At 40.6% G+C, this 60,948-nt stretch overlaps 1 protein-coding gene across 2 annotated transcripts; it reads left to right on the forward strand.

Moving 5' to 3' along the window:
* The first annotated feature begins 9,050 nt into the window (after nt 1-9,050).
* On the forward strand, nt 9,051-60,046 carry TICRR (TOPBP1 interacting checkpoint and replication regulator). 2 transcript variants are annotated; one of them, XM_033852124.2, is made up of 22 exons: nt 9,051-9,827; nt 14,480-14,759; nt 15,809-16,053; nt 17,370-17,604; nt 18,509-18,638; nt 22,482-22,621; nt 23,457-23,675; nt 26,143-26,294; nt 26,904-27,001; nt 28,042-28,135; nt 28,226-28,305; nt 28,478-28,714; nt 29,235-29,328; nt 30,927-30,984; nt 34,030-34,176; nt 50,581-50,671; nt 51,689-51,750; nt 53,163-53,306; nt 53,923-54,080; nt 55,862-58,034; nt 58,160-58,285; nt 59,162-60,046. In XM_033852124.2, exons 1-22 carry the CDS (start codon nt 9,165-9,167, stop codon nt 59,272-59,274), a joined length of 5,739 nt encoding a protein of 1,912 aa, XP_033708015.1. In that variant the 5' UTR covers nt 9,051-9,164; the 3' UTR covers nt 59,275-60,046. The 2 variants fall into 2 exon arrangements, with proteins under 2 accessions (XP_033708015.1, XP_019801494.2); XM_019945935.3 differs by having other exon boundaries at nt 53,172-53,306.
* The last annotated feature ends 902 nt before the right edge of the window (nt 60,047-60,948 follow it).

Genomic DNA, 60,948 nt, shown 5'->3' on the forward strand with positions numbered 1-60,948 from the left:
AGAGATAAAAACACACAGGGGGAAATAAAAACAATCTCAGAAAGGTTAAAAGAAATAAATATTTAAAGTGAAAGGGAGAATTTAGTGCAAAATAGGTGCCCCAAAGAGGGAAGCTATTATTATTTCATTATTTCTATTATTGCTCTAGACAGGGCTGGCTTCAGGGACAGGTGACTTGCACAGCCACACAGGCCCTCAGGCTTGGTTTAACGCTCTGCTTTTGCTGTTTTGAAATTTTTAATTTTTTTTAACAAGGGGGTCCCACATTTTTCACTTTGCACTGGCCCTGGCCCAATATCGTACAGCTCTTGAAAGCAGAATGGATCATCACCCCTCTAAAGAAAGATGAGGAACACACTCAGAGCTCAGAGGCTTGCTGGGTGTGGGGCTGACCTGGGTTCATTGCCCAAGGAGGTTCCTTCTCCTGTTCATTCCATCACAGGGAGAAGGCTGCCCTTGCATCTCTTGGAAGAAGCAGTGTAAGAGCTTCAGAGCTCCCTCTTACTATCTGTGAGAGGCCCTCTGAGCCTCAGTTTCTTCATCTGTAAAATGGAGGAAATAATGCCTGTGAATTATTGTGAGGAGTGTCCAGAAGCATGACTGTCCCTCTAGATGCTGGAAATATGTGACTTCCCATCCCTTTATTGGGAAGAGGGGGACTCATGTGCTCCCAGTACAGCCTTGTCAAGTCCTTTTTTTCCCCCCTGGGAGGCCCATCATTAAGTTCCCAGACTTCAGCTTTTCTCATACAAACTAAGAGGAAGTAGTTCTGGGGAAAGGTTTCGTTCTGGAGCAGGGTGTGTATGCTTCAGAGCCCTTAGTGAAGTGTTGCTGCTACTGCCCTCTGGTGGTAATATATCTGTATCTGCCCAAATTCCTAACATCCTTCCGGGAAATATAAAAATGCTTGATAACACACTACAATTCAATTAAAAAAATAATTTATTGCTACTCTGCTAGACACTAGGGATGCAAAGATGAATAAAACACAGTTCTTGCCCTCATAGTTTAGAATGTGAAACAAACTCCTAAAGAGATAGCTTGAATTATAGTGCAGTGTGATATTTTAATAAAAACAATGACTCCCGACTTCTGGTTCCAAACAAAATGGAGTAGACATATTTATTCCTAGCCTTCCCACTAGTAAAAGCTAAATATCCCCTGGACATTCCACATAAACAAACAGAAGAAGACTCTGAGAGGTTGAGAGAAGAGGCAGACTGGCTAGGGCTCTCTTGAGACCCAAGAAATGATATGGCAGTGAGTACCCTGGGTTTCCTTTTTGCCTTTTATATCTAACTGGATACTGGAGAAGCTGGCAACCTAATATGTCAATGGAGGCAGGCAAAAACCAACAAAACAATAACAAAGCTTGCTCTCTCTAGTCAAAAGACGAGGAAAGAGGGCTTCCCTGGTGGCGCAGTGGTTAAGAATCCGCCTGCCGATGCAGGAGATACGGGTTCGAGCCCTGGTCTGGGAAGATCCCATGTGCCGTGGAGCAGCTAAGCACCACAACTACTGAGCCTGCGCTCTAGAGCCCGCGAGCCACAACTACTGAGCCCTTGAGCCACAACTACTGAAGCCCGCGTGACTAGAGCCCGTGCTCCGCAACAAGAGAAGCCACCGCAATGAGAAGCCCGCGCACAGCAACAAAGAGTAGCCCCCACTCGCCGCAACTAGAGAAAGCCTGCGTGCAGCAGTGAAGACCCAATGCAGCCAAAAATAAATAAATAACTAAATACATTAAAAAATAATAATAAAAAAATAAAATGAACTGCTTAAAAAAAAGAATGAAACAGAGGCTATCACTACAAACACTGCAGACATCATAAAGATAATAAGAGGATACCGCAAGCAACTCTACCCACATAAATTTGATAAGTTAGACAAAATGGACCAATTTCTTGGAAAACACAAACTACTATAAATCACCCAACATAAAATATATCATTTGAATAGCCCAGTAACTAATAGAGAAGTAGAATTTGTAATTAATAAACTTCCCAAACTCATTTTGTAATATTTAGTTGTGATAAAAATACAAAATATAAAATTTATCCTCCTAATCCTTTTTAAATGTACAGTTCAGTAGTGTTAACTGTATTCACATTGTTGTATAACAACTGCCCAACTCATTTTATGAAGCCAGTGTTCCATGATACCAAAACCAGACAAAGTTAATGTAAGAAAATAAAGCTATAGACCAGAATTCTTTGTGAATATAGATGCAAAAACCTTCACAAAATATTAACAAGGAGAATTCATCCACACATAAAGATAATTATATACTATGACCAAGTGGGATTTATTCCTGATATCCAAGGCTGGTTCGATATTAAAAAATCAGTCAAGGGACTTCCCTGGTGATCCAGTGGTTAAGGCTCTGCGCTCCCAACGCAGGGGACAGGGATTTGATCCCTGGTCAGGGAACTAGGATCTTGCATGCCGCATGGCATGGCCAAATAAAATTTAAAAAAAGAAAAATCATTCAATGTAATCTACCATGTATACATACAAAAGTCTCATGATCATATCAATAGAAGCAGCAGAAGAATTTGACAAAATTTAACACCCATTTCTGATAAAAACTCCCATAAAACTAAAAATAAAGGGGAAATTTCTCAACTTGGCAGAGAACATCTACAAAACAGCTAACAACATACTTAATGGTAAAAGGTTTAATGCTTTCCTCCTAAGATCAAAAACAAAGCCAGGGGCTTCCCTGGTGGCGCAGTGGTTGAGAGTCCACCTGCCGATGCAGGGGACACGGGTTCGAGCCGCGGTCCGGGAAGATCCCACATGCTGCGGAGCGGTTAGGCCTGTGAGCCATGGCCGCTGAGACTGCGTATCCAGAGCCTGTGCTCCTCAACGGGAGAGGCCACAACAGTGAGAGGCCTGTGTACCGAAAAAGAAAGCCAGTATGTCTGCTTTCATCACTTTTACTAAGCCAGCTCAATTAGGCTAGAAAAGGAAATAAAAGGCATATAGCTTGGAAAGGAAGTTGTAAAACTGCCCCTATTTGCAGATGGCTTTATGGGTTACCTAGAAAATCCCAAGGAATCTACAAGAAAAACAAAAAACCCCCAAAACTCTCATAGAACTAACACATGAATTTAGTGAGGTTGCAGGATACAAGATCAACATGAAAAAATGGATTGTTTTTCTATATGCTAGCAATGAATACTTGGAAACTGAAGTTAAAAATACAATACCATGTGCAATTGCTCAAAAAAAAAAAGACTTTAGGTATAAACCTAGCAAAACACATATAGGACTTGTATGTTGAAAACTACAAAACAAGTTTTCTTTTTAACCAAAAAAATCAAAGATCTAAATAAATGAAGAGACATTACCATGTTCACATATGTATTGGAAGACTCATAGTAAAGATGTCAATTTTCCCCAAATTGATCTATAAGTTTAAAGCAATTCCAGCAAGATTATTTCTAGATATAGGTAGGCTTTTTCTAAAATTTATATGGAAAGGCAAAAGGAACTAGGAGAGCTAAAACACTAGGAGAGCTGCCACATTATCTTACTATAGACAGAGGTTGTCTCCTCCCACTTTAGGCCGATACTCAATGCCTGCATTAAATTCTTCATGCTTTAGGGACTTCCCTGGTGGTCCAGTGGTTAAGAATCCACCTTCTAATGTAGGGGACGCGGTTCGATCCCTGGTCGGGGAACTAATACCCCCCATGCCGAGAGGCAACTATGCCTGTGCCCTGCAACTACTGAGCCCACACGCTCTAGAGCCCGTGCGCCACAGCTGGAGAGAAGCCCGAGCGCTGCAACGGAAGATTCCCACGTGCTGCAACTAAGATGCGACGCAGCCAAAAATAAATAAATAAATAAATGTTTAAAAAATAAAATAAAGTCTTCCTGCTTTAAATACCTAGAATGGTTTCTGAGTCCTGCACTGAACCCTCAGCCCTTTTTTTCCAGGCAATTCTCATCATCTTGATTTTAACCACTTACAGCTCTGTATATCCCCTAAGCTGACCCCATCTCCCACCCTTCCTTGATCTCCCTACAGTGTCTTCTGGAATGGTAGTGTACCAGGAACAAACTCCCCTATGTCCTCAGCCCTTCACCTTCCTGCTCTACTGGAAACCTGGCTAATGCCTGCAGATATTACTTCCAGTGTAGTTTCCCCAAGTAAGGGCTGTTTTCCCTTTCACATCCCTTATTCCACCTGGCCTGCAGGTGGCAGTAGCTATCCTCTTTTCCCCTTCTCCATAAAACCCCAGCCTCTTTGACATTAGACTATACCCTGCCTCCTTGTCACAGTCATCTGTAGATCTCTTCCTCTTCACTGAACATTTTGGCCACTGGCTCACTGTCTCTCTCCACCACTGCTCCTGTCATCATTCTTTTTTTTGTTTGTTTTTGTTGTTTTCTTTTTTTTTTTTTTGCGGTGCGCAGGCCTCTCACTGTTGTGGCCTCTCCCGCTGCGGAGCACAAGCTCTGGTCGTGCAGGCTTCTGGGCCCAGCTGCTCCGCGGCATGTGGGACCTTCCCAGCGGGGGTACGAACCCGTGTCCCCTGCATCAGCAGGCGGACTCTCAACCACTGCGCCACCAGGGAAGCCCTGTCATCATTCTTGGTAACTTCAGCATCTGTGAAAATGATCCATCCAACACTAGACCTCTCGGTCAATCATAACAATCTCCCTGAATTCCCCAGCCTCCCTTGCAGCTAGAGGTAGTGCTATGTGACCCATTGAGACTTAAGTCTAAATCTGACGGTGGGGTGGTTTCTGTGAAAGCTTTGCTTTCCTGCCGTGAGATCTGCTCTTTTCTTCCTAACTTGAATATGAATGGGGTGTATGCAGCCTTCTTGTGATTATGAGCATGTGGAAAAGGCAGGAGGATGGCACACTTGTTGGTCCTGACATCATTCAACCAAGGAACTCACACCAGAAGCCACTTACCTCCAATCTTCTTGTTATGTAAAGGGAAAAAAAGCTGTTTTTTAAGCCATTGTGGTCAAATTTTCTGCCCTTGCAGCTGAAATAATTTATAATCAGTAAACATCTCCCTGGTGCACATCCTCAAATCCCTCACCTTCCTCTTTCACCTATTGTTCTTGTCCAGCATCACCAAATCCTGGGGTGTCTAAGGCGGCAAGTCATTCCCCAATACCCGTTCTCCCCTTTTCCCTTTAGTAATAGAACCGCAAAGTTGTCACAGAGCCCATGGTCACCCAGAAAAAGGGAGAAGCCCATCCTTCTCACCCACCCAGACATCAGGCTACTGCACTACTGCAATCCTCTCCCTCCCCAACCCTTTTCTGTATCATCAGATTTTCAGTCCTTTTTTTTTTGGCCATGCTGTGCTGCTTGCAGAATATTCCCTGACCAGGGATTGAACCCACGCCCTCAGCAGTGAAAGTGCCAAGTCCTAGCCACTGGACCACCAGGGAATTCCCCTTCACTCACTTTTATTTTTTTTTTTGCGGTACGCGGGCCTCTCACTGTTGTGGCCTCTCCCGTTGCGGAGCACAGGCTCCGGACACGCAGGCTCAGCAGCCATGGCTCATGGGCCTAGCCGCTCCGCGGCATGTGGGATCCTCCCGGACCCGGGCACGAACCCGCGTCCCCTGCATCGGCAGGCGGACTCTCAACCACTGCGCCACCAGGGAAGGGGAGGGGACCCCCCACTCACTTCCTGATCGTTCCCAACCACATACATTGTAATGTCTCCTACCTTAAAAATACACACACACACACACACACACACACACACACACACACAACCTTTCCCTGGCTACCACCTCATTTCTCTGCTCTCCTTTATGAAAAATCTGTTGGCCGGTGAGAGCAGTGAGGTAGGTGTCATGGTCAGTGGGTGTGTGACAGAACTTGCAGAATGGGAGAGAATGGTTTGAAAGTAACTACCAGAGGGAGTAGTGGAGCATTCTTTTGAGAAATACTGCATTGCCAACACTCCTGATGGCAGACAGGATGGATGATAGTTTCTGAAAACAGATGGACCCTGGAGAATGAATTGAAAAGTGATTGACTGGGATTCTGAAGAAGTTTTAGGAATACTTTAACCAATTAGTTTTGCTTATATTCTTGTTTTCTTTCTTTCATATGTACAAGAGTGATAAATGATTTTTTTTAAATTATGTCTACATAAATCTAAAGGAGTTCTTTCATATATAAACCCCCCAAATTTGAAGTGATTAGAAAACATTGGGTTATTATAATTGGCTGAATTTTTCTTTTAGTGTGATATAAAATAATAAAATCTCACTACCTATATTATCCTACAGTTGATAAACAATAAAAACTCAGATAAATGTTTACCTGCTCTATGAAACTTCTGCAAAATACTGTCTAGTACACAGTGAACACTCAATAAACTTGCTCTCACTATGACGATATCTTCCAGTGGGGGTGGGAGTGTAGTTTTCTAGTATCTAACTGGACAGACCAGTGCCTTAACCTTTTCTCTGGTAAGATTTTAAAAAAATTAAGGACATGTATATCTCTATTTTTCGTCATGATTTTGCATTTGGCTCCAATTTTGGAGCACTTTAGTCCAAATATTCCACCACTGTCCCCAGTGATGTGGAACATTTCCTCTGCTGTTTATTTCACAGTATAGATATAAGCATTTAGCAAGTTGCTGTTTTGATTGATATGTGACCTCTTTAAAATAGGAATCATTTTACTTTTGTCACTACAAGAAAGACGCTCAGCTGCTGAGTTTTCACTTAAATTAGTTAAGCAGTATGGCAAGGACGTTTTTTACTTTTATTTTAAATAAAATGTCTTTTAATTAAAGAGACTTTGAATGTGTTTGGGCCACAAGCTCACCCCCCTCTATTTCCCATTTATCACTAATGCCCACCATGTCTCATTTCCTTTACCTGTCTGGTGCCTAAAGGCATCCAAATTTTCCAGCAATGATAAAATGCTTCTCTCACACTCTCATCCTTCCCAGCCTGGTGTGAGGGTGGCATATCTGGAAACCCCAGCTCACTGTGATGGTTTCTTTTTGGATGGTTTCTTCTTTTGGAAATACTAAACATTCAGTTTAGCATTGAACTGTCTCTTAAGCATTCTGTGTATTTTTGTTTTTAATTCCTCCTAGGGAAAAATATTATTCTTCCTTTACATCCATTCCTCACTTCCACTAACAGTAGGCAGATAGGCAATAACTTTTCGTTAACTAAATAAAAGGGTAGAAGACAGGGAGCGAAAGAAAAACAAATATTAAATAAACAAACAATCTTTAAGGGAGATTGTTGAATGGAGAGGGAAGAAGAAATGTGGATTAAATAGCCAGATCCTGTCACTGTTTTCAGTGAAGACCTAACCAATCAACCTTACTCTTAAAAGTATACTAAGTCCCTCCTTATGAAGCTGGTTTTTCAATCTAGGTTGCAAGCATTGCACCCTGGGAACCTGCTTTTGGGAATCTGAATTTGATTCCATTTGTGGTTCTGCTGTGTATAAAATCATGGCAGAGATTCTTCAATTGCTCTGAGGTTCAGTTTCCTCTATTTATAAAAGCATGAGTTTAATAACTCTTTAGAAGTTTACTTTGGCGAATAGGGAGCAAAATCCTGTCCCAGGGCCTTTGCATTTGCTGTTCCCTCTTCCTGAAACCCTCTTCTCCCAAATGTCCACGGTGCCTCTCTCCCTATCCTGCATACTCCTACCTACTTCATATTCTTTTTTCCACTTAATTCTTCTCCAAAGATTTTATCACCACCTAACATATTATATCTTTTACTTATTTGTTTGGCTCCCCTTATTGGAATGTAAGCTTCCCAGAGGAAGTATAGTTAGCTCTTTTGTTCCCTGTAATGACTATTTGTTGAATGATGAACAACACAATGGGTGTGTACAGTTTTAGTAAGCACCTGACACATTAAGACTAAAAAATGTTTGTGACTCTAAAATGACAGTCGGTGGATCAGGAAAAGTCCATGAATAAAATAAATTGACAATCTACGAAGTATCATTGGTGGTCTTTCTTGAAACAACTGGTTCAGAGAATCTCAGGATTGGAAGGATATTTAAAGGTAGGCCAGTCCTAGCTAGAGAGAGTTTAAATTCTCCTCTGCTGTTAGAACCAATAATAGGGATTTCTCCCATCTAGAGTCACAACCTTCTCTACAATTGAGGATTCTTCTATTTGCAACAAAAAGATCCTTTTCATTAAGAATATTCCCCCCCTCCTCAAATGTAAAAGTAAAATAAAAATATAGAACTTTAGAAAATTAAAAGAAAAAGAAACTTTTAAAAATCACCATCTCGTTACCCAGATACAATTAAAAACAACTTTCAGTACACAGTATTATCTTAACAGTTTAAAAATATACACATAGGCAGATAGAAAATTTGGGGATCTCATTGCATGTGCGGTTTTGCAGTTTTTTCCATCTAACATTACATATAAAAACATTACTTTAAAAAGCTGCACGATGTTCCCCTTGGGGGTGCACCATGCCTTATTTAATCATTCCCAAGCTGTTTCCTTTTTTTCTCAAATTAAACTTTTATCCTGATCTTCGATTACCTTCTTCAAGAGAAACGCTTAGAAATTACTAGGGCAAAGGAAGTGAACTTTTAATTTTTAATATTTTTTTCTTAAATTACAGAAAATTTAAGTCTTCCCCATCAGATCCCGCTCCATAGAAAGTCTAGGGTGGCTTTAAACCAGTTCGATTCAAACCATCCCAAATTCTCTTCCCCTACTATTTTCAGATCTTAGTAAACCTCTCCCCGTACCATCGCACGGCCCCAGTCCTCCTTCGTAAAAGAGAAACTTAAAGCCACAGGCCTCCAGCACCGCCTCTTTAAATTTTAAAACGAAGGCCCAGGCCAATGAACGTTAAGTTTCTCTCGGAACACAGCGTCCCGCCCGCCGTCCCGCAGTCCACCAATCAAGCAGGGCTCTTCTCCATCACCCTTCCAATCAGAGCCAAGGATGAAAGTTGCTCACGTCCCTTACGTAAGGCAAGCGACCAATGGGAGCTGACCTTGGGGGTTAGCTCCGCCAATGCCAGCAGCCCTTGGAGAGCGCGGGAGGCTTTCGACCAGGGTTCCTGAGAGAAGCAGAGAATGGCGCTGGTTCTTTGAAGCGAGGGTCTAGGAGAGAGCGGCGCCGGCCCCGGCTCTAACCCTGAGGCGGCTGCGCGGCCGACATGGCCTGCTGTCACAACGTAATGCTGCTGCTGGACACCGCGGGAGGCGCCGCTGTTGAGAGCCCAGTCCGGCGGGTCGCCCTGCGCCTCCTCACCTACCTGAGTTGCAGGTTCGGCCTGGCCAGGGTCCGCTGGGCCTTCAGGTTCTTTGACTCTCAGGGTGCGCGGAGCCGGCCTTCCCGCGTGTCTGACTTCCGCGAGCTGGGGGTCCGCTCCTGGGAGGACTTTGAGGAGGAGCTGGAGGCCAGGCTCGGGGATGGCGCCCACGGCTCCCACTTGCCGGGCCCGGCTCCCAGGGCCACCCACACGCACAGTGCCCTTATGGAGACGCTGCTAGACTATCAGTGGGACCGGCCCGAGATCACATCGCCCACGAAGCCGATTCTGCGTAGCAGCGGGAGGAGACTGCTGGACGTGGAGGGCGAGGCCAAGGAGGCCCAGTCTGCGCTCGGCGGCTTTGTGAACGCCGTCTTCCTCCTAGCCCCCTGTCCGCATTCGCAGAGGGAGCTGCTGCAGTTCGTGTCCGGGTGCGAGGCCCAGGCCCAGCGCCTGCCGCCTACTCCTAAGCAGGTGATGGACAAGTTGCTGCCCAAGAGAGTCCAGGAAGTCATGATAACCCGAAAAATCACCTTGTACTGGGTGGATACCACCGAGTGGCCTAAGGTAAGATTGATTACACAGCGAACTCAGATTTTAGTACGTGGTGCTGGTGCTGATGAACCAGAACTTGACAGCATCTGCAGAGCAGCCCGTGGACCCAGAATGAGACTAACATGACCAGCAGGTGTCCCTTCAGAAGGAAAGTTCTGGGGTCACAAAGAGGGACATTCATCACAACGGGATAGGTAGGTCCTCGGTACCTGAGTAAACGCGTTTGAGGTCCTTCACAATTTGGGCCCTATCTGTCTTCCCAGACTTAATCTTTCCTACACACGACCCTTATTCCATACTGTTGAAACAGTTTAATTGGCCAACAGGCCTTGACGGCTTGTTTTGTCTTAGCAGTGAAACGCCACTGCTCTCTCTTCTGTGCCAGTTTAAATCACACTCATTCTTTAGGGCCTTTGCCCACATGGCAACTACTCAATCTCAACTTCTGAATTTCCAAACACTTTTGTGGCACTTACCCTTTCTCCATTATATGTTCCAGTCGTGCAGTCCCTCACCTTCCATCTAGCCTAGAAATAACCTAAGAGGCAGGCACACACATCTCTGTATCTCCTGCAGATGTGTTGTTGCTTGTTATAGGTGTTCAGAAAATATTTGTTGACCAAATGAACAAATTCTTATGTACTTACAGTCCTAAATGGCTAATTTGGACTTTCGTTGAGGCAGTGGAGCTCCTGCTCCAGTGATAAGTATAAATTTCTACCTCCATCATTTTCTTTCTGTCACTTCACTTTGTCAATAAATAACTTCATTTGAGGAGCCACTACATTGAGTACCGACTACATTGTTTTAGCTGCTGGGGATGCGGTGGTCAGCAAAGTGGAGTTTACCTTCTGGGGGAAGATATATTAGACAGGTATGGTTAACAGATTAAACAGATAAACAAGTGATAGGATTTCAAATAATGCTCTCAAGAAAATAAAGCTGAGTAAGGGGCTGACAGTGGGGCAGAGGAAGTGGAAGCAGGAGACAGTTGTAAATAGGGTCGTAGTCAGGGAAGGCCTTTTTGAACAGAGAACTGAATGGTGAAGGAGGAGGATAGTGAAGGTTGGGCAAGAACTTTCCAGGCAAAGAGAAGAGCCAGTGTAAAGATTTGAGCTGGAAATGAGCCTAGTTTGTTTCAGAAACAAAAAGGCAAGGAATGCTGAAAACTAGTAGGCAAGGACAAGCACAGTAGGAGAGAAAGTTAGAAGGTAGCAGAGGCATATCTGTAGGGCCAAGGTAATAAATTCGGATTTTGTTCTAATAGTTGGGAAAGTGGCTTAACCAGGTGAAAGATGTGATTGCATCTGTTGGAAACATATGTCACTAAAGTAGGGGTGGGTTAAATTGCAAGGTTGCAAATGGGAAATGAGCAGATACTTAACACAAGTAGTGATATAGTGGGTTAAAATTTCCAAATTGCTTTCACATGCAAAGCCCAAGGAAGACTTAGCAAATGCAATGTAAGGCAGCAGTGGCTGGTCAAAAGAAAAGGAAAAGGCAAAAGTGTTTAAGGGAATGGTAAACATTGACGGAGAAAATGGAATCCTAAAACTTAGTTTGTTTAAGGCAGCAAATCAGGTGTTGGACACAACACATAAGGGCTTGATTTGGGATAGTTGATATTAAATCACATCAAAGACTTTATGCTGGAATTGTATTTTATCAAATATTGGCTAGAAATAAGTCTTAGCAGATTGGGCTTGGAGATTCTTTTTTTCTTTTCTGAATGGCATTAAAATAAGTAGGTTGACAGGATCTTTTTAAAGATTCTTCCAGTTCACACATCCCATCATCTGTGGAGATGGGTCTTCTCTGAGGCTTCTTACATCTATTATGTTGTTTCCCATAAGAAAAAGCCCATCAGATAATCTTAAGCTTTTCTGGAATTTTTTTTCTGGTGTAGATCTGTCTTTTCCTGTTCAAAAGCCTCTGCCTAGCTGCACTGTGGAGGCAAAAGGGAGACTTAGGTTCTGTCCTTGGGGAGCTCTCACTATGAGGTAGAGAGAAGAGAAGAGAAATTCCAGGGTCTGCCATGTGGAGCTTACAGTCTGGGAAGTAAAACTGGGAGAAACAGACTCAGGGAGGAGGGAATCCAAGCACACATAACTCTTGCAAAGATATAGGATAGAAGGGAGCATAAGAGACCTCTCTCACATTTTCCACTTTATGCTAACCCTGATTTACTCAACAGATACCTGTTGTTGAACAAACTGCGAGGTATGCTGAGTACTGGGTGCACCATTAGTGAGCCAGATGGATGTGGTCCCTGCTGTCTTGGAGCTTATAGTCTTGTGGACGTTTATAAATCCCTAAATTTGAAACTACCACTAGGACTTGTCTGTTACTTAGCCCATAATGTACATAAAAAAGAAAAATGTAGCCATAATCTATATACTGGTTGTGGGTTTTTTTTTATCATGTTCATATATTTTTAATCAAAGCTTATGTCCTTTTCAACTCCTTTTAAAGTTTTACTTTTCATTTGCCAAGCAGTTTTTTTTTCCTGGCTGGTCCTCTGACTGAAATAATTTCAACAATTTTTTTGTTTCCCTTTGGCAGAAAATCCTAATCAGGATCTATGATAGTTGAACTGGCTTACCATTCTCCCCCTTGGCAGTGAGCACAGGTGTGGATATATGGGTGGTAACATCAAATACTAATTGATTAATCTATCACAGCATTTTCCAAACTGATAGGCATAACCAAAACAAAAGTTTGGCAGTACATTACTAATCTTCACTACATGTGATAGTTTCTGTTGTGCTCTGATATTTTCTTTCCTGGTTTTTTTCTTTAACACTGATCTTAAACCATTCAGTTGATTCATCATAGGGTCCATCCAAGTTCATCAGGATCACCATCCTCATTTTAAAAGCACTACCCAAGAGAGTCGTGGGTTCTTAGACTGGACTATCATTGCCTTGCTGTGAACTTGGGCACCCTTTGAACTTCAATATAATAGAAAGATTGGAGAGGACCTAGAAGACCCTTCTAGTTCTAATTTTTCACATTCACATAGCAATTTGTGGTTCACAGTTGTCAACTCACCTGTGGAGTAGGCAAAGCAGCACGATCAATGTATTCTAGGGTAGGTGCGCCTTTATGTTCCCATAGTACCTGCATATTGTCATGGTACATTGTGATTCTGAGCCAAATATTTCGTGCTATTGCTTTTTTACTCACCCCACCCTTGACTTTAAGATCATAGAAGACAGGGACTATGTCTTGCTAGTTCATGGTATTATCATCCTGAGTCCTTGGACTCTTTAATCAATAGAAATTGATAAGAGGCCAGATGAGAAATTCAGGCAAGGCTTTACTGGGACTCGTGCTGCACAAGGGAGTAAGAACAAGAAACAGGGGCCCTTCCTACTCCCCAGAGAAGGGCAGGGGCCTGATTCCTTAAATGGGGGTGTAGTAGGAGCAGATTGGTGGGCTGGGCAGGAGGCGTAGCTTAGGTGATCTGTGCACCCCCTTGGTGCTGTGTGCAGGGATCATGCTCAGTACCCTGCTTTTGCTCTCAGCACCTCAGAAATGGCAGTTGATTTGTGGCCTTTTTGTATCCTATTGTTCATAATTGCCCTGACTGCATGCAGTTATTTTTAGTCCCTTATAGTTTCTTTGTATTCGTTTGTTCAGGTGCAAGCACTCCAATAAAGGGTCCCATGTCCCAGCCTATCTCAATGGCACATAAAGGTTGCTCAATAAAAGTTTGCTGAAAGAAGGTTGGATGAAGAGTCAGCTATGTGTGAAGGAGTGAGGAATGGCTTTTACAGAGACAGCAGGGTTTGAGCTAGGTAATGAAGTATAATAAGCATCCAGTTGGTGAAGATGGAAGGGGAATACACAGCAAACAGAACTAGCAAAAACATGGAAGCATTGTAAAATGTGGCATGTTCAGGAAACAGCAAATGGTTCGGTGTGCCTGGAAGGTAGGGATGGGTGAGGGAAGGATAATGTGTTTGGAAATATTGTTTAGAGCTGGGTTGTAAAGGGCTTTATGGCTATACTGTAGGGCAGTGGGAAGCCCTTCAGAGTTTTTACAGAAGTAGCATGATTGGATATGTAGTTTCGAAGAATACTTCTTAAAACAAAGGAAAGATTGGAGGCAGAGCACAGACTCTGTAAGCTTCAGTAAGAGTCCAGAGTTTAGTGAAAACACTGAAGATAGAACTGAGAAGACCTGTTTGGTCTCCACACAGACCCGTGGGTGTGGGCAGGGTGGGTGAGTCTCTGGTGATCACCTTCTAAGGGAGGTGCTCCTGCCTCTCTCCTGTGACACTTGGCCGCTGTTGTGTTGTGGAGGACGATTTTTTTTTATTAATGTGTAATGACTTTGCATTCCTTCTAACGTTTTATGATTTATCCCTCGTGAGTTGCATCACTTCTGTTCCTTGACAGAAGATAGAATTGAAGTGCTATTTTCACTAAATAGGTGCTTTCTTGAAGGCATATTATATAGCAGTTATTCAAGGCATATTATATAGCAGTTATGCAAGTAATGGGATGCTGGCCATTATTTGTGTTTGGTTCAACAAATACATTAATTGTGTAATTTGATCCTTTAATGTACATATCAACTTTACTTTCTCCTGATTTCCCTTAGCTTTATGAATGCCTAACTTACAATAACCCAAGATTCTTTGTAATTTTTATTTTAGTTGTGGGAATCTCCGGACCACCTTGGGTACTGGACAGTATGTGAACTGCTCCACCATGTAGGAGGCACTGTCTTGCCATTTGAAACTTTCAGCCAGGATTTTACTAAAGCTGGGGAAACACTGCTTGGTAGTGAAAGAAAGCTGTCAAGGGAACCTCACCTCTCTTCATGGATTTCAACTCTGCCAACTGATTCCACTTTAAACTGTTTGCTCTATAATTCTCCTGAGTATGAAGCCTCATTTCCACGGGTGGAAGGAACATTATTTTTCCCTGTTGAAGGTAAGCAAATAATACTTGGGGCCGGGGGCGGGGGAGGAGTGGTGATGGGGTGGTTGGTCTGGGTTTCATTCATTTCTGCAAGTCAGGCCCATGAATTCTTTAGAATTTAGAATTTCCAGCAGCCTAGGCATTCCATTAACGCTTGTCATTGAAAGATATCTAAGCAAAATCAGAGATACCACAGGAAAGGACTAAAGTTTGGTACAACTGTAAGCCCATGTGAAAAGGACAAGTGAATGCTTTTAAAGAGTTTCCCAACTTTTTGCAAAGAAGGATAATATTGTTCAGGTGCCCAAGCAAATGGGTAGTAAGGTTTCACTGCTTCATAAAAGAGATTGATAAATTGAAGATCATAGAAAATCAGTGATTGACTCAGAGAAGAAATAACAAATTAGTCAATTGAAGCAGAAAATGGTGCCTGGTACCAGGAAGAGCCAGCATGTCGGAATCTTCATAAATTTGCTTTATCATATGATTTGCTATATAGTGAATCTAATTTCTGAATCATTATGTAGTCACATAAATAATACCATATAGAGATATGTACATAAAACTATATTATACACTATGGACAATTTAAGGAAATTTCAAGAGTAGTTTTGAAACTTTCAGCCAGGATTTTACTAAAGCTGGGAAACACTGCTTGGTAGTGAAAGAAAGATGTTAAGGGAACCTCATCTCTCTTCATGGAAAGCAGTTTTGTCTTACATGGGCTTTAGAATTTAAACTCGTAAGATAGGATGCACTGTATTTTATGGATTTAAGAAGCAGTGGGTTTTGTGTGTGTTTGTACTGCTTGAATACTTATTTCTAAGTCATAATTGAGAAGTTCTGATATCAAGTCACACCATTGTAATTCCAGTCAAATACAGCTTTTCCTATAAAACTGAATGAACTTAACTATGATAGCAGTAGAATGAGGGTTGAAGGGTGAACTAAGTGACAATACTAGTACCTCGGCTGGCAATCTAATTTTTTTTCTTACTATTAAATCTCTTATTAGGAGCTACTTCTTATATTAGAATTTCAATATTCTTTATTTCTAACAGGCAAAGAGATTCAAGATCAAGAAACATGGACAGTTACTCTAGAGCCCTTGGCCATACATCAGAGACATTTTCAGAAACCAGTCAGAATTTTTCTAAAAGGCACAGTGACCCAGTGGTCCCTCCCAACAAGCTGCACTTTGGGCACTGATAGCTGGATGCTACAAAGTCCAGAGGATAACAAATCAACTCAAAGGATGTTATTTCAGCAGCTGGTAAACAGGCTGACTGCTGAAGAATTACATCTGGTAGGTATCTTCCACGTGGCAAGTTATTCTGGTCTAATAACACACTGGTAAAGTGAAATAAGTGCATTTATGAAATGCCAAGGAGTGCCCTACATAATACAGTCTCAGTGAAACAGATGATATTTTTGCAAGTCTTATAGCATCGTGACAATGCTCATTAGTGAAGAAACAGCTTATAAAAATTGCATGTACCTTGAATCCAATTAAACCAAATTATATTCACATAGGGAAGAGGCAGTGAGCCAAATGGAATGATTATATTAGGGCAGTGAAGTGATGGGTGGTTTCTCATTTTTTAAATGTTGCATTGTGTATTTATTACTTTTACGTAATAAATATATTTCATTTTTAAAAAAAACTCTACATTGTAAAATTAGATATACTAGTGTCCAGTAGTTATACAAATTTAGTAATGTCTTCTGAAAAGGAATACATACATACCCAGATTTGATATAAATTTAGTAATATCTTCTGAAAAGGAATACATACATACCCAGATTTGATATAAAGGTGATGCTAATTTTTTAACTACCAGTAATTCCTTACCTTACTTTGCCTTTTGCTTTTGTAAGCTCAGAAAGCTTTTATCTTCTGGATTCCACTGTAAAACATTCCAGAGAAAAACTGGGTAGTCATTTGGACAGTTGTTATTCTAAGAGTTGTGTGCTCTGACAGAGCACTGGAGTCAGGGCGTCAGGTGACCTGGATTAGATCACAGCTCTGCTGCCCACCATGTGATCTGAATAAATCCCCTTAAGTGGTAGAATTGATTCTTGGTTAAGAGCATGGGTTTCAAATTCATACACTCTTGGCTTCTGCCTCTTATTAACTGGGTGACAAACAGGTTGCTTATTCCTCAACCTCAATTCCTCCTCTATAAAATGGGGATAATAATCTTTTTTTTTTTGCTGTGCCTCATGGCATGCAGGATCTTAGTTCCTCAACTAGGGATGGAACCCGTGCTCCCTGCAGTGGAAGCACAGAGTCTTAACCACTGAACCGTCAGGGAAGTTCTGATAATAATCATTTTTACTTCAGAGTGGTTATGAGAATCCATTGAGTTATAATAAGTACATAATAAGTGCTTAGTAAATATTCCTAATAACCTTAGGCTTTTCTTATCTGTAAATTGAGGGATTAGGATTAGATGATCAGTAAATTCAATGCTAGCACTAATATCCGTGAAGTCTGTCTTTTCCAGTTTTCTCTTTTATATTAATCATTGGGTGAAACTATCATTCTGTCTTTTACTAAACTACATGCCTTTTTAGACATATGTCAACAATATTCCCAACTAATTAGATCTTTTTATGTAGGTTACCAGTGTGGACCCTGGTGAAGGCTGGCCCCCCATCACTGGAGTTATTTCCCCCTTCTCTGCCAGTGCTACAATTCTCACTGTGTTCCACACCAAGGAGACTGAATTTCAAAGACATTTTCTCCAAACAGTTGTGGCAGAGAGCCCCCAGGATTCAGCTTCCCTTTTTTCTGAGGTTGTGGATGGTGTATTGAATCAGATTCACAATTCACTTGAAGATCCTGCTACCTCAGGTAAGCTTCTGAAGCAATAACTACCATACTCTAGGTTAGTGGTTTACCATCTTTTCTAGCAACATAACTTTTTTTCAATGTGCTCTTAGTAGAGCCCAATATCTGTTATAAAACAGATAAAAGTAGTCTACAATATTTCTGGCACTTTAAATCATTATTTATAGAAATCCTGAAGCAATTCTGAGGAGGCCAAAGGCTCTGTGAAACCATTTTGAAATCGAAGGTATTTTTTAATATGTTTAATAAAGACTACATGTAAAACTGTTATGATTCTGTCTTCCACTTTTTGCACTGTTACTGATATGATACAAACCTTATTTATGCTAGATAGATATAATCAATTTGATAGTTCTTCCATTCACATTTACTCAATAGATTTATTGAGTGCCTGCTGTATGTCAGGCTCTGTTCCAGGGGCTGGGAGTACATTAGAGAAGAAAATAGACAAAGGTCTCTGTTGTTAAGAAACTTATCTAGTCAGGGGAGACAAGACAATAAGTTAAATAAGGAAATTATATAGTATGTTTGAAAGAGTTAAGTGCTATAGTTATAAAGCAGAGAAAAAAGAATAGGAGGGTTGTAATTTTAAACAGGCCTTGTTAAAAAAGTGATATCTGAGCAAAGGCTTTGAAGGAAGTGATAGGGAGAGAACATTGTAGAAGCAACAGTAAGTGCCAAGGTTTGTGTGTCTGGTGTGTTTGAGGAACATTCAGGAAGCCTGTGTTTGCGCATTTTCATAGACAACATAGGCCTGTTGGGATTGGGGGTGCAGCTGAAGGAACATTGTTAATGATGTCCTTTAGAAGAATGCAGTCAGTCCAAGGGAGGAGCAAGTGCTTGGAATTCTCTACTTTGCTTCTAATGCCTCTTTTCCTCTTCCATCTCTGCTTCTTTGTTTCTGTAGCTCCGCCTACTCCAGAATGGGCCCAGCAGGAGCTTGGCCGCACAGCTCCCTGGAATTCCTCTGTTGTGGAGAAGTGGTTTCCTTGCTCTAACTTTAGTGGTGCCAGTTCAAATTTGATGGAGTCATTTTGGTAAAACTTATTTTTTTCTCTGGGTATTGATTATTGAAGTCAGCTCTCAGTTATCTGCATGTGAGTTTGTTGTTGTTTTTAACAGACCACCCTTTCTGAGTACAGTCCAATAATATTAAAAACTAATTACAAATGGAGAATATTGTTTAATGGGTATAGAGTTTCAGGGTTTGTTTTTTTTTTTTATTTTTGCGGTACGCGGACCTCTCACTGTTGGGGCCTCTCCTGTCGCGAGCACAGGCTCCAGATGCGCAGGCTCAGTGGCCATGGCTCACGGGCCTAGCCACTCCGTGGCATGTGGGATCTTCCTGGACCGGGGCACGAACCCGTGTCCCCTGCATTGGCAGGCGGACTCTCAACCACTGTGCCACCAGGGAGGCCCCTAGAGTTTCAGTTTTACAAGATGAATCCTGGAGATGGATGGAGATGATGGTATTATGAATATACTTAATATCACTGAACTATGTACTTAAGAGTGATTAAGATGATAAATTTATGTTGTGTATTTTATCAGAACTAAAAATTTAGAAAAAGTTAATTACGAAAACAAAATACACTCATAGATGTCAGAAAATATTTAGTATTAAATCTCAATAAAAAAGGAAAATAGCAAACTTGAATAATGCAGTTAAATTTATACTTAAAGGAAAATTTAAAGTATCTTTTGAAGAGAAAAATTAAAAACCAATTAGCTGGGCTTCCCTGGTGGCGCAGTGGTTGAGAGTCAGCCTGCCGATGCAGGGGACACGGGTTCGTGCCCCGGTCCGGGAAGATCCCACATGCCACGGAGTGGCTAGGCCCGTGAGCCATGGCCGCTGAGCCTGCGCGTCCAGAGCCTGTGCTCCACAACGGGAGAGGCCAAAACAGTGAGAGGCCCGTGTACCGCAAAAAAAAAAAAAAAAAAAAAAACCAATTAGCTGAGACTGACACACTTAATACAAGAGAGTAAACCCAAAAATTAAAAAAAGAAGGCAATATTAAAAATAATAAATAGAAGTCAAGAGAAACAAAAGATGATTCTTTGAGAAGCCAAATAAAATAATCTATAGCAAGATTGAGCTACTTGTATGAGCAGTCATAAATAATATTGGAAATGTAAAAGATATGGCAGAAATTCAAAATATTAAGAAGTTGAGGTTTATTTTTTCCATAAAGATACCCAGTTGTTCCAACTCCATTTGTTAAGACAATCTTTTTCTCAATCACTGTGGCACCTTTGTCAAAATCAGTTGACCACCAACGTGCAGGTCTATTTCTGGAAAGAGTCTAGTCCAGAAATTATGTTAATAACACATTATCTTGAGTACTGAAATCAGGTAGTCTGTGTCCTCTCAACTTTGTTCTTTTTTTTTCTCAGAATTGCTTTGGCTATTTTGGACCCTTTGCATTTCCATGTAAATTTTAGAATCAGCCTGTTTCCACACACCCAAAAAAAGCCCGCTAGGATTTTTGATTGAGTGTGTATTGAGCTTATAGGTCCATTTGGGAAGAATTGACATCTTATAATAATGAGTCTTCTGATTCATGGACATGGTACAGCTCCAAAAGACTAAGAGCATAACAGGTACACCTTCCCATATGAGATAGCAAAATTTACCATAAAGCTGTAGTAAATAACATAGTGTGGTATCGGTGCAAGGATCAACAGATAGACCAGTGGAGTAGAAGCAGCAGGGAAAGAATAGACTATTCAGTAAATGGTGGTGTTGATGATTGGCTATCCAGAACAAAAAAGATAAAAAATTAGATTTCTACTTCACAGCATACATAATGATAAATTCCAAATAAACTGAAAAACCAAACATGAAAAGTAAACACTTTAAAATTGTAAGAAGGAGAAACACTAGAGAAGAAGATTAGGCTAAGGGTGGATTTCTCAAATAAGACCTAAAAAATTCAAAGCATGAAGGAACATATATGACTATAATGAATTTTAAAATGTTTATATGATGAAGACTAGTCATAGACTCGGGTAGCTGTAATCCATATAACCAGCAAAGCATTAGTATCCAAATTAGTACAGATCTCCTAAATATAAGAAATCCAATAGAAACTTGGGCAAAGAATGTGAACAAGCAGGGTTTCCCTGGAGGCACAGTGGTTAAGAATCCACCTGCCAATGCAGGGGACGCGGGTTCGATCCCTACATGCTGCAGAGCACCTAAGCCCATGTGCCATAACTGCTGAGCCTGCGCTCTAGAGCCCACACGCCACAACTACTGAGCCCACACGCCACAACTACTGAAGCCCGTGCACGTAGAGCCCATGCTCTGCAACAAGAGAAGCCACCGCAATGAGAAGCCTGCGCACCGCAATGAAGAGTAGCCCCCGGTTGCCGCAACTAGAGGAAGCCCATGCTCAGCAACAAAGACTCAATGCAGCCAAAAATAAATAAATAAAATAAATTAAAAAAAAATTGTGAACAAGCAATTCATATGAAGAAATCCAACAGAGCAGTAATTTGGAAAGATACTCAGCATAGGCAAATGGAAATTAAAACCACAACATGGAAAAACCCACCAGATTCTATTTTATAACTATTAGATTGTGAAAAATTAGCATGTGGGGAAATGAGCACATTTTAGATGGTAGAAGTGTAAAATGGTTACAACCATTTTAGAGAACAATGTTCCTAGTAAAACAGAAACTTCACATACTCTGACACTCAGCAATTCTACTTCTAGGTGTCTGCACTGAAGAAATTTTTGCACAAACACAAGGAGAGCTGTGCTAGAATATTCATTTCCAGTGGAAAGGACTAGCAGACTCTCAGCAGGGAAATGGATAAATAAATTACAGTATAGTTATACAATAGAATATTATACGTAGATTAGTAAAACTGAATAAACCAGAGCAACACGTGAAAAATATGTTGAGTGCAAACAAAATTGCCAAAGGATGGTGTTGTATGATACCATTTTCATAAGATTTACAACATATGAAACAGCAGTTTGTTCGTTTTGTTACATATATATGTCTCTGTAAATAAGGTACACACGAATCTAGGAATACCTCTGGGAGGAAGGGATGGGAAGAAATTGGGTGAGGCTTTCTCTGTGTCCATGAATGCTTAATTTTATTTAAAAAAAAATCTGAAGCAGATACAGTAAATTAACGGGGGGGAAAAAGCAACCCTCACTGCTCAAGGAAATACCAGCACACTTAGGAGAATTAGGCTGCTTCAGACCTGCTGCTGGTATGAACTAATTCAACTAATGGCACCATAACTTTCTCCTACTTTTAAGTCAGATGATATCAGATAATGGAAGATAATGAAATAGAAATAATACATTTTGAAAGTTGTGCTATTTTCATTATTTCCTTAGTGACTGATATTTAGCTGTAGGTGGGAAAGCAGTTAATAACTAATCATCTCCCCTGCCCTATTTCTTTCCCTGCTCATCAATCCCAAATTAGTTTACTAGAGTGTGAAATAATTATTCAAAAGTTATTCTGATACTCACTACACTGTATTACATCATCTTGTACTTTAATATATGGAAACTGGGTAAAAATTGTGGAAGCCCAGAAGTGAGTGAAATAGTTAGCATAATTAGACATGTACCCTAGGACATGAAGAATCTTATTAATAAAAGTCAATACTGTATGTAATAATACATTAATGGTTTTGTGAACAGGTAGCTTCTGCCCCTGAATTTGTACAAATCATAAATGAGAAGAGGGACATTTTCCCTCCTGAGAAAAAATACTTGTGAAGGCATCTTGTGGAGACATCTTTTGATTTGCTTTTAAAAGGATAATGAATATTGTTGTTGCTGTTTTTAAAGCATTTTGGAAAATCAGAATTTCAACTTTGTACTAGACATCTTGACTTATTCACAGGTTACTACAGGCTGCGTCATCTAATAAGGAAGAGCCTTCCAAAACTGAAAGTGAATTGACACGTTGCCTCTCTGAGCTCTACCAGAGAAAGTCTCGTGAAGAATATACTGTGTCCAATCAAGAAGACAGCAAAAAGAAGCGTAAGCACATAGAAAGGCTGTTTCTTACAGTCTTTTTTGACAGTGTGTTTTAAAAGATTGATATTCCTTAAAATGAAGTTGAAATGGTAACTGAATAAAGAAGGACACGTTCTTATATTTCATATTTTAAAGTAATTATATTAGTACAGTAGTGACTTTAAAAATCTCCCACAATCCTACCTTCTTTTTTTTCTACCTTCTTAATGAATTAAACCATTTTTGTTTTTAGTTATGATAGAAATTTAAATACAACTTTGTGTGCTGCTTATAATTACTTGTTTATCTACTACTTTGCTTTTTTAGTTACCTCATTGCTTAACAAAATTTGCAAATTTCTTATGTTGTTGAACATGTAGATTGTTTTCAGTTTTTACCATTATAAATAATACTATAGTGTACATCATGCATATGATTTACCTTTGAGTGATTTCCTTAGTATAAGTTTCCATGAACAAGTTATTCATGGAAAAGGGAGCTCTGGATGCAGACTGCTTAATTGCCTTTCAAAAGAGTTTCATCACAACTCTGTGACTACTGGGTAACACCAAAATGAGTCAGTTCGGCATTTGTCTGTTGTCTGTTTGGCATTAGATGTAAAAATCATCTAACCACCTTGAGATATTTAGTTCCTAAACTTCAGTTTAAAAAAGAGCTCTTTTCTACCCTGTGTTGTAGGTAGAAAGAGATGCAAGAACTACCTAATTCAGATCATTCTGAATGGATATACTTCATTTCAATACTCCTTCACAGAATATTTCATCTGAATTAAAGTAGTTCTTGTTTCCACAGAAGTAAAAGTTATTTTACTTTCCTTCCCACGATGTCGTTTTGGTAGGAGGTGTCCCTCGTACTCCAGTGAGGCAGAAGATGAATACCATGTGCCGTTCCTTAAAGATGCTGAATGTTGCAAGACTGAATGTAAAGGCTCAGAAGTTACATCCAGATGGCAGTCCAGACACAGCTGGGGAGAAAGGGATCCAAAAGATAGCCAATGGAAGAACAGCAGATAACTTGGGAAACAAAGGAAGAACACTAAGAAGTTCTAAACCTAAAGGTATTCCTCAGTTCCATTGCATTTTGGTATCTAAATTCATGTTTACTCTTCTGTACTCTCATATTTTTAAGTTTTAATCATATCCCTCGCTTAATGAACATTTATTGGCTATCTACTGTATGTCCACAAGTGTGTTATGGGGAGTACAGTAAATAAGATAGCCTTAGATTTATGATCCAGCTACAAAGAATAATAATGAACATATATATATATATACACATACATATACACAACGAATTGGTAAAATGAATACGTAAGAGAGCCAAGAGACTGTAACAGAAAATACTTGTTCATTTTGGAAGTAAAGACATACTAGGAGTCAAGAAAGGGAAAGTCCAGTCTTGAGCAGAACAGGCTGAGAAGGCTTTTACGGAGCCAGTGGAGCCCAGGTTAGACTTTGAAGAATGAGCAGAGTTTAGAAGGCAGAAAGGTAAAAGAAGTGTGTGCTAGATGGAGGATTAGCATAAGCAAAGTCACAAAGAAGGGCTGTGTCTTGGCCCTTTAAGTGGTTAAAGAAGTTTTATACATTTGTGAATGAAGAGAAGGGAAAAGGTTCGTGAATAATCTAGGGTTAGATTATTGAGGTCTTTCAAAGTCAGGCAGAAGAATTTAGTCCAGTAGCTTTTATTTTCCTATTTGTTCTTTTTTCTTATTTAAAAATGGATTGAATTACAGTATGTTTCTCATTCTCAGGGTACATTCTTAGCTCACACTGACAGTGCCAGTACTGTGGGGTGATTGTGACAATAGCTTATGAACTTTGGGCGATAATTACCTGATGTCACCTTTGAGTCCTTTTGAAAATTCTGGAATGAAAGTTTTCTGCTTCTTTAAACATTTTTTTTTTCTTGTGGAATACTGGATCATAGATGATAATCAGTTTGAGTGAGATAGCACATCTTCGATGAGCTAGTATGGTATACCAGAATGCAGATGGGAGAGCAAAATTAACAGTAATGCAAGACAGTGTGGCATTAGCATAATTTCTGGACTAGATCCTTTCCAGAAATAGACCTGCACAACAGTGGTAAATTGATATTTGACAGTAGTGCCCCCAACAATTCAACAGGACAAGGATAATCTTCAACAGATGGTGCAGGAATAACTGGATATGTTTATGGAAAAATTGAACTTAAACCTTATCTCTTAATAGTATTTTGAATTTGTTTTATTTTCTTGAATCATCTTTGTTTTTGTTGCTCTCTCATTTCTTTTTTTCCTACTTAATTCATTTCTGTTTTTATCTTTATTGTTGCCTTCTTTATTATTTGGATTTACTCTTTTGTGTTATTTCTTGTGTTGGACCCTTAGCTAATTCGGTTTTTGAATTTTTCTTTAAAAAGATAATTTGTCTATAAATTTTCCTTTAGGTATAAATTTAGCTGCATTATATAAGTTCGCTATATTCTGTTTTCATTGATACATCTAAATATTTTCTGACATCTGTAATAGAAAGGAGTGTTTTATTTTTGTAATTAGCTTTTAATTTTTTTGGACTGTGCACAATGTGTTCTGTAAGATATTGAATCTTTAATATTTGTGGAAACTCTATGGCCTAATATGTGATTGTTTTGTTAATATTCCATGTGTACTTGAAAATAATGTGTATTCTCTAATTTTGGGGTACTTGGTTCCATACATATTCATCTTAATATTTGAATATTCAAAATCCTTATTAATTTTTTTCTACTTAAAAGAATCTATAACTGAGATGATTGTATTATAGTCTTCCACCATGTAGATGTCTAAATTTCCTTGCAGTTCTGCCAATTTTTGCATCATATATTTTGAGGCTTTCTTTTTAGGTCCATACAAAATCATTTATGTTTTCCTTGTGATTATACCTCTATTCCTTTATTTCCAATGTTTCTTTGTCATGTGTTTTGGGTATGTCTTTTGTAAATAGCATATTTTTTTTTTAGACCCAACCTGACAGTTTCTATCTTTTATTTAACCAGCAAGTGTATTCGTAAAATAAATATTTATAATTATTATGATTACTGATAAGCTAGGGTGTATTTTAGTGTCTTATTTTGTGCTTTCAATTGTTTTTTTCCTTTCTAGCAGGCTATGGGATTAATCAAGTTTTCTTTATGCATCTTTTTCCTTTCTGCTAGGTTTGTATAGTTTATTTCTTCTCCATTACTGGTTATCCTTAAATTTATAACATGTACACGTGATTTGCAAACCCTTAAAATTAATCACTATCTCTGAACTTTTCAACCTCAGCATTTTTGACATTTTGGACCAGGTAATCCTCTGTGAACTATAAGATGTTTAGCAGCATCCCTGGCCTCCACCCCATTAGATGCCAGTAGTACCCTCCCTCTCCCCACCAGTCACTGCCACCCAGACATAGCCAGATGTCCCCCTGGGCAGCAAAACTTCCCAGTTTATAACCACTGGCTTAAGCAGTACAGTGACTTCAGCTGGGTCTGATGATCAATGTGACTTTTTTTTCCCACAGATTTTAAAACTGAGGAGGAGCTACTATCTTACATACATGAAAATTACCAAAAGACTGTGGCCACAGGAGAAATCGTGTTGTGTTCATGTGCTCGGAACATGATCTCAAACATTAAAGCATTCCTAAAGTCCAAAGGCACCAAGGAATTAGAAGTAAGGGAATCCGGATATTGTTGTTTGTCATAACAATGTTAGTTGCTTGTTGGTGGGTCTGGCTCATATGTCTTGGAAAATATCTGTTATGCAGTGCACATTTCAAAAATGATGAGTGAGGGGGTGAGCACAATTCTATGTCTTGGAAGATGGACGTAGTCCACTGAGAAGGCAGAAATCAAGGAAATGGGCCAAGTGGGAGTAATTACATGTACTTCCCTTCCAGTGAAAGCTCTATCCTCATCTGAGTTGCATGTTAGCTGCATGAATTAAGCCAGTGGTTCTTAACCCTGGCTGCACTTTAGAGTCACCTGGAACATTTCTTTAAAATGTTGATTCATTTTGCTTAGACTTCTCAATCACTACTTTATGGAATCTTCCTTTTATGAAAGTTCAAATCGGCAGGCTTGCTGTATCCATGCCCACTTGCTCTCAAATACTTTTCTACATGTTCTTTTAAAAAATATAAAAGAATATTACACTATTTTTCATTCAAATGAAAGAAAGAGGATGTACTTCCCTTCTTAGGGCATTAGTCAGCTGTGAAGAAATTAGAAATAATGATAAGCATTAATATTAATATTCTCCTATGTAATTTTGTATTTTCAGATGAACTGCCTACACCAAGTAAGAAACAACCTCTTGAAAACTAGCAAAAGTCTTCGACAGAATGTAGGAAAACTGGATAAAGACGATAAAGTCAGAGAGTAATTAACTACCTTTTTAATTTTTCTTAAAGATTTATTTATTATGATTTTTAAAATTTTTGGCTGCATCGGGTCTTAGTTGCAGCATGCGGGCTCTTCCTTGTGGTGCGTGGGCTTCCTTCTAGTTGTGGCACACGGGTTCCAGAGTACGTGGGCTCTCTAGTTGAGGTGCACGAGCTCAGTAGCTGTGGCGTGTGAGCTTAGTTGCCCCGCGGCATGTGGGATCTTAGTTTCCTGACCAGGGATTGAACCCACGTCTCTTGCATTGTAAGGCGGATTCTTTTCCACTGGACCAACAGGGAAGTCCCCCTTTTTTTTTTTTAAACTATTACTCCAAAACAGAACTTCCAAGATTTACTTGTATCAATTTAATTTTTCATTTTTAAAAAATTCTTTTCCATTATGGTTTATTACAGGATCTTGAATATATTCCCTGTGCTGCACACTAGGACCTTATTTATCTTTTTTAAAAAATTTTTGAGTATAGTTGCTTTACAATGTCGTTGTTTATCTATTTTATATATAATATAGTTTGTATCTGCTAGTCCCAAACTGCTAATTTATCCCTCCCCCACGCCCTTTGCCCTTTGCCCTTTGGTAACCATAAGTTTGTTTTCTGTGTCTGAGTCTGTTTCTGTTTCATAGGTAGTTCATTTGTGTCATATTTCAGATTCCACACATATAAGTGATGTATGTTTTTCTTTCTGACGTACTTCACTTAGTATGATAATCTCTAGGTCCATTCCTATTGCTGCAGATTGAATTATTTCATTTTTCTTTTCAATGGCTGAGTATATATCAGTTTAAAATAGATTGCCAGTTGCTTGAAGAGGCTTTTGTAGCTGATTCTCTATAACGTTCTAATGTTCAGTTTGCAACACCTGTTTACCTAATAACCATATTGCTATTTAGAAAGCAATGGCTCTTCTTTTTGGTTGTTGTTTCTTATGTAAACAGATCTCTGCATAAGGAAGGAACTTTCATTTCAGTTAAGTGACACTCAAAGCAGATATAACCAAGCTTTTTTTTTTTCTCTCAAGGTGCCAGCTCCAGGTATTTCTTCATTTGGAGATGTGTCGGCAGTGCCCTTCAGTATATGAACATATAGGTGAAATGGAGCAAGTAGTGGAGGAGGCAAGTATGCTGCTTAGTGCCTCTGGGGATGTGCTGTAGATGCATTCAGCTTCCTGCAGAGGCCATGTGGTAATTTTCTAAAATCTTCAGGTGACAGATTTGCTGCGCATGGTATGTTTAACTGAAGATTCGGCATACCTAGCAAAGTTTCTGGAAGAAATTTTGGAATTGTAAGTTTGATGACTACTAATTTAAATTTAAAATAATTTTACCAAGAACTTATATAGGTATTGTCTCAGAATTGTAGCATTGTAAGGACTATTTCTCATGCTGGGTGAGGAAGGGAGTAGAGAGGGTGGAATGGTGACTGACTGTTCCATATTTAATCAATCTATTCCACAGGTATATTGATTCAATCCCAAAGATACTTGGACATCTTTACCACAGCCTAGGATTTGTGATTCCTCAGAAGCTGGCTGGTGTCCTTCCTACAGATTTTATCAGTGATGACTCCATGACACAGGAGAGCAAATCACCCCTTTCTGTGCCTCTTACGTCAAATGCTCATAGGTCAGTGTCGGGTGGCACTGAATCTGACCAACTGGAGGAGCTTCGTTCCAGATCAGCTAAGAAGAGAAGGTAGGAGCTCAAGGAATTAAAGGAATTACTTTCACTGTTACAGTTCTGGTATAGGGTATGTTTAAGCCATAGTCCAGTTGTCTTTGTCTATAATTTATTGAATTAGTAGTTGCCCTTATGTCTGAATCACAGAAGCCAATTATTAGAGTTCTTAACAAGGAGCATCTGACACTCTTTATGTTATCTGGGGAATATATAGTCTTGTATTGTGTAGTCACAGTCCCCTCTTGACTCTCCACATGGGGTCTCCAAGAACTAGGAGCCTTCCATGAGATAAGCTTAGGGTTTCAGCTTACTTTGTATATTTTCCATGATGCTCTACATTGTTCATAACTAGTTAAATTTATAGTTGTTACTTTTAGAAATTCTGGGATTGACTTGTTTTACTGTAAGTTCAGGGCAACCTCAAGATAACCGACTTTTATTTAAGTGTTTTATTTTAAACTCTAGTTCCATTCTGATATAACTAGCTGTAACCTGTATTCAGTGTATATTGACTGTTTCTTTCTATTTTTAAAAGGAAAAATGCAATAAGACATAAAAGCATTGCAGAGGTTTCACAAAATCTGCGACAAATTGAAATTCCCAAAGTATCCAAGAGAGCTACGAAAAATGTAAGTCATTTCCAGGAGATAGAAAGTGGTATCACTTTGGGCCTGAGTTCATACAATAAATAAGAATGAAACACAGTGTCTTTACTTTTAAGAAATGAGCATTGGAGGATACAGAAATAAAATTAGGTATTTTTATGAATGTGTCTACAACTGTAATCTAAGGAATAAAGAAATATAAATTTAAATATTAATCATTTTTCCCAAAAGTGTGACAGAGGTAATATTAAGGGGAAAAAAATAGTAAAAGTTAGGAATGAATAAGTTAATTCAAAATCTTTAATGTAGTTAAGAAAACTCATGAAATAATAACATAAGCAAAAGAAGCCATTGAAAAATAATGTACAATCATAATAGGACTTTGTGTATCAGAAAGTACTTTTCAGTAAGTATGTTTTACGTCAATAACAAGTTACAAAAGCAAACAAAAAAAGTCCTGAAGCCAGGTGGTAATTATTTTTCTGTGGCAGTAGATGTTAGGACTTGTTAGTTGCAAAAACAGAAATCCAGCTGGAGTCTATTTACTAAGTAGAATTAATGTCTTACTAAGAGAAGGAGAGAGACAAAAAAATGCATTGAAACTTTTAAACTGCATGAATTATGAGAAGAGTTAAAATTCTAGGAGAACTAGCTTTAGAAGCATTAATCATTACAATAGTGGTTTGTTTCTAGAGATTTATAGCTGTGCTTTAGTACTGGAGGTGGGGTTTCTTTGGAAGAGTTAGTGGTGTTCACTTTCTTATATGAGTGAATAAGATGCAAATCTTAGATATCTTGGAGATTTTGTTCAGAGAGTATGAAGTCCAAAAGGTATCAGACCACCTCTCTCACTAGATTTTACACGATTAGCAGTCCTTTCTAGCACTCCTTTTGGAAAACTTTTGTTTCAGATTGGCCTAGAAACTTAACTTCTTTAAGACCAGATTTACTGAGATCAGGATTTGATTTTGGTTAAAAAAGAATATCATTTGTTAAGTTTCTGCTCCTATTTGGCTGTTTATTCTTTAATGATTGCAGTGGCATAATTGAAAAAAACAGCAACAAAATCTTTAAAAACAATTCTCTGTTTAGATGCCATTTGAGTTTAGGCACTTGAATCCTCTGCTATAATAGCAAATAAATAGCAGGTGGGTATTTTTTTTTCTGCCCGCCACACGGCATGTGGGATCTTAGTTCCCCAACCAGGGATCGAACCAGCACTCCCTGCAGTGGAAGCACGGAGTCTTAACCACTGGACCACCAGGGAAGTCCCCAAATAGCAGTTTTATACAGAGACGTTCCTAAGGGTATATAGCCATCCTCTAATATTATGGGGTTTCCCTGATGTTTTAGTTATAAAAGGTATACAGAAACATCGTTTAAAAGTTGAAATTATATAAAGTTAACTGTTAGTGCCTCTTCACCATCCATTCTTCAGAAGTAATCGCTGATGACAGTTTGTTGTGTATATTTCCAGGCCCTGTTTTTGTGCATTTTACAACTATTTCTGTTACAGATTCCTACAAGTGGAATTGCAAGGATCAAAGGGTTTCTTGTGGAATTTTTATTCTTTTAAATGAATTCCTATTTAAATTTTCTTATTGGATTTTCTCATCTTTCAGGAGAATTCTCACCCTACTCTTCAGCAGCCTCCACCCCCAGTGAAAGAAACGGTACAAGGTATACTTTGTTTCCTTGTTGTACTCAGTGACAGTTTTATTTTGATTACATATATTTAAGCAGTTGCATATAGTTAAAAATTATAGTTTTTTGTAATTGTTGGTTTATGAAATATGTCCATATACTGTGTGCTAGAGGAGTAGGATGTTCACATGGTCTCAAAATACTGCATTTTGTAAAATAACTGGTCTCAAATTTTTTAATTAATTTATTTTTTGTTTGTTTATTTTTGGCTGCATTGGGTCTTCATTGCTGTGTGTGGGCTTTCTCTAGTTGTGGCAAGCGGGGGGCTACTCTTCGTTGCAATGCGCGGGCTTCTCGTGGTGGCTTCTCCTGTGGAGCATGGGCTCTAGGCACGTGGGCTTGGTAGTTGTGGCGCACGGGCTTAGTTACTCCGTGGCATGTGAGATCTTCCCGGACCAGGGCTCGAACTCGTGTCCCCTGCATTGGCAGGTGGATTCTTAACCACTGTGCCACCAGGGAAGCCCTAAAATTTTTTTTTAATGCCATTAACATGAAAGCTGAAAAAGAAAAGAGGCAGTGGAGCTGGTTTAGATAAAAGGAATTTAACTGTGACATAAGTGCACTACATGATCCCTGCTTGGGTCTTAAATATAGGGTAAAAAGCTATAACGGATATTACTGAGACGATGAGAGGAAATTCGAAGATGGTTTAGATATACGCCCTTGTTCTTTGGAGATACATGCTGAAATACAGGAAACTGAAGAGTTGTGATGTCTGCAACTCACTCTCCAGCGTTCTGGGGTGGGCAGTTGTACAAACGTAGAGAGAGAGATGGAGGGAGAAAACAAATGTTGACAGTTGGTGAATTTTAGTGACAGTTCTATGTGTGTTTTTTTGGTTTTGGTTTTTTTTAATATTTATTTATTTGGTTGTGCTGGGTCTTAGTTGCAGCTCGCCAGCTCCTTAGTTGCGGCACACAGGCTCCTTAGTTGTGGCATGCAAACTCTTAGTCGCAACATGCATGTGGGATCTAGTTCCCTGACTAGAGATCAAACCCGGGCCCCCTGCATTGGGAGCGTGGAGTCTTATCCACTGAGCCACCACCAAAGTCACCATGATTCTACGTTGAAATTTTCTATAGATATTAAACTTCTCCAAAATTTGGGAAAAATGGAAAACAGATCAAATTTGGCTGTCAGGCCGTAAATCAGTTTCATAGACAGCCTAAGGCAGGTAACAGAGGCTTTTATAATGGAGATAGAGAAACATTTTTTTGAAACTTTGGTGTGCATTATTGGCGTCCTTAATGTTTATGTCATTGATGGGTAAAAAAGGCTCCTCCCAGTTTGTGGATCCTGGTTTATTTGGTTTTTATTTAAGTGACTTGCAATTAGAATTTTTTTACTCTTGGTGAATTTTTGAGTAGCCTCCACCAGGCCATCTTGCTTAAGATTAAGATTAAAATGCTAGCCTGCTGGCTTTGTCAAGTATTTCCTGACTCTTCAGCTATTTTTCCTAACTTTGAGTCTAGATGGTTACAACTCTCATGCTCTGAAGTTAGGAAGAGGATTTAAAATATAGTAGTTCCCCCCTTATCCACAGGGGTTACGTTCCAATACCCTCAGATACCTGAAACTTCAGATAGTACCAAACCCTATACTATGTTTTTTCCTATACATACATACCTATGATAAAGTTTAATTTATAAATTAGGCATGGTAAGAATTAACAATACCATAATAAAATAGAACAATTATAACAATATGCTATAATAAAAGTTACATGAATGTGGTCTTTCTCAAAATATCTTGTACAAATTTAATGCCTTTTCCATCTTAACTAAGCACTTTCGTGCGTTGTAGCCATAATTTTTGCAGTTTGAGTTGTGACAGCAAAACTAGCGTGAATTTTTCCTTCACAGTTTCACAGATAGACAATTCACTCTTACCATAGATCGTAGCAACCTTAACATACAATTTTTTTTTCCCTTAAGTTGAGAAACTTTTTATTTATAGGAAGCACTTTATGACTTCTTTTCAGCATATCCAAGTTGCCAGCATCACTACTTTTGTGCTTTGGGACACAAGAAGTATTTAAGTAAAATAAGGGTTACTTGAATATAGCACTGCTATACTGCTACAGTTGATCTGATAACCCAGCTGGCTACTAAGTGCCTAACGGGTGGGATATGCTGGGCAAAGGAATGATTCATGTTTTGGGTGGGACAGAGCAGGATGGCATGAGATTTTATCACACTACTCAGAAAGACACACAACTTTAAAACTTATGACTTATGTATTTCTGGGATTTTTCATTTGATATTTTCAGACTGCAGTTGACTGCGGGTAACTGAAAATGTGGAAAGTGAAACTGCAGATAGGGAGGGACTACTGTATCCCAGCAAATTAGTAATATACTCAAAAGAAGAAAAATGAAATCTCTGGGATTGAAAAGAACAGTTTCTCTGCTTGACGCTGAAATACAAAGCAGCAAAAAGTTCCAATGTGAGAAAAATATCGTAACACTGGGATATATTAAAAGGACTATGATTTACATTATCCAACCTCTCACTTAAGGATTATGTCCATTTTACAGTGAATAAAACTTCTAATTTAAGTGATGTGGGCCTTCCTTGTATTCCTGAAAGGTTGGGTTTAAATTAAATTTACAAATGTAAGTAGTTTCTAAAAACTTTTTTTTAAGTTTTTTTTTTAATATTTATTTATTTATTTGGTTGCACCAGGTCTTATTTGCAGCACGTGGGCTCCTTTAGTTGTGGCAGGCAGGCTCCTTAGTTGCGGCATGCACGTGGGATCTAGTTCCCTGGCCGGGGATCGAACCCAGGCCCCCCGCGTTGCGAGCGTGAAGTCTTAAGCACTGCGCCATCAGGGAAGTAAATAGTTTTGATATACCATGTGAGTGTACTATTTAAGGAAATCCTATTAGTAAATGTGAATATAGCAGTCAGCCTGTAAAATAGCTTCCTCAAGCAGATTCTCTGTTTTGGATATCTTTCTTTTCCCACATGTGGCTTTTATTAATGATAATATTTGACTTTCTTTTTTTCTTAATGCTTTCAGAAGTGACCAAAGTTCGAAGAAATCTCTTCAACCAGGAAATGATTTCTCCTTCAAAGAGATCTGTAAAGCGGGGGTTGCCTAGAAGCCATTCTGTGTCAGCTGTGGAAGGTCTAGAGTATAAACTTGACAACTTCAAGAGGACCAAAGGTACTACATTTTAGGGTAACCACGAGAAGGGGATTCTTGGACCCAAACCGGTCTCCAGACTCTTGTTGCAGAAGCTCATTAATCTCATGTTTTCCTCTCCTCTTTGGTTACTATCAGTTAATTTTCCACTTGGGGTCTCTCCCTCCAAGTTTAGATGAAGAATTAATCCTGGTCTTTCTCATTCCTCCCTTTCTGGTTACCCCTACAGACAACAGACAAACATCTATTTTATAAAACCAATTAAACCAAAATGAAAGATAGTGACTAGCAATTTTCTAGTCTTTCGGTGTGTTGGGGTTTTTTTTGCTTTTTTATAATTGAGACCATTCATGTATCATAAAATCAACTTTTAGTGGTTTTCAGTATATTCACAAAGTTGTGCAACCATCATGACACATTCCAGAACATTTTCATCATTCCAGAAAGAAGCCCTGTACCTACCCATTAGTATCACTCTCCATTTCTCCCAGTCTTCCCAGCTGTAGGCAACCACCAGTCTACTTTCTGTTTTTATAGATTTCTTATGGATATTTCTTTTAAGAGGAATCATATTATGTGGTCTTTGTAACTGGCTTTTTTTACTTTACCATAATGTTTTCAAGGTTTATACGTGGTGTAGTACGTCTCAGTACTTCATTTCTTTTTATTGACAAAAATATACCATTGTATGGATAAACTACATTTTACTTATCCATTCATCAATTGGTGGACATTTAAGTTGTTCCTACTTTTGGCTATTGTGAGTGATGCTGCTGTAAACATTCATATATAAGATTGTGTGTAGACACATTTTTAATTCTCAGGCATATGCCTAGAAATGAAATTGCTGGATCATATGGTAACTCTATGTTTAACTTTTTAAGCAATTACCAGACTGTTTTCCAAAGTGGCTATACCATTTTATATTCCCACTAACAGTGTATGAGGGTTCTAATTTCTCCACATCCTTGCCTCCACCTTCCATTGTCCCTCTTTGATTCTGCTCATCCTAGTGGGTGTAAAGTGGTGTGTCATTGTGGTTATGAGTTGCATTTCCTTGATAACTAATGTTGTTGAGTTGCTTTTCATGTGCTCGCTGGCCATTTGTATATCTTCTTTGGAGAACTCTTTGCCCATTTTTATATTAGGTTGTTTGTCTTTTCACTGTTGAGCTGTAAGAGTTCTTTATATATTCTAGATACCGGCCCCTTATCAGATATACAATTTGCAAATATTTTTTCCCCAATCTGTTGGGTTTTCTTTTCACTTTCTTGATAGTGTTCTTTGATACATAAAATACTTTTAATTTTGATGATATCCATTTTTTAAAATTTATTTTTGGCTGCATTGGGTCTTCATTGTGGTGCGTGGGATCTTTAGTTGCGGCATGCAAACACTTAGTTGCAGCATCTGGGATCTAGTTCCCTGACCAGGGTTCATACCCGGGCCCCCTGCATTGGGAGCATGGAGTCTTAGCCACTGGACCACCAGCGAAGTCCCAATTTTTTTTTTTTTTTAAATAAATTTATTTATTTATTTATTTATGGCTGCATTGGGTCTTCATTGCTACACACAGGCTTTCTCTAGTTGTGGCGAACGGGGGCCACTCTTCATTGCGGTGCATGGGCTTCTCATTGTGGTGGCTTCTCTTGTTGTGGAACATGGGCTCTAGGCACACAGGTTTCAGTAGTTGTGGCATGTGGGCTCAGTATTTGTGGCTTGCAGGCTCTAGAGCGCAGGCTCAGCAGTTGTGGGACACGGGCTTAGTTGCACCGCAGCATGTGGTATCTTCCCAGACCAGGGCTTGAACCTGTGTCCCCTGCACTGGCAGGCAGATTCTTAACCACTGCAACACCAGGGAAGTCCCCCTAATTCTCTTTATATTTTATTTTTTTTTAACATCTTTATTGGGGTATAATTGCTTTACAATGGTGTGTTAGTTTCTGCTTTATAACAAAGTGAATCAGTTATACATACACATATGTTCCCATATCTCTTCCCTCTTGCGTCTCCCTCCCTCCCACCCTCCCTATCCCACCCCTCCAGGCGGTCACAAAGCACCGGGCCGATATCCCTGTGCCATGCGGCTGCTTCCCACTAGCTATCTACCTTACGTTTGTTAGTGTATATATGTCCATGCCTCTCTCTCGCCCTGTCACAGCTCACCCTTCCCCCTCCCCATATCCTCAAGTCCGTTCTCCAGTAGGTCTGTGTCTTTATTCCTGTCTTACCCCTAGGTTCTTCATGACATTTTTTTTTTCTTAAATTCCATATATATGTGTTAGCATACGGTATTTGACTTTCTCTTTCTGACTTACTTCACTCTGTATGACAGACTCTAGGTCTATCCACCTCATTACAAATAGCTCAATTTCATTTCTTTTTATGGCTGAGTAATATTCCATTGTATATATGTGCCACATCTTCTTTATCCATTCATCCGATGATGGGCACTTCGGTTGTTTCCATCTCCGGGCTATTGTAAATAGAGCTGCAATGAACGTTTTGGTACATGACTCTTTGAATTTTGTTTTTCTCAGGGTATATGCCCAGTAGTGGGATTGCTGGGTCATATGGTAGTTCTATTTGTAGTTTTTTAAGGAACCTCCATACTGTTCTCCATAGTGGCTGAACCAGTTTCACATTCCCACCAGCAGTGCAAGAGTGTTCCCTTTTCTCCACACCCTCTCCAGCATTTATTGTTTCTTGATTTTTTGATGATGGACATTCTGACTGGTGTGAGATGATATCTCATTGTAGTTTTGATTTGCATTTCTCTAATGATTAATGATGTTGAGCATTCTTTCATGTGTTTGTTGGCAGTCTATATATCTTCTTTGGAGAAATGTCTGTTTAGGTCTTCTGCCCATTTTTGGATTGGGTTGTTTGTTTTTTGTTATTGAGCTGCATGAGCTGCTTGTAAATTTCGGAAATTAATCCTTTGTCAGTTGCTTCATTTACAAATATTTTCTCCCATTCTGAGGGTTGTCTTTTGGTTTGTTTATGGTTTCCTTTGCTGTCCAAAAGCTTTAAAGTTTCATTAGGTCCCATTTGTTTATTTTTGTTTTTATTTCCATTTCTCTAGGAGGTGGGTCAAAAAGGATCTTGCTGTGATTTATGTCATAGAGTGTTCTGCCTATGTTTTCCTCTAATAGTTTGATAGTTTCTGGCCTTACATTTAGGTCTTTAATCCATTTTGAGCTTATTTTTGTGTATGGTGTTAGGGAGTGATCTAATCTCATACTTTTACATGTAGCTGTCCAGTTTTCCCAGCAAAACTTATTGAAGAGGCTGTCATTTCTCCACTGTACATTCTTGCCTCCTTTATCAAAGATAAGGTGACCATATGTGCGTGGGTTTATCTCTGGGCTTTCTATCCTGTTCCATTGATCTATCTTTCTGTTTTTGTGCCAGTACCATACTGCCTTGATTACTGTAGCTTTGTAGTATAGTCTGAAGTCAGGGAGCCTGATTCCTCCAGCTCCGTTTTTCTTTCTCAAGATTGCTTTGGCTATTCGGGGTCTTTTGTGTTTCCATACAAATTGTGAAATTTTTTGTTCTAGTTCTCTGAAAAATGCCATCGGTAGTTTGATAGGGATTGCATTGAATCTATAGATTGCTTTGGGTAGTAGAGTCATTTTCACAATGTTGATTCTGCCAGTCCAAGAACATGGTATATTTCTCCATCTATTTGTATCATCTTTAATTTCTTTCATTAGTGTCTTATAATTTTCTGCATACAGGTCTTTTGTCTCCTTAGGTAGGTTTATACCTAGATATTTTATTCTTTTTGTTGCAATGGTAAATGGGAGTGTTTTCTTGATTTCATTTTCAGATTTTTCATCCTTAGTGTATAGGAATGCCAGAGATTTCTGTGCATTAATTTTGTACCCTGCAACCTTACTGAATTCATTGATTAGCTCTAGTCGTTTTCTGGTAGCACCTTTAGGATTCTCTATGTATAGTATCATGTCATCTGCAAACAGTGACAGCTTTACTTCTTTTCTGATTTGGATTCCTTTTATTTCCTTTTCTTCTCTGATTGCTGTGGCTAAAACTTCCAAAGCTATGTTGAGTAAGAGTGGTGAGAGTGGGCAACCTTGTCTTGTTCCTGATCTTAGTGGAAATGCTTTCAGTTTTTCACCATTGAGGATGATGTTGGCTGTGGGTTTGTCATATATGGCCTTTATTATGTTGAGGAAAGTTCCCTCTATGCCTACTTTCTGCAGGGTTTTTATCATAAATGGGTGCTGAATTTTGTCAAAAGCTTTCTCTGCATCTATTGAGATGATCATATGGTTTTTCTCCTTCAAATTGTTAATATGGTTTATCACATTGATTGATTTGCATATATTGAAGAATCCTTCCATTCCTGGAATAAACCCCACTTGATCAACGTGTATGATCCTTTTAATGTGCTGTTGGATTCTGTTTGCTAGTATTTTGTTGAGGATTTTTGAATCTATGTTCATCAGTGATATTGGCCTGTAGTTTTCTTTCTTTGTGACATCCTTGTCTGGTTTTGGTATCCAGGTGATGGTGGCCTCGTAGAATGAATTTGGGAGTGTTCCTCCCTCTGCTATATTTTGGAAGAGTTTGAGAAGGATAGGTGTTAGCTCTTCTCTAAATGTTTGATAGAATTCGCCTGTGAAGACATCTGGTCCTGGACTTTTGTTTGTTGGAAGATTTTTAATCACAGTTTCAATTTCAGTGCTTGTGATTGGTCTGTTTATATTTTCTATTTCTTCCTGATTCAGTCTTGGCAGGTTGTGCATTTCTTCCAGGTTGTCCATTATATTGGCATAGAGTTGCTTGTAGTAATCCCTCATGATCTTTTGTATTTCTGCAGTGTCAGTTGTTACTTCTCCTTTTTCATTTCTAATTCTATTGATTTGAGTCTTCTCCCTTTTTTTCTTGATGAGTCTGGCTAATGGTTTATCTATTTTGTTTATCTTCTCAAAGAACCATCTTTTAGTTTTATTGATCTTTGCTATCGTTTCCTTCATTTCTTTTTCATTTATTTCTGATCTGATTTTTATGATTTCTTTCCTTCTGGTAACTTTGGGGTTTTTTTGTTCTTCTTTCTCTAATTGCTTTAGGTGCAAGGTTAGGTTGTTTATTCAAGATGTTTTCTGTTTCTTAAGGTGGGCTTGTATTGCTATAAACTTCCCTCTTAGAACTGCTTTTGCTGCATCCCATAGGTTTTGGGTCGTCGTGTCTCCATTGTCATGTTTCTAGGTATTTTTTGATTTCATCTTTGATTTCTTCAGTGATCACTTCATTATTAAGTAGTGTATTGTTTAGCCTCTATGTGTTTGTAGTTTTTACAGATCTTTTCCTGTAATTGATATCTAACCTCATAGCATTGTGGTTGGAAAAGATACTTGATACAATTTCAATTTTCTTAAATTTACCAAGGCTTGATTTGTGACCCAAGATATGATCTATCCTGGAGAATGTTCCATGAGCACTTGAGAAAAATGTGTATTCTGTTGTTTTTGGATGGAATGTCCTATAAATATCAATTAAGTCCATCTTGTTTAATGTATCATTTAAAGCTTGTGTTTCCTTATTTACTTTCGTTTTGGATGATCTGTCCATTGGTGAAATTGGGGTGTTAAAGTTCCCTACTATGAATGTGCTACTGTCGATTTCCCCTTTTGTGGCTGTTAGTATTTGCCTTATGTATTGAGGTGCTCCTATGTTGGGTGCATAAATATTTACAATTGTTATATCTTCTTTTTGGATCAATCCCTTGATCATTATGTAGTGCCCTTTGTCTCTTCTAATAGTCTTTATTTTAGAGTCTGTTTTGTCTGATATGAGAATTGCTCTTCCAGTTTTCTTTTGGTTTCCATTTGCATGGAATATCTTTTTCCATCCCCTTACTTTCAGTCTGTATGTGTCTCTAGGTTTGAAGTGGGTCTCTTGTAGATAGCATATATATGGGTCTTGTTTTTGTATCCATTCAGCCAATCTGTGTCTTTTGGTGGGAGCATTTAGTCCATTTACATTTAAGGTAATTATCGATATGTATGTTCCTATTCCCATTTTCTAAATTGTTTTGGGTTCATTATTGTAGGTCTTTTCCTTCTCTTGTGTTTCTTGCCTAGAGAAGTTCCTTTAGCATTTGTTGTAGAGCTGGTTTGGTGGTGCTGAACTCTCTCAGCTTTTGCTTGTCTGTAAAGGTTTTAATTTCTCCGTCAAATCTGAATGAGATCCTTGCTAGGTAGAGTAATCTTGGTTGCAGGTTTTTCTCCTTCATCACTTTAAATATGTCCTGCCACTCTCTTCTGGCTTGTAGAGTTTCTGCTGAAAGATCAGCTGTTAACCTTATGGGGATTCCCTGTGTGTTATTTGTTGTTTTCCCTTGCTGCTTTTAATATGCTTTCCTTGTATTTAATTTTTGACAGTTTGATTAATATGTGTCTTGGCGTATTTCTCCTTGGATTTATCCTGTATGGCACTCTCTGTGCTTCCTGTACTTGATTAACTATTTCCTTTCCCATATTAGGGAAGTTTTTAACTATTATCTCTTCAAATATTTCCTCATTCCCTTTCTTTTTCTCTTCTTCTGGAACCCCTATAATTCGAATGTTGGTGCGTTTAATGTTGTCCCAGAGGTCTCTGAAACTGTCCTCAGTTCTTTTCATTCTTTTTTCTTTATTCTGCTCTGCAGTAGTAATTTCCACTATTTTATCTTTCAGGTCACTTATCCGTTCTTCTGCCTCAGTTATTCTGCTACTGATTCCATCTAGAGTATCTTTAATTTCATTTATTGTGTTGTTCATCGTTGTTTGTTTCATCTTTAGTACTTCTAGGTCCTTGTTAAATGTTTTCTTGCATTTTGTCTATTCTATTTCCAAGATTTTGGATCATCTTTACTATCATTATTCTGAATTCTTTTTCAGGTAGACTGCCTATTTCCTCTTCATTTGTTAGGTCTGGTGGGTTTTTATCTTGCTCCTTCATCTGCGGTGTGTTTTTCTGTCTTCTCATTTTGCTTATCTTACTGTGTTTGGGGTCTCCTTTTTGCAGGCTGCAGGTTCGTAGTTCCCGTTGTTTTTGGTGTCTGTCCCCAGTGGCTAAGGTTGGTTCAGTGGGTTATGTAGGCTTCCTGGTGGAGGGGACTAGTGCCTGTGTTCTGGTGGAAGAGGCTGGATCTTTTCTCTCTGGTGGGCAGGTCCACGTCTGGTGGTGTGTTTTGTGGTGTCTGTGGACTTATTATGATTTTAGGCAGCCTCTCTGCTAATGGGTGGGGTTGTGTTACTGTTTTGCTAGTTGATTGGCATAGGGTGCCCAGCACTGTAGCTTGCTGGTCGTTGAGTGAAGCTGCGTGCTGGCATTGAGATGGAGATCTCTGGGAGATTTTTACCATTTGATATTATGTGGAGCTGGGAGGTCTCTTGTTGACCAGTGTCCTGAAGTTGGCTCTCCCACCTCAGAGGCACAGCACTGACTCCTGCCTGCAGCACCAAGAGCCTTTCATCCACACGGTTCAGAATAAGAGGGAGAAAAAGTAGAGAGAAAGAATTAGTAGAAGTAGGAAGAAAGGAAGGAAGAAGGAAAGAAGGAAAGAAAGAAAGGAGAGAGGGAGGGAGGGACGGACGGACGGACGGTGGGAGGAAGGAGGGAAGGAAGGAAAAAAGAAAGAAAGAAGATAAAATAAAGTAAAATATAATAAAGTTATTAAATTAAAAATAATAATTAAGAAAAAAATTTTAAAAAACCCAGATGGATAGAACCTTAGGACAAATGGTGGAAGCAAAGCTATATAGACAAAATCTCATACAGAAGCATACACATACACACTCACAAAAAGAGGAAAAGGGGAAAAAAATCATAAATCTTGCTCTCAAAGTCCACCTCCTCAATTTGGGATGATTCATTGTCTAAAGGAGGGAAGGAAGGAAAGAAAAAAAGAAGATATAGTAATATAAAATAAAGCTATTAAAATTAAAATTATTAAGAAAAAAATTTAAGAAAAGAAAAAAAAAACGGACGGATAGAATCCTAGGACAAATGGTGGAAGCAAAGCTATACAGACAAAATCGCACACAGAGGCATACACATACACACTCACAAAAAGAGGAAAAGGGGAAAAAAATCATAAATCTTGCTCTAAAAGTCCACCTCCTCAATTTGGGATGATTCGTTGTCTATTCATGTATACCACAGATGCAGGGTACATCAAGTTGATTGTGGAGCTTCAATCCGCTGCTTCTGAGGCTGCTGGGAGAGATTTCCCTTTCTCTTCTTTGTTCTCACAGCTCCCAGGGGCTCAGCTTTGGATTTGGCCCCGCCTCTGTATGTAGGTTGCCGGAGGGCGTCTGTTTTTCCGCTCAGACAGGACGGGGTTAAAGGAGCCGCTGATTCGGGGGCTCTGGCTCACTTAGGCTGGGGGGGAGGGAGGGGCACGGAGTGCGGGGCGGGCCTGCGGCGGCAGAGGCCAACGTGATGTTGCACCAGCCTGAGGCTCGCCGTGCGTTCTTCCGGGGAAGTTGTCCCTGGATCCCAGGAACCTGGCAGTGGCGGGCTGCACAGGCTCCCCGGAAGAGGGGTGTGGATAGTGACCTGTGCTCGCACACAGCCTTCAACAAAAGCCTTAGCGTCTAATGCCCGTCTCTGGGGACCGCGTTGATAGCCGCGGCTCGTGCCTGTCTCTGGAGCTCCTTTAAGCAGCGCTCTTAATCCCCTCTCCTCGCGCACCAGGAAACAAAGAGGGAAGAAAAAGTCTCTTGCCTCTTCGGCAGCTCCAGACCTTTTCCCGGACTCCCTCCCGGCTAGCCGTGGCGCACTAACCCCTTCAGGCTGTGTTCACACCGCTAACCCCAGTCCTCTCCCTGCACTCCGACAGAAGCCCGAGCCTCAGCTCGCAGCCCCGGCGGGTGAGCAGACAATCCTCTGGGGCTGGTGAGTGCCGGTCGGCACCGATCCTCTGTGTGGGAATCGCCCTGCTTTGCCCTCCGCACCCCTGTTGCTGCGCTCTCCTCAGCGGCTCCGAAGCTCCCCCCCTCCGCCACCCGCAGTCTCCGCCCGTGAAGGGGCTTCCTAGTGTGTGGAAACCTTTCCTCCTTCACAGCTCCCTCCCACTGGTGCAGATCCCACCCCTATTCTTTTGTCTCTGTTTTTTCTTTTGCCCTAACCGGGTACGTGGGGAGTTTCTTGCCTTTTGGGATGTCTGAGGTCTTCTGCCAGCGTTCAGTAGGTGTTCTGTAGGAGTTGTTCCACGTGTAGATGTATTTCTGGTGTATCTGGCTCCTAACTGCTGGTGGTTTATGCTATCCTTGAAGTTCCTTGTCTTATAGATGTATCACTTCAATCTTCACTTCTGTCTTCACATGGCTTTCCACTTTGTGTCTGTGTGTTTCAAATATCTCTCTTCTCTTACTAGGATCCCCCCAGTTCTTTTTAAATGTTAGGTAGAATTCAGCAGTGAAGCCATCTAGTCCTGGGTATTTTTTGGAAGTTTTTTGATAACAGTTTCATTTTTTTTTACTTGTTATAGGTTTATTCAGATTTTCTATTGTTTAGTCTGTTTTCAGTTGTTTGTCTTTCTAGGAATTTGTCCATTTCATCTAGGTTTTCTAATTTGCTGCTATGCAATTGTTTGTAGTATTACCTCATAGTCCTTTTTTATTTCTGTAAGTTTGGTAGTTTTATTCTCTCTTTCATAGTTGTTTGAGTGTTCTGTATTTTTTCTTTGTCAATCTAGCTAAAGGTTTGTTAACTTAAAGATCTTTTCAAAGAGCCAACTGTTGGTTTCATTGATGTTTCTATTATTTTTCTACTCTTGATTTCGTTTACTTCCTGTGTAATCTTTATTTTTTCCTTCCCTCTACTTGCTTTGATGTTAGTTTGATCTTTTTCAGTTTTTTTAAGATTAAGGTTTTGTTATTGATTTTTTAAAATACATGCTTTTTTTTTATTTACATCACTCATTGAACAGTTTATCACCACTGTCCTTTTTTTTTTAATTTTTATTTTATATTGGAGTATAGTTGATTTACAATGTTGTGTTAGTTTCAGGTGTACAGCAAAGTGATTTAGTTACACATTATCATATATCCATTCTTTTTCAGACTCTTTTTCCCATATAGGTTATTACAGAATATGGAATAGAGTTCTTTGTGCTCTACAGTAGAAGCTTGTTGATTATCTGTTTTATATATTAGTAGTGTATATATGTTAATTCCCAATTCCTAATTACCCCCACCTTTCCCCTTTGGTAACCAAAAGTTTGTTTTCAAAGTCTGAGTCTGTGTCTGTTTTGTAAATGAGTTCATTTGATCATTTTTTTAGATTCCACATATAAGTTACATCATATTTGTCTTTCTCTGACTTACTTCACTTAGTATGATAATCTCTAGGTCCATCCATGTTGCTGCAAATTGCATTATTTCATTCTTTTTTATGGCTAATATTCCATTGTATATATGTACCATGTCTTCTTTATCCTTTCCTCTGCCGATGAACATTTAGGTTGCTTCCATGTCTTGGCTGTTGTAAATAGTGCTGCAGTGAACATTGGGGTGCATGTATATTTTCGAATTATGGCTTCTTCCAGATATATATGCCCAGGAGTGGGATTGCTGGATCATATGGTAGTTCTATTTTTAGTTTTTAAAAGAACCTCCATACTGTTCCCCATAGTGGCTTAGGTACCAATGTAAAGGTACCAGTTTACTTTCCCAACAACAGTGTAGGAGGGTTCCAGGCTTCTTTTTTGTTTTTGTTTTTGACCACGCTGCATGGCTTGTGGGATCTTAGTTTCCTGACTAGGGATTGAACCCGTGGCCCCTGCAGTGGAAGCGCGGAGTCCTTACCACTGGACTGCCAGGGAATTCCCCAGACTTCTTTTTTAATACAGCTTTTTACAGGTACAAATTCCCCTCTAAGCGCTGCTTTAGCTTCATCCTGTAAGTTTTGGTATGTTGTGTTTTCAATTTCATCATCTCAAAATATTTTCTAATTTCCCTTGTGATTTTTTTTCTTTGGTCCTTTGGCTATTTAGGAGGGTGTAAATTTTCACATATTTGTTAATTCCACAAATTTCTGTTATTAGTTTCTAATTTCATACCATTGTAGTTGAAGAACATACTTTGTATGATTTTGGTCTTTTTAAATTTTTTGAGACTTGTTTTATGGCCTAACATTTGGCCTGTTCTGGTTAATGTTCTATGTGTACTTGAGAAGAATGTGTGTTCTGCTCTTGGGTAGAATGCCTATAGATGTCTGTTATGCCTAGTCGGTTTATGGTGTTCAAGTCTTCTGTTTTCTTTTTGATCTTCTGTATAGACGTTCTATCATTGAAATCAGGGTATTAAAGTCTCCAAGTATTATTGTTGACTTATCTATTTTTTTCTTCCTTCAATTCTGTCAGTTTCATGCTTCATAGAGTTTGGGGCCCTGTTGTTAGTTGCGTGTGTATGTTTATAATTGTATCACTTAATGGATTGAATTTTTTAAATCAACATGATGAACTTTGTCTTTTGAACCTTTTTTGACTTAAAATCTATTTTGACAATAATATAGCCATGCGAGCTCTCTTTTGCATACAATATCTTTTTCTGTCCTTTTACTTTCAACCTCTTTGTATCTAAAGTGAGCTTATAGACAGAATATAGTTGGATCATATTTTTAAAAATCCATTCTGCCAATTTCTGCCTTTTTTTTTTTAACATTTATTTATTTTTTTTATTTGGTTGTGCTGGGTCTTAGTTGCAGCTCAGCAGCTCCTTAATTGTGGCACATGGGCTCCTTAGTTATGGCAGGCATGTGGGATCTAGTTCCCTGACTAAGGATCAAACCTGGGCTCCCTGCATTGGGAGCACAGTCTTAACCACTGTACCACCAGGGAAGTCCCCAGTTTCTGCCTTTTAATTGAAACACTTAATCCATTTACATTTAATGTAGTTACTGATAAGGAAGGACTTCTGCCATTTTCTACTTATTTTTTAATATATCTTATACCTCTTTTGTTCTTTCATTTTTCTGTTACTGCCATTTTTGTAGCTGATTTGTTTTGTTTTTTTGTAGTATACTGTTTCAATTCCCTTCATCTTTTTTTCTGTATATTTTCTAATTATTTTCTTAGTGTTTACCTTGGAGATTACAATTAACACCTTAAATTTAAACCTGTTGAATAATACGACTTAGTTTCAATAGTATACACTCTGTTGCTATATATTTCCATCATATTTAGCAAATTTACAACCATTATTTCTCCCGACTTTTTTCTGCCTTTTTCTCTCTTCTCCTTTTTCTTCTAGGACTCCCAGTGTCTGTATATTGTTATGCTTGATGGTGTCTCACAGGTCCCTTAAGCAGGCTTTGTTCATTTTTCTTTATCCTCTTTTCTTTCTGCTCAGATTGGATAGTTTTGATTGTCTTATCTTCAAGTTTATTGATTTTTCTGCCTGCTCAAATCTGAGGTTGAACCCCTCTAGTGAACTTTTCATTTCAGTTATTGTACTTTTCAGCTCAAAAATTTCTGTTTGGTTCCTTTATATAATTTCTGTCCCTTCATTGGTATTCTCATTTTATTTATCGTTTTCCTTATTTCTTTTAATTCTTTGTTCTTTTTTTTCCTTGAGCTTGTTGAGCATGTTTAGAATATTTGATTTAACATATTTGACCAGTGATTCCAATGTCTGGGATTTCTCAAGGGTGGTTTCTGTCAAATTCCTTTTTCCTGGACACACTTTCCTGTTTCTTTGTATGCTTTGTAATTCTTTTTTGAGAATTAGATATTCTGAATATTACAGTTGGTTAACTCTGGAGATCAAATTCTCCCACTTCTGAGGAATTGCTGATCTTTGCTTATTGAGGGTCTGTCCATTTGTGCGTTTTCCAAACTGTTTTTTACAAAGCGTGTATTCCTTCTTGTGTGGTCACTGAAGTTTCTGTTCTGTTATCTCTGTGGTTAGCCAGTGGCCTGACAAAGATTTCCTTAAGTGTCTGGCTCCAAAAAGGTGTTCCTGTCCCTCTAAATCTTCTGTTAGATGCAGTGGGGGAAAGCTGCTGCAGCCTGAGAGAGCAGAAATCAAGGCAAATGTCTGCACCAGCCCCACAGGACTCCACTCTCCAAAGCACACTGACTGAACCGTATAACCGCAAATTTGGAAGACAGGGTCCCCACTGTCTGCCCTACCACCAGCCAGCTGCTCCTAGAATGTGGGCCACTGTCCCCACAGCTACAGCAGGGCTGAGCAAAGGAGGCTGGTAGCTGGTTCGTGCACGTCATTTACTTACTAAATATCAGCCTCTCCCTTCATCAGGCACTTCCCTGGTTGTCATAAGTGCCAGTCAGGTTCCAGAGTTCCAAAATAGTTTACTCTGATAATTTTTTTCCCTAGTTTACTAGTTGTTTGGGGGGAGGGACCAAACCCTAGAGCTTCCTACTTCCCTGTTTCATGTGATGTCACTTTTTCTGGGGGTTACAATTAAGTATCTTAATTTATCTAGTTGAGGTTAATACCAACTTAATTTCAGGAGTATACAAAAACTTTGCTTCTGTATAACTCTGTTTTCTATCCCCTTCGTTGGGCTATATTGTCATACAGATTACATGTTTATGCATTGTATGCCCATCAGTACATTTGTAATCATTGCTTTATCTTTTAACTCAAAGGAGAAAAGAATTACAAACAAAAATACTTTTTTTTTTTTTTTTTTTTGCGGTACGCGGGCTTCTCACTGTTGTGGCCTCTCCCGTTGTGGAGCACAGTCTCCCGATGCACAGGCTCAGCGGCCATGGCTCACGGGCCCAGCCGCTCCGCGGCATGTGGGATCTTCCCGGACCGGGGCACAAACCCGTGTCCCCTGCATCGGCAGGCGGACTCTCAACCACTGCGTCACCAGGGAAGCCCCAAAAATACTTCTATTCTGTTCTTTGCATTTACTTGTATAGTTGCCTTTACCAGTGCTCTTTAATTCTTCACGTGGATTCATGTTACTCTATAGTGCCCTTTCCTTTCATCCTGTAGAACTGATATTACTTTTAGGGCTGGTCTGCTAGTGTCAGATTCTCTCAGTGTTGTTTTTTGGGTGTTTCTTTGGAGGTGGAGAGGATGTGCTGATTTCTCCTTCATGTTTGAGTAACAGTTTTAGAGGATATAGAATCCTTGAGTCTTTTTCTTTCAGCACTTTGCCTTTCATCTCAGTGCCTTTTTGTTATCCTATGTTTCTGATGAGAAATCAGCTGTTAATCTTATTGAGGGTTCCTGGTACATGATGGATCACTGCTTTCTTGTTTCTTTCAAGATTCTCTCTTCCCCTTTGGCTTCTAACAGTTTGATTATGATTTGTCTGGTGTGGATCTCTTTGACTTTATCATACTTAGGTTTGTTGAGCTTCTTGGCTACGTAATGTCTGTCATCAAACATCGGAAGTTTTCAGCCAGTATTTCTTCAAATATTTTTCTGCCTCTTTCTCTCCTCTTCCTCCAGGACTCCCACTGTGCCTATGTTATTATGCTTGATTGTGTCGTATGGGTGTCTGAGACTGTTCATTTTTCTTCTTTTTTCTTTTTGTCCCTCAGACTGGATAATCTCAATTACTTGTCTTCAATTTGTTGATTCTTTCTTCTGCCACCTCATATCAACTGCTGGGCCCCTCTAATGAGTTTTTCATTTTAGATAGTGTACTTTTCAACTTCAGAATTTCTATTTGGTTCTGTTTTTTAATGATATTTCTCTTTATTGACATTCTCTGTTTGGCAAGTCATCAGGCTCATTCATACATTCCTTTAGTTCTTTAGATATGATTTTTTTTTCCTTTGGACATATTTCAGATAGCTAATTTAAGGTCTTGGGCTAATAAATTCAGTGTCTGGACTTCCTCAGGGATGCTTTCTGTTGAATGATTTTTTTTTTCCCACTGTGTGTGGGCCATTCTTTCTTGTTTCTTGTCTCATATTTTTTGTTGACAACTGGACATTTTAAATAATGAGTCAACTCTGATGATCAGATTGCCACTGCTCCAGGGCAGGGTTTGTTGTTACCATTACTGCTTTTGTTTGTTTACTTTCCTGAACTAAGTCTTTTAAGTCTGTATTCTGTCATGTGTAGCCACTGAAGTCTCTGCTTGGTTAGCTTAGTGGTCAGCTAAGGGTTGGACAGAGATTTTCTTACATGCCCAGAACCAGTAAGTTTCCCAGCCTTTGCTGAGGGGCCCTATGTGTGCATTGGCTCATGTCTTCAATACTCAGCCAGACATTTTACAACTCTTTCTGTTTTCCAGAGCCTCAAGGTCAGCCAGAGGTGACAGCTAAGGGCCTTCTTGGGTCCATCCTGGGCATGCACACAGCCCTACCACACATGTACTTTTAGGGTCCCAGGAGTGTGTCAGAAGTCAGCAGAGTCCCTTAGGGACATCTCACTCCCCAGTTTTCCCATCTAAACTTTTGGTCAGCTTGTGGTTTGCCCCAAGTGTTATCACCACCTCAGGCAGCTGTGATGTTTACAGTTGCTGCTGATTGTTTTCAGTAAATGCTCCCTGGAAAAACGTTGTTTGCATTGGATGAGTTCTGAGTCAGGTCAAATAAAGACAGGCCTTGTGAGTGGGATTTTCCAGGGAACCGCCAGACAGGCCAAATTGTTATCTGGAAATGGGGCTTTGGAGGAGCTTGGATCCCATTCTGTTCCATCCAGAGGCTCCTGGGCTGTTGGTTTTCACTGTAATTATGGGCTTTTGGTTCTCAAGGTTACCACAGGCCTAGGGAGAGGAGGTTGGGATTGGGGCAAGTTAAAGTTCCACAAAGCTTGCTATTCTTAATGAGATTCAGCTGCTTTTGTTGAATAAATACTCCCTGGATTGTTCCAAACTGGTTAATTGCCAGAGTTCTGGAAAAATTGATTTTGAACTTTTGCCAGTGTTCTCGTTCCTTTAATGGAGGAGAGTTTTTTTAAGAGGTCCTTACTCCACATTCCTGCTGACATCACTCTTCTTTCTAGTCATTTTTATCTCCCTTAAAACCAGTCCTCCCATGAGTAGCTTGCATACCTACTCTATTGAGAAAACTTATGCCAGAGCATAAGTTAGATTTATCGTTATATTAAATATCTTATTGTATGACACATCAGCATTTTCACATGCTTTATTTCATTTAATCATAAATACAAGAACCACCAAGTAGGTGCACCGATGTGTTAGCCCAAATAAATGAGAACTTTTCACTTTTTCAGGAATATTATCTTAAAATTTTATAATATTTTACATTGGCTTATTTATTATTAAACTCCAATAGTGTTGATAAATTGTTATATCATGTTAAATTGAGTCTTATGGTTAGACCTTGGTCCAAAAGACCATTAAGAGCCACTCCGGCTAAACATTAGACCATATTTAAGTTCAAACTGTTCCCTTTGCCTTGCTCTTCCTTCTTGATAAGATTATGTGAAATTTATCCTTTTTACATTTTAGGTTATCGCAAGCTGCTAACCAAGAGTGTGGCCGAGACTCCAGTACATAAGCAAATCTCCAGAAGGCTGCTTCATAGACAGATCAAGGGCAGGTAAATGACATCCTTGTCTATCTTCTTCATACACCTGCACAGCCCTCCTAATCTTATGGGCCATGTTTACCTTCTCATGACCTTTGTGATTCTAGTCTCAACTGTGTTGCTTATAACCAAAGAGCATTCTGTAGATTTTATGGGGGCTGGAGATCCATACAGAATGCACTCTTTGTGTCTCGCCTCTTTCACTTGGCATAATTATTGAGATTTATCCATGTTGCATATATCAGTAGTTCCATTTTATTGCTGAGTAGTATTCCATTTGAATGCATACTGCCTGATTTAAAAATCTATTCATGTGTTGACCTGGGGAAGGAGGGAGTCTCACTGCCAGGCAAGGCTGGAAGTCTGGGATCCCAACTTGGCCTGTGGTGGGACCACAGCTTGCCATGGCACTTGGAGTAGGGCAGTTCTGGTCTGAAAGTTTCTGTCTTGCTTGGCTGCCTCTTTCCTGGTTCTTTGGCTAGGAGAGCTAGCTATCCTTAGGGCAGTTTTCATCTGCACCTCTTGGTGTATCGGGGTTGTCAGGTTGTCGGGCGCCCAATCCAGGAGCTCCGGGGGCTCGCTGCCCTGTCTCTTCTCAGGTCCTAAAGTCCCAAGCCTCTTCTCTCCACCTTTGAGAGTCTTATGCTTCCTTTATATGTAATATCCAGGGTTCTTAGCTGTACATAACAGGGAGAATGGGGAGAAGTGCATCTACTCCTCCTTGTCAAGGCTCCATTTGGACATTATTTGTGTGTGGATTTTACACACTTGTGCATGTTTATCTACAGGGTAAATTGTAAGAAGTGAAATTTGTGGGTCAGAAGGTATACATATTTTTAACTTTATGTTGTCAAACTGCTTTCCAAAAAAAAATATTCTTACCATTTCATTCTTGACAGTAATGTGTGAGAGTGCTTGCCAAAGACCACTTGTGGTCTTTGTTACCTTGTGAGGTGTGAACCTGTAGCTCTTTGACATGCGTCATTTATGAGTGGTGTTGAATAATCCTTGTACTTGCTGTTCCTCAAGGTCCTCTGATCCTGGTCCTGAAATTGACGTTGTTGAAGAGTCCCCGGAAAAAGGAGATGATGGTATTACCTCCTTTTGTTTTTTTTTTAGGGTTCTCAGTTTTTGTGTTTCCTCTACTTTCTGTGAAAGCTATTCTATACTGGTATTATCGCTCAGCATAGCCTAAGATACTTTACAGACATTATGACAGCTCTGGGCCCACAACGTATATCAGTACATATTTACTGGTGAATGGTCTTTTACATAGAATGTACTAAGAGTTTCTGGAGAAGAAATATTTTTACACAAGAGAAATGGGATTCAGGGTGAAAGCTAAACTACTACGTTAATATAAAGTGCTGTGGCTTTTTTAAAATATATATATATATTTATTTGTTTGTTTATTTTGGCTGCACTGGGTCTTAGTTGCAGCATGCAGGATCTTTTACTTGTGGCATGCGGACCCTTAGTTGCAGCATGCGTGCGGGGTCTAGTTCCCCGACCAGGGATTGAACTTGAGTCCCCCTGCATTAGGAGCGTGGAGTCTTACCTACTGGACTACCAGGGAAGTCCCCTGTGGCTTATTTTTAAAGTATACATGATGATGGGGCTTCCCTGGTGGTGCAGTGGTTGAGAGTCCGCCTGCCGATGCAGGGAACACGGGTTCATGCCCGGTCTGGGAAGATCCCATGTGCCACAGAGCGGCTAGGCCTGTGAACCATGGTCGCTGAGCCTGTGCGTCCAGAGCCTGTGCTCGCAACGGGAGAGGCCACAACAGTGAGAGGCCTGTGTACCACAAAAAAAAAAAGTATACATGATGAAGGAGGGGTTTCCAAAAACTAACTTCTTTAAATCAAGTAGTTTATGTTTATTGTAGAAAAATTAGAAAACACAGAGAAGCCAAGAATTTAGTTATCACTTGGTAATCCCACAAATTAGAAATAAGTCTGTTGAGGGAGGAGATATGGGGATATATGTACACATATAGCTGATTCACTTTGTTATACAGCAGAAACTAACACAGCATAGTAAAGCAATTATACTCCAATAAATATGTTTTAAAAAAGAGAAAGAAAAGAAATAACTATTAACATTTAGCTTTAATAATACTCTTACAGGTGTTGTTTCTATACAAATATGTGTAACATAAATATGAAAACTCATTTTTAAACTTTTTAACAACTCACACTATACAAACCTTTTTTCACTCTACATCATTCTTAAAGGTGGCAGGTTATGAAATTTCTGCAGATTATAGTGGGGGGGGTCAGGGTTTTTTTGGTTTTTGGTTTTTGTGGGGGTTTTTTGGGGTTTTTTTGTACTTTGTTGGGGCCACGTATCATATCCCTCTTAGCTTTGTCTCACTTCAGAGATCTCAAAGTCAACAGCTTGTCAATTTTCCATCTTGTACGTGGTGTTACATAAATCTTACCCATTTAATATGTGGGGAAGCGTCAAGCTTGCATTTCTTCTTGTCAGAACTAACTGTGATTAGTTCTTGTAGAAGTAAGTTTGAGACGAAGTCCTCGAATCAAGCAGTTGGCATTCAGCAGGAAAAATTCTGGTTCCTTCTACTCTGTGTCTCAACCAAAGTCTCGAAGTATACAACGAGTTCACTCATTCCAGCAAGTCAAGTCAGGTAACAGTGCTTGCCTACCTGTCTTCAGAGGTCCATGCAGATTTGGTGGGAAGTGTTGTTGGGAAAAGAATGAAGTTTGACGTTGGAGAAATAGAATAGGTATAAATATTTGAGGTTCAGAGTGACGACCAGATGAACAATCCATGGCCACCGTTATCAGAGTCATCCGTTTAGATTCCTATGGCTGGCTGTCCACATTATCCTCGTGGGTAATTCATTCATTCAAGAGGAAATTACCTGTAATTTCTACCATATGTTCAGATCCTACAGAAAGGCATCTCCAGGTGGCAGGTGCTGTTTGTCCTTCATTCTTTTATCATTATTAGCTTGGATTATCAGATATGTCTTTTTATATTTGTCTTTGCAAATTAAATTATTTCAGTTGCCTACATCTCCTAACACAGGGACTGGGCTTGATATGCAGTGTTAAAATTCAAGAAGGCAGCAATTATTGGACTGCTATCATAATTAGGTGGGATCTGCCCCTATTTGCTCTAAAAGAATTATCATCTTTCTCATATGGACTGGCTGTTTTATGGGTATTTGGTGCGGGAGGCGGGGGGGGGGCGCAGGAGTTGAGAAAGGATGAAATATTGTAACTGTTTTTGACTTGCAGACCAAAGAGAAAATTCTCCAATCCAAAGTATTCGGTCTCCCAAGAGGCTTCTTTTCGGGGCAGTGTCTGAGATGATCAGTCCCTCTGAGAAGGGTTCAGCTCGAATTAAAAGGCCTTCAGGAAACACATTGGATTCTGAAATACCTATAGCTTATCAGGTATAAAATTACGATGATGTTTCAGATAGTATAGTTTGGGGAGCATGTAGTCGTGGACAAGGAAAACCACTGAGTCCAGTAGGGAAGAGAAGATAATAACAGAGATTTGAGGTGGTTGGGGTTGACTTGAATGAACGATTATTGGGTGTATGGGGACTTAGGTAGCAGTTGGGCTGAGGCCAAGGTGGCAGGGAGGAGATAGAAAGATCTCGCCCTACTCTCTTGGCTTCATCTTCCATTTATATTGGACACTACGTATATATCCTTCTGAAATGTGCAGTAGCATTCATCTGTTTCTGTTAGATTGCCCACTCGATCCAGTCACCCATGTTAGAAACCTGGGAGTCATCCTGGACCTCCCCCTCTCCTCAGGCCTGGCTACTCAATTAGTCCTGCCCATTTTACTGACAAACTATCTCATACTCATTCCCTCTTCTCCATCCCTGCAGTTCCTGCCCTAGTTCAGTTCTGCCTGGAACACTTCAGTAGCCTCTTCTCTCTCAAATTCATCCTGTCCCCAGAGGTCAGAAGGACCTTTGTGACCCCAGTGGACGCTCCTCTGACCACATCACTTTGCTTGAAGCTCTATAGACTCTTCATCTGTTAAAGCAGGGTTTTCTAAGTTTTCCTAAAATGGAACCCTGTGTTCAAAGATGATAATCTTTGTTTGGAAACCCAAAAACTGCTTATGATGGAGGAGGATATGGAGGGAACTGTGGGGAAGGGTTTGAAAACCACAGATCTATAGGACCATGTTCATTCTCCTCCGTGGACAGGCAAGGACCTCCATGATCTGATCCCTGCTCAGCCATCTCTGCTTCACACTCCACCTTTCCAGCAGCCTCAGATGCACACAACTGCTGTTTTTTGCTTTTGTGCCTTTGCTTACACTGTTTTCTATGCCTGAAGTTCCCTCTCCCTCACTTTCCCACCTTTTGTCTTCACTTGCTCACACCCATTCTTTTAAGACCTGACTCGCTATTCCTGTTCCCTCTTTCTCCCCTTTGCTGGGTTAGATAGCCAACCCTCCCGGTGCTCCCACATTGTTCCATGCGTGCCCCTGTCATTGCATTGGCCATACTATATATCTGTCTGTATCCCACATGAAATGCCAACTAGACCAGGACTCCCTTGAGATGATCAGGTAAGATTAAACAATAGGTGTTGGACCTCCTTACCTGCTGGAGTATTTAACTGCATTTTTACAAGAAAGAAGGGAAGTTTTTTGCTGGAGAGTTTCCTTTCTGAGATGTTATCTTTGAGGCTGTGCCTTATATATCCATATATTCCATGTTCCACCTCATCCCCCCGGGCCTCCTCCCGCACACACATTGCCTAGCACATAGCAGGTACTTAAAAGCACATGCTGAATGCAGATCAACAGCAGGTGATGTGGCTCCGAAAGGTTACTTTAGGCAAAGATCAGAAATAGTTGTCTCATTGAAGAAGATAGCTGTGAGTAGTGGAGTGACAGAGTTAGAGTTAGAGGCAAAGCATGTTTTGGCTGTAGTATGCAAATTATTAAAACTATTTGTCTTAGGAGAAGAAACTAAGATTGGATACAGCGCTTGGTGCTAGAAAAAGTGGACATGTAAAATCTGGGTCATGTTTTGGAAGTGGAAACCTGTCACTATATGAAATCCAACTTAAGATCATTCCTTTGGCTGACTATATAAATCTTCCAAATTTGACTTTTTAATCAACTTAGACATTATTAAAACACTCTTCAGAGAATATGGGTTATGATGTTCAAGCACTGAAATAAGCATTTTTCTTTACAGACTCCTGAGAAGAATTGCTGGAAATCTCCAGTCTTTTCTAAAGCTACACCAAGAAAGTTCCCTCATACGCCACGAACTCCGTTGCGCACTCCTGAAAGGCTGCAAAAATCCCCTGCAGAAATGACCCCTGCCAAACAGGTCATTTTTAAGGAGTTCTTAAAAGACTCCTCACACGGCTGGCATTCGCCATCTCGACGAAAAGCCACTCCTCAGAAAGGACACTCCCTGGCAGAAGGTCACTCTCCTCTTGAAAAAATACTGAGAACTCCCCAAAGACAAGGTGGCCAGCCACCTAGATTTTTGCAGAATTCTGCTTGGCCACGTTTGGTGAATTCTAGTCCAGAAAGCACCTCCTGTCCGGCAGCCCTGGTTTCGTCAACTGCCCAGACCAGAAGTGAGTGTCTGACTCCCAGCAAGTACTCTCCTCGAATCTCTCTGAGGGCAGCAGCCTCGGGGGTCCGAAGACGAGCTGCCTTCATGGGCACACCTCCAAGTCAGAAACGCCAACTCCTCCGTGGCTCCGGAGCATCTCAGGCAGAGAAGCTGGTGCAGCCATGGAATGATGCTGTCGGAACCCCAGAGAAACCAGGGAACACAGCTCTGACTTCTCCAAAGAAACCTGTTCCCTCTCCTTCATGTGGTATTTCCGAGAAGACTCCATTTGGGAATTTTTCTATAGAATCTCCTCCCTCTGGAGAACTGGATTGGCAGGAGGCCCAGAAATCACCCAGTATAGCCACATCTCCATCCTGTCCTGCTCCCTCGACTCCCCACAAAGCCTCACAGATAGCTAGATCTGACCTCCTACCGCCTCCACCCCCTTCTAAAATTGGGAAAAGGCATAAAAAGACTTCTAAAACAGAAAGAAACTTCCAGGAGGGCCAGCCTAACAGCTCTGCTGTTCTGAGAGTTGCCACAACTGATAACCCCGCTGCCATCACAGATGCTAGAAAGAACCAGAAGGAAGAGACCCTCTCTCCTCCATCTCCTCCTGAAAGACATAGTTACCCTGGGACTAGCTTTGGGAGTCACTGGCATACATCCTCTCCTTTGCTTATTGCAAGAGACTCGGAGTATCTCACTCTCCTGGATGAAGCTGCTGAGCACCATAGCAGTGATAACTTAAAAAGCAACGTTTCACCAGTGGAAGAAGGTGAGGGGTCAAGGATGGGTACTTATGAGAAGCCGTCTCTGTGTAACCCCGGGATTCCTCCCTCTTCTCCTTCCTCTGGGCCCAGCTCTCCCCTGACACCCTGCTACGACCTGCGCTGCACCGCAGACAGGAAGCAGCGCCAGGCTGCCGCCCAACTAGAGAATCTGCAGGCATCAGCCTGGCCCTCCAGAGCCTCTGCCAGCCCACAGACCTATGAGGTTGAGCTGGAGATGCAAGCTTCTGGCCTTCCCAAGCTTCGAATTAAAAAGATAGACCCCAGCTGTCTGTCAGAAGCCGAGCCCCTGCGAAGGGAGGAGAGCTCTCTGGGAGAGGAGAGCTGCCTCCCTGGTCTCAGCGTGCCCAGGGCCAGCAAGTCCTCAGGCAAACCCGAAGCCACCTACCTGTCGCCCCCCTGCCTTCGCCCCTTGCACGGCACCCCCGGCAAGAGCGGGGGACAGACCTATATCTGCCAGTCCTGTACCCCCACCCGCTGCCCCTCTAGTACCCCCTCTCCATTTCAGACAGAAATCGGGGTTCCTTGGACACCATCCCCCAAGCACAGCGGGAAGACAACTCCTGACACAATTAAAGACTGGCCCCGCCGGAAGAGGGCAGTGGACTGCAGCCTCAGCTCCTCTGCTGGGAGGAGCGAGGTCGGTACAGACCTTCCTGGGGGCGTGTCGCTGCTGGAGCCGGAGGGGAAGGAGCGAGGGCTTGAACTCAGCATCACCAAGACCCCCATCTTGGGGGATTTTGAGCTCGAGGGGGTGTGTCAGCTGCCAGACCAGTCACCTCCCAGGGACAGTGAGCCTAAGGCTGAGGAAGCCTTCTCCTGGGGACAGTTTGGGTTGGGATCTCGGAAGAGACTCCTTTCTGCCAAGGAGGAGGCTGAGTGTCAAACCAAAAGAGTCTGTGACAAGCAGAGAGGAGACTCCCAAGTCAGTAAGAGTGAAGACAGGTCTCCAGGCACGGGTGTGCGACAGCTCCCCTCCATGGCAGGCGACGAGGTGTTTGTTTCAGGTGAGTTGGCTGCCGTGCAGCTCTGTCGGGTGTGTTGGCCAGGAGGCACTGTAGAGACGCCTACTGGGATGGCTGGGGCTTCCTTGTGAGGGCTGCGGGCTGTGCTGACCGTGCCGTTGCTGCAGGTGCCACCCCGCCTTCTGGCTGTGCCGTGCGGAGCTGCCTCTCTGCCAGCGGTCTGCAGGCGCTGACCCACTCTCCGCTGCTGTTCCACGGGAAGGCACCCTCCTCTCAGTGTAAAGACACCAGAGGTAATTTGTTGAAGGTCCTAAAGATGTTACCAGGATCAATCGTCTGTCCTTTGGTTAGCTCTATCCCAAGCTAGCTCGGGGTTTTCAGGCACTTGCATCTTGCAGGAGTCGTAGGGACTGCCACAGTTTGGGATGGTTTTATCCCTGCAGTGTCATGTGCCCTTCCCAGAGAAATACCACTTTAGAACTTATGTGTATTTGAACCAAAAAACCCCTCAACATCCTACCAAATTACTTCAGCTTCTTGAAGACAGTGACAGAAGCTGGCACACAATCACGTCCTGCTCGTCTGTGGTCGCTGGGATCTGAGGGGAAAGCAGCACGAGTGGTAGGTGGTGTGTGCAGAGCCAGTCATTTCCCCTCGGGGGTTACCCGTGTTTCCATACATTCAGTCTGAGAACGGACTGGCTATTATAATCAGCCTTCAGACCCTAGGATTCCCCTCGACCCCACCTGCAAAGAACGGGATTCACCCTGTTAGCTGCACTGGTTAGAGAGGTTTCCTCCTTCTGCTAGAACTGCAGCGGGGTGCAGGAGGTGGGGCTCTTCAGTGGCTCTCTTTCCTCAAGACCATGATAGAAATCATGCAAAACCGCCACAGATCTGAGACAAAAAGAACTGCATGGTATCAAACTGAAGTGCCACAGGTATTCTGCGTTTTCACAATTACTTGTTGCTGTCAGTCAGCTCCGTGCTGACGGTAAGGGCAGAGGGCCTTGAAATAGTATAGGTAGCGTGTCTGTGGGTTGAGAGAACCTACAAGCAATGCTGGTTTTAAGTCCATCTTAACGTGTAACCCTCTGCAGTTGAAGCCCATTTTCTTTTGTTCTGTTCTCAGTTACTTCCTGTATGCTAAGTCTTTCTGCCTTTTTCTAGATGAGGATGTGGATGTATTCTCCCCCACGGCAGAAGACTCTCCTTTCAGCCGAGCATTCTCCAGGAGACGTCCCATCAGCAGAACTTACACACGGAAGAAGCTGATTAGCTAGTCAGGATGGAACTGGTTGGGGGACTTATAACTACAAACACTACTGAGCCTGCCCAGAGCTACCGCACTTCTTAACAGAAGTGCTCTGACAGCAGTTTTCTCTGGACGTACAAGGAATTCCAGACATGTATTTTAAAAGAATTCTTAGTAATGTACCCAGAAACTCGGTTCATTTGAGCCAGGGCCCTACTGGTCTGCTCATCATATGTAACCCTCAGTTTGCTGCACAGAAACAGGAATAACCAAGGCTTAATGGAACTTAGGAAATTTAAAACATGAAGGTGAGGTCAGCCAGGTCCCCATGGGCATAAAGAAACTGGGGCCTGGTCCCAAGCCTCCTTTACCATGATCAGCTTTCAGATTCCCACGTGAATGCCTTCAGCTTTTCAAATCCCCCTTGTGGAGTCTGTCCACCTCCAAGCCCAGCCCTAACCCACAATGCCTGCCCTACCTTAGTAAGGTGGTATAGCTGGTGGTGTAACTTAGAGGCAGCCTGGGAGTCAGGAACCAGACAAGGAACTGTTAAGATCAGGATCCCATTCCACCCCACCCCAGCTGTGACCATGGCAAGTTCAGACCACTCTGCTTCACTTACGAAATGGGAGAAGGACCCCTACATATCAGTCCCTCACAGAGCTGCTATAGGCCAGGAGCCCAAGACAGAGGCAGTGCCTGGAGGTGGAAGCAGCATCCACCAAACGGAAGACTGGCATGGGGGCAGAATAAATCTTTTGCATTCCCTGTGTAACAATAAAATCATCTCTAGCTACTTGGCATGCAGTGCATTTCTGTATAACATTCCAGCCTGAGGTTAAATGTGACCAGGGTCCAGCTCTAGTGGTTTCTGGAGCAGCCACATCTCAAGGTCTGCCCCGAGAGTCAGCTAGTCCCTGGCACAGTTCCCACCATTCACAGGGAGACTCACCTGAGTCGTGGATATGCCCAGAGCACCCCGTGGACCAGTTTGCTGTCAAGTCTTGGCCAGGAGCTTCGCTAACAGAGCTGATTCAACAGTCTCATGGTCTCTGAAAAACTTTCAAGCCTGTTGTGTTCCCAAACCTGAGTCTTTCTTACTATGATCTTGTAAATCAAACTCTAAGTGAAAACTCCCATTTCTCCCTCCAGAGGTTACTGTCATTTATTTTAAAATGGTTTTCGAAACTTGATACTACTAAGCTTTTCAGTCCCCTCCCCCCTGCAATATACATAAGACCATTTAAACCACAACCCTGTTGCCATTGACTGTTCTGTGACAAGCCTTGGCTGAACTTCAGAACCAACAGCACACACATCAGCGTGAGACCAGAATCATCCTTCTGAAACTCAAGCCAAAAGGTGGCAGAAGGAGAGAGACAAGATGGCAGAGTAGGACTTGAGCTCACCTCCTCTCACGAAAACACCAAAATCACAACTGACTGCTGAACAACCATCAACAAAAAAGACTTGAACCTACCAAACAAGATATTCTACACCCAAAGACCAAGAAGAAGCCACAACAAGACAGGAGGAGGGGCACATTAGTGATATAATCAAATCCCATATCTGTGGAGTTTCTCCCACATGAGTGAAAGTTCTGAGCCCCACGTCAGGCTCCCCAGCCTGGGGTTCTGGCATTGGGAGGAGGAGCCCCCAGAGCATTTGGCTTTGATGGCCAGCTAGACTTGAGTACAGGCGC

This window comes from Tursiops truncatus, chromosome 2 (genome assembly GCF_011762595.2).
Source record: "Tursiops truncatus isolate mTurTru1 chromosome 2, mTurTru1.mat.Y, whole genome shotgun sequence".
Classification (NCBI taxonomy): domain Eukaryota; kingdom Metazoa; phylum Chordata; class Mammalia; order Artiodactyla; family Delphinidae; genus Tursiops; species Tursiops truncatus.

Bases quoted from the DNA above. Each gene is read 5' to 3' on its own strand.
- TICRR (XM_033852124.2), top strand. From the start codon at position 9,165: ATGGCCTGCTGTCACAACGTAATGCTGCTGCTGGACACCGCGGGAGGC. The intron at 28,136-28,225 runs GCAAGTATGCTG...TAAAATCTTCAG, and splicing joins TGGAGCAAGTAGTGGAGGAG to GTGACAGATTTGCTGCGCAT. The intron at 51,751-53,162 runs GTATTACCTCCT...AACTGTGATTAG, and splicing joins CCCGGAAAAAGGAGATGATG to TTCTTGTAGAAGTAAGTTTG.